This window comes from Salvelinus namaycush, chromosome 4 (assembly GCF_016432855.1).
Source record: "Salvelinus namaycush isolate Seneca chromosome 4, SaNama_1.0, whole genome shotgun sequence".
NCBI lineage: Eukaryota > Metazoa > Chordata > Actinopteri > Salmoniformes > Salmonidae > Salvelinus > Salvelinus namaycush.
In genome coordinates this window covers 67,589,588-67,661,676 of record NC_052310.1, presented here as the reverse complement: position 1 = coordinate 67,661,676, position 72,089 = coordinate 67,589,588, and the positions used below count along the sequence as shown (strand labels likewise).

Below are 72,089 nucleotides of genomic sequence, written 5' to 3'. Positions count from 1 at the left end.
AATGGCTAGAAAGTCGGTGACTTCGACCGCCGAACGAACAAGGAGAGGGACCAACTTCGGCGGAAATCGTGACAATAACACCATCCCAACTATGAAGCATAGGGGTGACAGCATCATGTTGTTGGGGTGCTTTGCTGCAGGAGGGACTGGTGCACTTCACAAAATAGATGGCATAATGACGGAGGAAAATTATGTGGATATATTGAAGCAACATCTCAAGACATCAGTCAAGAAGTTAAAGCTTGGTCGCAAATGGGTCTTCCAAATGAACAATGACCCCAAGCATACTTCCAAAGTTGTGGCAAAATGCCTTAAGGACAACAAAGTCAAGGTATTGGAGTGGCCATCACATTTGGCTCTGTACTCCAGCACTTTGGATTTGAAATGATACAATGACTACGAGATTCAAGTGCAGACTGTCAGCTTTAATTTGAGAGTATTTTCATCCATATCGGGTGAACCGTCTAGCCTCCACCGATCTACATTTCTTTTTCCCATTACGTTTAAATTATTTCCCTATTTAACCCTCCGGAGCCATCATGGTTTTGTGCGTGTTTATTCTTGTCAGTTGTCTCGTTTATGTGATTCTGGATTTTCGTTCTCCTTGTTGGAAGATTATTTTTGAGTAAAATTACTATTATTACTCATCTCTGTGTCCTGCACCTGATTCCGCCTAACCCACATCACCTAGACTCTGAATTGTGATAGAAATAAGTATCCAAGCATTGAATTCACATTTATTACATGTTATAAAACTGTATTTATCCCTTAAAGGACATTTTTTGTATTAATTAACTAACCCACAGATAAGGAATTGAACCAAACAGTGGTTATACTAACAATGGGAAGTTTCTGCTGATGGTGGAGAGAGAGAGAGAGAGAGAGAGAGAGAGAGAGAGAGAGAGAGAGAGAGAGAGAGAGAGTTTGAGAGAGAGAGGGAGAGTGTGAGAGAGAGAGGGAGAGTGTGAGAGAGAGAGGGAGAGTGTGAGAGAGAGGGAGAGTGTGAAAGAGAGGGAGAGTGTGAGAGAGAGGGAGAGTGTGGGAGAGTGTGAGAGAGAGGGAGAGTGTGAGAGAGAGGGAGAGTGAGAGAGAGAGGGAGAGTGAGAGAGAGAGGGAGAGTGTGAGAGAGAGGGAGAGTGTGAGAGAGAGGGAGAGTGAGAGAGAGAGGGAGAGTGTGAGAGAGAGGGAGAGTGTGAGAGATAGGGAGAGTGAGAGGGAGAGTGTGAGAGAGAGGGAGAGTGAGAGGGAGAGTGAGAGTGTGAGAGAGAGGGAGAGTGAGAGAGAGAGTGAGAGAGAGAGTGTGAGAGAGAGGGAGAGTGAGAGAGAGAGGGAGAGTGTGAGAGAGGGAGCGTGAGAGGGAGAGTGAGAGAGAGAGGGAGAGTGAGAGAGAGAGGGAGAGTGAGAGAGAGAGGGAGAGTGTGAGAGAGAGGGAGAGTGAGAGAGAGAGGGAGAGTGAGAGAGAGAGAGGGAGAGTGAGAGAGAGAGGGAGAGAGAGAGGGAGAGTGAGAGAGAGAGGGAGAGTGTGAGAGAGGGAGCGTGAGAGGGTGAGTGAGAGAGAGAGGGAGAGTGAGAGAGAGAGGGAGAGTGAGAGAGAGAGGGAGAGTGTGAGAGAGAGAGGGAGAGTGAGAGAGAGAGGGATAGTGAGAGAGAGAGGGAGAGTGAGAGAGAGAGGGAGAGGGAGAGTGAGAGAGAGAGAGTGAGAGAGAGAGGGAGAGTGAGAGAGAGAGGGAGAGTGTGAGAGAGAGGGAGAGTGAGAGAGAGAGGGAGAGTGAGAGAGAGAGGGAGAGTGTGAGAGAGAGGGAGAGTGTGTGAGAGAGGGAGAGTGAGAGAGAGAGGGAGAGTGTGAGAGAGAGGGAGAGTGAGAGAGAGAGGGAGAGTGTGAGAGAGAGGGAGAGTGAGAGGGAGAGTGAGAGAGAGAGGGAGAGTGAGAGGGAGAGTGAGAGAGAGAGGGAGAGTGAGAGAGAGAGGGAGAGTGTGAGAGAGAGAGAGGGAGAGTGTGAGAGAGAGGGAGAGTGAGATGACCATGAAAGCACATCAATGGCTAGTTGTTGCGACTTGTGAGTGAGAATGTATCTGTGTATTTATGTTGGCAGTTGGTGCTGCAGGCCACAGCCATTTTGATGTGGCTGAGATGTGTTTGTGACAGAGGACGGACACACACACACACACACACACAGGCTGAATCAAAGAGAAAAGTCCTAATTGAAATAGGAATGACAGCTTATTTATTCATGGTCTGGCTGTTTGTGATGTGTAGCATTTATTAATGTATTTAATGCCATCCATACACTCCATACACATGATGACACATCCAAACACACATCACATGGCTTTCTACGGCATGACTGGGAATCATTAACACAGCTGTGCACACGTTCTCTACACACATGATTTCTGGTCATTATCTGCCATAAGCATAAGCAGGTCGTGCATTTGAATGTTTTAAAAATATGCTGAACAGACAAATAAGGAGAGAGAGAAAACTCAGAGAGAAAGAACGAGAGGCAGTGAGAGTCAGAAAAGAAGGGAACGAGAGGGAGAGGTAAAGAGCAAGAGAAAGGGAGTGAGAGAGAGAGAGGTAAAGAGAAAGGGAGTGAGAGAGTGAGGTAAAGAGCGAGAGAAAGGGAGTGAGAGAGGTAAAAAGCGAGAAAAAGGGAGTGAGAGAGAGTTAAAAAGCGAGAGAAATGGAGAGAGAGGTAAAGAGCAAGAGAAAGGGAGTGAGAGAGAGAGGGGTAAAGAGCCAGAGCGAAAGAGAGAGTCAGAGATTAGAGAGAGAGAGAAAAGCACTCACAAACTTTTATTGATCTGTGTATCTCTTCTCAGTTTGTTGGGAACAGAGACGAGCACAGAGGTAATGAGTGTCTCAGAGTGAAAAAGACAAGAGAGAAAGACGATAGAGAGAAACGGTGGGTGTGTGTGGGGGGGGGGGGGGCGTGTACACCTCTGTGACGATAACTGACGAGAATTATTTTCGGAGATCATATGGCCGGCATTTGATTGTAAGGAATTCTAGGTTGGGTGAGCAGAAGGAGAGAGAGAGTGAGAGTGGGAGAGAGAGAGAGGGGCCTGTGTGTTTTGTGAGAGAGATGGCTATGGGTACTTATGTGTGTTTGTCTGTGTGTGAGAGAGAGAGTGAGAGAGGCGTGTGTTTTGTGAGGGAGATGGCTGTGTTTGTGTGTGTTTTCAGGAGTGGGTACAATCCTCACTCCTCAATAGTCTTGCCCTTATCACCACACAAATCCCCCCACCCCACCCCACCCCACCCCAACCCTCTGGTCTCTCTCTCTCTCTCTCTCTCTCTGGGTTAATTTCTCTCTGAGATCAGTGGTGATTACGGGCGCGGCGGAGCGAGGTGCGGCAGCACAGAAATGGATGACGGAAAGATCAATTTCTGTTTTTACCAGCTTAATTCAATACCGCCTATTTAAACTGGCAGGGCAGGCAGAAATTAGATTGTATTTGCTGGTTATGGATTTTTTTCCCCTTCAGAAAGCAGCCAGAGCAAAGAGGTGTATGGTTTACAAGGCCCCGACTCCGTTTAGCCGCCCTACACACGTACTGGGATAATCACAGAGAATTACTCTGCATTGATTATTCAATATTTTCCCAGATCATGTTGTTTTCATCTCAACTAAAAGTCCTAACAGGTTACTGATACTCAGTAAAGTGGAGTGGAGGAAGAGAGAGAGAGGGAGAGAGAGAGAGAGGGAGGGAGAGAGAGAGAGAGAGAGAGAGGGAGGCTTGGTGTGTAGACTAGCGTGTAGTGGGACTCCTTGTGTCTCCTCTTCTACCCGGACGGCAACATGCGTGTGTCATGTAACGAGAAGAGGAAACTAATGGAGTCTGTGTGTCTGTTGAGGTTACTGTTCACTCAGGCAAAGGAGAGAGTAGTGTGTTTGTGTATAAGTGTGCATGCGTGTACACATCCGCCTGTCCGTCCATGTGTGTTTGTGTATAAGTGTGCATGCGTGTACACATCCGCCTGTCCGTCCATGTGTGTTTGTGTATAAGTGTGCATGCGTGTACACATCCGCCTGTCCGTCCATGTGTGTTTGTGTATAAGTGTGCATGCGTGTACACATCCGCCTGTCCGTCCATGTGTGTTTGTGTATAAGTGTGCATGCGTGTACACATCCGCCTGTCCGTCCATGTGTGTTTGCATCTGTCCGTCCGTGTGCCTGGGTGAGAAAGACCAGTGTCAAAACAGTGGCGAACAGAAAGTAGGAATGACAGCAGAGGGTAATTTCACTGGACAGATCTTTGCAACAGTGTGGACTAAATTGAAAATCACAGCCTACTGTATAAGTCTTTATGAAAAACTATAACCTATCTGACTGTCTCTAATAGCTGGGTCAGATAACAAATACAAAAGATAAAGCGTTATTACAGTTCATAACAGTTTACAAGCCCTTTATGACAGTTCACTGATCCTGTTGAACATTAGTCAAATTAGGAACAGTTATAAATCATTAACATGACTTTTTAAACAGCCTGAACATACAACCTGAACATAAATGTACATTCATATATGCAAATATATTATCTAATTGTAATATTCATATGACTATATGCATGTATGAACATAAGGATTACTTTGCATGTCACTCAAAGTCACGTAACCTCTGACTGGCTGGGCTTTGGAGAGATATCACTTATAAAAGCTTCATAAATGGCTTATGAGTTGTCATAAACAACGTATAAACAAATCAAATAAATAAAGGTCAAATAAAAATATATTTTTTAATAAACAAATCAAATCAAATTGTGTTGGTCATATACACGTGTTTTGCAGATGTTATTGTTGGTGTAGCGAAATGCTTGTTTCAGAGCTAGAAACACAAGCATTTCGCTACACCCGCAATAACATCTGCTAAACACGTGTATGTGACCAATAAAATTTGATTTGATTTCTTCATAAGCTGTTTATGACAACTCATAAGTGGTGTCTATCCAAAGCCCAGCCAGGCAGAGGTTACGTGATTTTCAGAGTGACATTCAAAGTAATCATTATGTTCATACATGCATATGGTCAAAAATAAATTAACATTAGATAATATATTTGCATATATGAATGTCCAATAGGGGTACATTTATGTTCAGGTTGTATGTGCAGGCTGTTTAAAAAGTAATGTTAATGATTTATAACTGTTCCTAATATGACTAATGTTCAACAGGATCATTAAATGACAAAAGGCATCCATATGAACACACACACACACACACACCTGACCCTGAACGTCACATAGGTCAGCCTTCCCATCAACCATCTCTTCTTCCTAATTACAGGGCGCAAACGTTAGCCTTGGTCCTCCCATTAATTTCCATTCATTCTTATTCATGTTATGTAGATTAGTGTGTCGCAGGCCTTGGGACAAGGCTGGGGAGATAGACGCCTTACAGCAGATATCTTCTTAACCTTCTACAGTGAGGCCCTGATTCAGATGAATTAAAGAGAGTCTGAGAGGAAAGACCAGGGCCCGTATCCACCAATGTAGGAAAAAGTACCCAATTTTCATTCTTGAGTAAAAGTAAAAATACCTTAAAAGAAAATGACTCAAGTAAAAGTGAAAGTCACCCAGTAAAATACCACTTGAGTAAAAGTAAAAAATTATTTGGTTTTAAATGTACTTAAGTATACAAAGTAAAAGTATAAATCATTTAAAATTCCTTATATTAAGCAAACCAGATCACATATTTTCTTGTTTTTTAAATTTACGGATAGTCCGGGGCACAGTTCAACACTCAGACATAATTTACAAACAAAGAATTTGTGTTTAGTGAGTCTGCCAGATCAGAGGCAGTAGGGATGACCAGGGGTGTTCTCTTGATAAGTGAGTGAATTAGACAATTTGCTAAGCATTCAAAAGGTAACGAGTACTTTTGGGTGTCAGGGAAAATGTAAGGAGTAAAAAGTACATTATTTTGTTTAGGAATGTAGCGGAGTAAAAGTAAAAGTTGTCAAAAAATATGAATAGTAAAGTACAGATACCTCAAAAAACTACTTAAGTAGTACTTACCGACCCGTAGCACTCACGTCTGTAGCCATGAAATGCTTTGAACGGCTGGTCATGGCTCACATAAACACCATTATCCCATAAACCCTACACCCACCCTAATTTGCATACAGCACAAACAGATCCACAGATGATGAAATCTCTATTGCACTCCACACTGCCCTTTCCCACCTGGACGAAAGGAACACCTATGTGAGAATGCTATTCATTGACTACAGCTCAGCGTTCAACACCATAGTGCCCTCAAAGCTCATCACTAAGCTAAGGACCCTGGGACTAAACACCTCCCTCTGCAACTGGATCCTGGACTTCCTGATGGGCCGGCCCCAGGTGGTAAGGTTAGGTAACAACACATCCGCCACGCTGATCCTCAACACGGGGCCACTCAGGGGTGTGTGCTCAGTCATGTACTCCCTGTTCACTCATGACTGCACGGCCAGGCCCGACTCCAACACCATCATTAAGTTAGCTGACGACAAAACGGCAATGATGAGACAGCCTATAGGGAGGAGGTCAGAGACCTGGCCGGTTGGTGCCAGGACAACAACCTCTCCCTCATCGTGATCAAGACAAAGGAGATAATTCTGGACTACAGGAAAAGGAGGACCGAGCACGCCCCCATTCACATCGACGAGGCTGTAGTAGAGCAGGTGGAGAGCTTCAAGTTCCTTGGCGTCCACATCACCAACAAACTAACATGGTCCAAGCACACCAAGACAGTCGTGAAGAGGGCACGACAAAACCTATTCCCACTCAGGAGACTGAAAAGATTTGGCATGGGTCCTCAGATCCTCAAAAGGTTTCACAGCTGCACCATTGAAAGCATCCTGATTGGTTGCATCACTGCCTGGTATGGCAACTGCTCGGCCTCCGACCGCAAGGAACTACAGAGGCTTGTGCGTACGGCCCAGTACATCACCGGGGCCAAGCTTCCTGCCATCCAGGACCTCTATACCAGGCGGTGTCAGAGGAAGGCCCTAAAAATTGTCAAAGACTCCAGACACCCTAGTCATAGACTGTTCTCTCTGCTACCGCACGGCAAACGGTACCAAGAGGCTTCTAAACAGCTTCTACCCCAAAGCCATATATATATATATTTTTGTATTGTCTTAAAACTGCATTGTTGGTTAAGGGCTTGTAAGTAAGCATTTCACTGTAAGGTTTGTTGTATTCGGCTCATGTGTCAAATACAATTTGATTTGAAAATTTTACTTAAGTACTTTACACCACTGGTATCCACAAAGCATCTCAGAGTAAAACACTGGTCGTACGTGCTGATAATAGAGACATTTTACTCCTACTCTTATGGGTAAAAATAAAAGCGATGAGCAAAGCCTCTTTAGTCATTAGAGTCACTCCTAGGCGACAGATACACTACATGAACAAAAGTACGTGGACACCTGCTTGTCGAACATCTCATTCCAAAATGGGCATTAATATGGAGTTGGTCCCCCATTTGTTGCTATAAGAGCCTCCACTCTTCTGAGATGGCTTTCCACTAGATTTTGGAACATTGCTGCGGGGACTTGCTTCCATTTAGTCACAAGAGCATTAGTGAGGTCGGAACTGATGTTGGGCGTTCTAATTCATCCAAATTCATCCCACATGTGTTCGATGGAGTTCAGGTCAGGGTTCTGTGCAGGCCAATCAAGTTCTTCCACACAGATCCATTTCTGTACTGACCTCGCTTTGTGCACGGGGGCATTGTCATGCTGAAACAGGAAAGGTGTCACGTTCCTGACCTGTTTTCCCTTGTTTTTGTATTTGTTTAGTATGGTCAGGGCGTGAGTTGGGGTGGGCATTCTATGTTGTGTGTCTAGTTTGTCTGTTTCTGTGTCCAGCCTAATATGGTTCTCAATCAGAGACAGCTGTCAATCGTTGTCCCTGATTGAGAATCATATATAGGTGGCTTGTTTTGTGTTGGGGATTGTGGGTGGTTGTTTCCTGTCTCTGTGTTTGTGTTCTGCACCAGATAGGACTGTCTCGGCTTTCACGTTTGTTATTTTGGTATTTGTTAATGTTCATCGTTTATCGTCTTATTAAACATGTTGAACAATAACCGCGCTGCATTTTGGTCCTCTCCTTCATCCCAGGGAGAAAGCCGTTATAAAAGGGTCTTCCTCAAACTGTTGCCACAAAGTTGGAAGCACAGAATTGTCTAGAATGTAATTGTATGCTGTTGCGTTAAGATTTCCCTTCACTGGAAGTAAGGGACCTAGTCCGAACCATGAAAAACAGCCCCAGACCATTATTCCTCCATCAAACTTTACATTTGGCACTATGCATTCGGGCAGGTAGCGTTTTCTTGACATCCGCCGAACCCAGATTTGTCCTTCGGACTGCCAGATGGTGAAGCGTGATTCATCACTCCAGTGAACACCATTCCACTGCTCCAGAGTCCAATTGCGGTGACCTTAACACCACTCCAGCCGACCTTTGGCATTGTGCATGGTGAATTTAGGCTTGTGTGCGGCTGATTGGCCATGGAAACCCATTTCATGAAGCTCCCGACGAACAACTCTTGTGCTGACATTGCTTCCAGACGCAGTTCGGAACTCAGTAATGAGTGTTGCAACCGAGGACAGGCGATTTTTACGCGCTTCAGCACTCGGTGGTCCAGTTCTGTGAGCTTTTCACTGAGTCACTGAGCTCTTCAGTAAGGCCATTCTACTTCCAACATTTGTCTACAGAGATTGCATGGCTGTGTGCTCGATTTTATACACCTGTCAGCAACAAGTGTGGCTGAAATAGCACAATACAGTAATTTGAAGGGGTGTCCACATACTGTACTTTTGAATATATAGTGTATTTATGACACCTCATGAGCTGTCCTAATGAATTAAGAGTTTTTATTTTTATTTAAGTTACCATATGAAAAATGCAGTGGTCAGTGGTTCCTGCGTCACGGCAAACGATTGCTTTTGAGTTGTTAAAAGAATGTTTTGATATTTCATCAGTCCATAAATAATCTAGACCTACACTGTAAACCCCAAGGCATTAACTCAAATTATTCTAGTAAATTGTACTCAAAATCAATGAAAAGTCATTATTACATAAAATGTTTATGTGGTACTGACTCAAAATTTCTGAGAATTCACATCAGCTCTATTTTTTTAAGTTACAATAACAAATTGACTTTTTTTCCCAGCATGCACTACTGCAGGTTGATTTTTAGGAATTGTTTTTAATATTTATGTTTTGATTGATTAAATGTTACGCTACACAAATATAAATAAATACATTCAAAACTAATCCAATCATTGAATTTTTGCACCCGTTACTGAAATGGTTGTTCCAGTTTAAAGGGCTTAGGTAGTTTCCTCCCACTGTTGTTAACCCTGGCAGACAATAAGAATGCAGGTTGTGGGTGAATACAAATTTCACCTGTTGTATAGGCTCTGGCTAGATTTTACTGGTATTTTTGGAGGGAGAGTTTGTGTCATTTTTCAACAGTACTTGCATGCATGATGTGACCTGTAAACTATGAGTTTCAGGCTACTGTATAAGGGCCAAAAGTTATATGTACCGGTTGAATTATAATTATAATATTCACCTAGGAACTCAGTAGATTAAGGCCAAATGAACAAATTCAACAATCATGTATCTAACACTAACAAATGCAGTCATAGGTGGTAACTCTACAATTCAATCGAAAAGGCAAGGCACAGTGGGAAATTGTATTACTCATATGAAGGTAATACTGCTCACTTCAGCTATTTAAGTTTCTAAACTTAAATTTGTTTAGGTCATCGGTTTCCTCAAAGTGTTTGAGTAGCCAGAACTTATTCGGGTTTTACAGTGTACACGTAACAGTATCTCTTGCACGTTTGACAATTTCACAATAAATATTTTACATATTATGCTGAAATACTTATAACTATGAGGTTAATAAATAAACATGTACTTCTTTTGAGTATTTAATTACATCATGTTATTTCAAATTATACATTTAGAATGCAACATTACGTTGTTAAAAAAACATCTCTAAATTGGTCATGCCTATACAGAAGACTGCAATTAAAGGCATTATGTTAACTTTGATAGTGTTAAACGAAAATGATAGACCTTTCAAAACATGTAAAATATGTACCAACATTATCAGCAAGTTGCTTGATGTCTACTGTACCAAAGCAATTTAGAGTTGTTAAATGGGAGTGACGACGAGTGTGTTGATAAAGGTGATATTATGAAAATTCCGCTTTTAACAACCATCAACATTTTACAAAAAAAGGCTAGGCATGCCAAAACATTAGGCAATAATTAAGAGTAGGCAAAGTGATCGTGTCAGGCGAAAATTATTTCAAATGTTTTACCATTACAACATTTGATGTACAGTCAGATTCACTGTGGCTGCCTGAAGTGTGCTGTATAGAGTTCACAGCTGCCTCATCGTAATTAGTTATTCCCCATCATTTGCAACAATGTATTTTCTTTTGCGGTACCGCAAACTGTTGTGATTACCAGCTGAGATAAACTTTTATGAGTCGATTTTAATCCTGGCTCAGAGCTTGTCTGAGCAGTGTCTTATCATCCTAAAACCTACTCTGAGCTGGGATTTGTTTGTTGTTATAACAGGATTCCTGGGAGGTTTTCTGAGATGATTTGTGGATACGGGCCCTGGTCTCTCCGGCTGCATCTGAAATGGCACCCTATTCAATATATAGTGCACTACACTCTTAGAAGTAAAGGTGCTTGGGTTGCCTCACTGGCGGAACCTTTCCAGTTGAAAAAGATTCCCAGGGGAACCCCTCTGAAAAGGGTCATCGAGGAACCCCTGTGTAAAGGTTCAAACCAGAATCTTTTTGTGACGGGAGAGGTTACGTTATTTTTAATAATATATTGTAGAGGAAGCAGCCTATCATATTGGAGGCATGGCTTATTGGAGGTGTGGTTTTCAGATGGTTAAATTTGGAAACCAGTTAGCTTAAATATAATTTCTGTTCATGTTAAGTTTGTATATAGCATGTTAAAATGTCCTTGAATATTTATCCATATTTCATACATTAATATAATATTAGCATTGTAACAGTAATAAAGTGGTTACTGTTCCAGCTTTAGGTTGCATACGCTCTCAAGGAACTCACACGCCTCAGTTAGCCTCTTTGAAGCTTCAAAACTGTCAGTGTTGAAATGAAACATGCCATGACAATACACAGGAACACATGAACAGGAATGACATTTACGCTAACGGGTGGCCCAAAAAAGATATATCTTCAAGCCACACCCCTACTAAGCCTTGCCTTCACTATGTTGAACCATTAAAGGTTCCTCCAAGAACACCTCAATTAAACGAAGTTGCAAATATGAAACATTGACTAGCAATGGTTTTTTGAGTATCTCCAGGGTTCCTCGAGTCTTAGAGTGTACTTTTGACCAAAAGTAGTGCACTATATAGAGAACAGGGTGCCATTTAAGACACAGCCTTTGAGCCAGCCTCTAGCTTCTCCCCTCCCTATCTGTCTCTCTGTCTGGCACTGAAGGTGGCAGTGATTTGTAGCCATTGGATATTGAGTGCCTTGGCTTTGGATGGGATTGTGTGTTCTGCTTGCAGTTTAGAGACGGACAGAGCCTAAATCACTGTCAGAGCAGTGTGTGTTCTGACATGCTCTCTCTCACACCCACACCCACACACACACACACACACACACACACACACACACACACACACACACACACACACACACACACATGCACGCAACCACTGTTGACCTATCAACATTCCAGACACAGTGTCAGGGCACTCTCGCCAGTGCCCCATGTTCTGATCTCTCCTCTCCTCTCCTCTCCTCTCCTCTCCTCTCCTCTCCTCTCCTCTCCTCTCCTCTCCTCTCCTCTCCTCTCCTCTCCTCTCCTCTCCTCTCCTCTCCTCTCCTCTCCTCTCTCATTAACTAATAGCCTTGTTCTGCCTTCTTTTCTCTCTCTCTACAGATGTCAAGTCTCTCAGCCTTTGTCCAGGCACACCGCCACCATCACCTCAACTCCCTGTACACACACACACATACACACACAGACAGACACGCATGCACACACACACTCACATGCACATGCACACACAGAGTGAGAAGAGACAAGGATTGGGGAGAAGGAATTGGATGTTACAATTAGGGACAAATGAAACAGTGTCTCTTCTGGATTCTCCTGTGCTCCAAACCTGCTACGTACCTCATGTAACTCTCCTGTAACCCTCCATTCATCAGACAATACTATCCCCCTACACACTTTGTGCGTGTGTGAGGGCATGCATGTGTGTGAGTGCGTGCGTGCGTGCGTGCGTGCCTGCGTGCGTGTGTGTGTGTGTGTGGCCTGTCTCTGTGGTCATCTCAGCGTACTCTCCAACAGTCTGGCAGGTTGTAGGATTAATAACACTTTTCACTCTCCTTCATTTTCTCTTCCTCTGCTGGACCGTCATCCTAAGGATGAGTGGAGTGTGACAGGTCTGACAGCAGATAACACACACACATAAAACACAAGCAGACACACACACACACACAAATGGACAGAAAAAACATGCACACACACATACACACACAGACAACTCAAATTGACAAATAACACACACACACACACATACACACACACGGAAAAAAACACACACAGAATATACAAACAAACAAAAACTGACAAGTCAAACAGACACACACACACACACACACACAAATAAGCATGTGGGCTATTCCAGGGGTATGAAAGGAGATGAGTACAGCAGAAAATAACATTCCAGACACAAAGGAATGAATAAATAAATCACTGTCTCGATCCCCTGAACAGTAACATCACACACACACACACACACACACACACACACACACACACACACACACACACACACACACACACACACACACACACACACACACACACACACACACACACACACACACACACACACACACACACACACATGCAGACAAACAGACATGCAGGCACACAAATATCATATTTGGATTGTGTGAAACCTGCAGCAGAGCAGGGCTCCTCAAGGTCTTGTACTTTACACACATTCTGTCCTTGGATAAAACAATAAAATCAATAAGATCCATAGCCCAGCTACACCCAGAAATCAAACATGCCTAGGAAACCTTGGCCAGAGGAAAAGTAAGCAGAATGAAGAATATATTTCAATTTCTCAAACTACCATCATGAAATGGATATTGTTTGGGCAAAATAATTCACATGAAAGTTTTCTAGGATCTTGAAAAACATGGGCGTGCAGATGCACTTTCTATTTCTCGCTCGCTTTTTTCTCACTTGCTCTCTCTTTTTCTCTCATTCACTCATGCACTCTGTCTCTTGTTCTCTCTCACACACTCTCTCTCGTTCTCTCTCACTCACTGTCTCTCGTTCCCTCTTTCTCTTTCCCTCTTTCTCTTTCCCTTTTTCTCTCACATACAGTAAAACAACACCAAACAGCAACACAGAGAGAAAACACATCTAGAAATCCACCAAAACCACCGCCTCCATAATTATTCACCAGAAAAACAAGCAGCAGTGTGACTAACAACTCCTTTAATATGCTGCTCTCAGGAACACACACACAAACACACTCGCTCTCATTAAGCATCTCTAATAAACCCACCAAGATGACCAATTAGAACTCTCCGTAATAAATGTGTATTTATGACTCCAGATGTAAATTATTACGATGTGGAAATAAAAGTTGAATTGAAGGCGACAGTATGGGCTGTAAATCTGATTGTGTGTGATAATTAGTGGATCCTTAGTGACGATACATTCATCTCAATGATCTGATGTACAAAACGTGATGGATCGCTACACAACCTCGGGATATGGGCAAAATAAATCACACAACACGTTGGCCAACCAACGCCACTCCCTGTGTGAAAGAAACACAATAAATTGGACAAACAATAGTGTTCCATGAGAGAGCAGCTTTTGGCTAGCGGAACTGCATTATGAGAGAAATGTGGTGGGGAGTAGGCTTAGCAATTTACCCCACAAAAATATACACACCTACTGTAGGCAAGCAGAGACCTACAGGATCTGTTCTATAGGAAATGTTGAAGTGCTTATAGAGTTGTTGGCCTAAAGTTTAGAGGGGGTGAGGTAAGTGTTTTTAAATACACTGGAGTTACAGACAGTGAGGGCAACCAATCAGGAGAGAGAGAGAGAAACAAGACAGAGACAGTCCCAAGGTCATCCTCCAATCACATCGCAGAAAGCCTGAGGACTCCCATTGGACAAGCCAAAACGCTATTTTCCAAATTGGCAAGGGTCGGCTGCGCGACACACATCTCCTTCCCCCCTGACGCTGGAGGGTCTATTACAGGGACGGACCAGGCAGGTAACGAGCGCGGCTGTCTGACCTCTGTGATCTAACTAGGTGTGTGTCAACGTTAAATGTGTCCCCCGTGCCCCACTCAGGGCCAGGTCTTTCCCTGAAGGACAGTTATGTGGTATTGTGATGCATGGACTGACTGAGAACGGAGCGGGTAGAGGGCCTAGACAGACTGGTCAATACAACAGACAGAGAGAGAAAGACCTGGAGAGGATACACACACACCACACACGCACACACAGGGGCCAGGCCAAGGGCTTAGGGCTGAGGGTAGAGACAGACTGGTCAATAAATCAGGGAGACAGAGACAGAGAGAGAGACAGAGACAGAGACAGAGACAGAGACAGAGACAGAGACAGAGACAGAGACAGAGACAGAGACAGAGAGAGAGAGAGAGAGAGAGAGAGGGGGAAGACCTACAGGAGAAAGACACAAACACTCACATAGGAGGACTCTACTGAGGATGCATACAGACACCTCTAAATGTCTGCCTGTCTGACTCTGTCTGCCTGTCCATCGGTCTGTCTCTCTGTCCAACCTTTCCCGCCTGTCTGCCCACCTGTCCATCTGTCTGCCTGTCCGTCCGTCTGTCTGCTGTCTGTCCGCCTGTCTCTCTAGATGTCTATCCAAAAAGCAACTGTCACTGAATTCCGTGTTCCGCCGGTCCACAATACCCTCTGTCTTTGGTTGCCTTCGGCGACAACAGTCTCTCCAGGAGCATTGAGACAGAAAATTAAGTCTGTGCTCAAATATGAGCCTTTTGACACAATGCTAGATTGAGATTCTTCCCCCTGCACACACTGTCATCAGGTGAAAGTCCATCGCAATGTTATCTGATGCAGAACTTAAGACACTGAGATGCATTGGTCTTTTTTATTCAGAGTAGAGGAAAAATGTAATCTAATGTTGATTAATCAAATGTAACTCAATGAAAAGAGCCACGGATAACCTACTAAACACACACATGCTTGCATGCAAGCAAATTCTGACGCATGAATGCATGCGCACGCAAGCACACACACAATGCATGCACACAATGATTTCCACTAATATGCACGCCACGCACAGATACATACTTATGTGTGTCTCTCAAAAAGCAGCCATTCTTAGGGAGTTGGTTTCTAGAGAGATGCCAGTTAAAATAAGAAGAATGGGGAAAAGACTCTCCCTCTGGGGCTGTCACCAAGAAAAATGATGCTGCCACCAGAGCATTCCGCCTGGACTTACCCACAACTCACAGTGGCCTGCCGCACAATAAACGTTTATCAATAATGCTGGAGCGGCCGGGACAGGGGCGATTTCTAGCCTCCACACAGACCTCTGACAGCACTCTGGGGAGAGGCGGAGAGAGGGAGAGAGAGTGGAGAGAGAGAAGGGGGGGAGAGGAAGGGAGAGAGCAAAGAGGGAGGAGAGGTCTTAGAGAAAGGCCAAAACATTTGTAACTCGCTCCAGTCTAGGAAACTCCTCTGTAGAACTCTAGTGTACAGTCTTACGAATATAACAACGTAAAGATGCTGCAGATAAATGTTTTGCATTTAAGAACATCTCAATGCGTTGGCAAGACAAAAACACGTTGGCAAAGGCAGAAACTACCTGTCAAACAGCCCCCAGCGTACCGAAACCTAGGATTGTAGACACAATACAATACATTGGAGACTCTTTGGCATCATAACCGAGAAGAATGGAATAAGTGATGCTTTTAATCATAATTTTATCTCTGCATGATTTTTGGGGGAGATAAACGTTAGTAGATGCATTTCTTAAAATGTATGTTTTAACAAATCCACTGGAGCTGATATGCTTGAAATATTTTTGCTGCAGTTCACTGCCCACCTGAGTGCAGAATCATTAACCAATATACTCCCCCTTCACAGAAGTTGTGACCCTTGTGGCCTAAATAACTATTGCCCTATTTCAAAAACTGTCTTAGCTAGTTGAAATATTAGAATAGTTGATACATACAAATGTACATCAGCCGGGTTTTAGACCAGGTTACAGCACTATCTCTGCTGCATCCCTAGTTATAAATGATGTTGTTAACTGTATTGATAAATAAAACAGCCAGGTCACCCATGATACAAGTCAGTATTCGACGTCCATCCATGTCTGAGGACGTTGGGAGATGATGTGGAAACCGGCCACAAAGGGCAACAGTGAGTGCTGTTACCTTCAAGTAGGTTTCAGTTTTGCTAAGGTGCTGTAAATGGGGATGGCAGATGGGTGTAAGCATCTGCCTCTGAGCATCTGCCTCTGATTCCAAAGGTTGCAAGTTCAAATTCAGTGAAATATTAAGCCTATCCCTTACCTTAACCATTCAGAGTTCATGCCTAACCTTAACAATTTGGAGTTCATGTCTAAACTTAACCTTAAACACTTCAAAATGTGATGTTTAGAACAACTTTGAAATGTTAACATTTGAGAAACATGGATGAACATCTAATTCTGACATATGACTGTGAGAGCTGGTAGGGATAAAAGCAACATTGTGCTGCCCTCAATGAACCCAAAAAGCTATGGAAATCATTAAAGGAATTACGATGTAGTACCAAAAACCAATCCAGTAGTATTGTACTGGACATTATGGGCGAGATGGTTTCCAACCTAAAAAGGGTGCCTAATGAATTTAACAAATTTTTTATTCAGTTGCCAGTAATATGGTTGACAACTTACCCAAGACCACTGGTTTGTTTGGGACTGACCAAGTCAAGAACTACTACACCAAGTTAGGGGCCCAACCAAACTCTTTCTCCTTCAAAGTGTTTCAGTAGCCAAGGTAGCTAAAATGCTAGCTAAGCTTAACTGCTCCCAGGTCATGACATGGATGCTATACCAGCAAGGTTTTTGAGAGATGCAGCGGTTCAAATTGACCCATGGATTACTCATGTCATTACCCTCTCTCTCAATCAAGGTACATTTACATGAAAATGGCAAAAGTAATGACTTTGCACAAGAAGGGGCGTAAGACCAACCCTGGGAACTACAGGCCAGTCTCTATTCTCAGTTTCACATCCAATGACATCCACATGACACTAGCCCAGACATTCTGGTTATCTCAGAGAACTGGCTGAATAATTAGATAATGGATAAGGACGTTGCCATTACGGACTACAACATCTTCAGATGTGATAGACAAAGAAAGAGGGAGGGGTGAGTATTTATGTAAGATTTTCTCTCATGGCATCATGTTCTCTTAGCATCTCTGTCCCCAAAATCTGTGAGCTTTTGGTTATAAAAGTGGCCATAAGCCAAGATATGCATATATTTATTGCTGCGGTCTACCGCTGCCCAGATGCTTCGGCAGAGGCTGTTGGTATTATTTACCCTTTCTGGTATTTGCACGGGTTGTGTTAGGACAGGGCTGCCCAACCCTCTTCCAGGAGATCTACCGTCCTGTGGGTTTTCAGTCCAACCCTAATTTAATACACCTGATTCTACTAATTAACTGCTCAACAAGACCTTAACTAGCTGAATCAGATATGCTAAATTAGAGTTGGACTGAAAACCTACAGGACAGTAGATCTCCAGGAAGAGGGTTGGGCAGCCCTGTGTTAGGAGAACTAAATCTCAATTGGTTTATGCATGCCTCAGATCAGTTTAAGAATATCTGTCTTGAGCTCAACTTGACTTAGTTGATAACGAAACCCACTCGTTAATAATGTAAAAATCCTAGCAAACTCCTCATTGATTGACCTTATCTTGACTAAACATCCCCATAAGTATTTGGCTAGTGGTGTTTTTGCAAATTATATCAGCAACCACTGCACCACTTGCATTAGAGATACCAAATTGAAAAACTCAGACTGTCATATAATTGTGAAGAACAATGATCGCCCCTGGTGTTTCTTCATGATCTATATTATTCAGAGCTTTATTCTACTAGCTGCATACTAGATCCTGTTTTGGCACAATTTTTCTCATCCATTTTTACCTCTCTGGCTGATTAACATGCCCCTTTCAAGCGACACAGTCAAAACTGAACTTATCCATGATACTCACCTGTACCGCCACACATTCACTTGACAAAAAATCGAGCCTGGGCCAAGGCTAGATAAACTGTCTCGTTAGCTGATTGGCAGCTATTTAGGATATTGAGAAATAGGTGCACTGCCTCGGTTAAACGGGTCAAATCAAACTACTTCCTTAATGCTATGTCAGACTCTGTTAGTGATCCCTCTAAACTGTGGAAAATGGTTAATTCACTGAAGCGGGGTAATTCCTCTGCTTCCGTCTCTAAGCAAGTAGTTTTAGACTCCTGCATCATTAATAAAAAAGATTTGTGATGCTTTAAATCAGCCTTTTATCTCCTTTTTGAAAGAAACGGTGGTCACACTGGTCTTGGCCAGTTAGTTGTCTCTTCTTCCAACATACAGCCTCTAGTTGCCTCAATGGATGATCAGTCAACCTCATGTGAATTGGGAAAATTGTAGTCAGTGTTTTTCTATTTTGGCAACTCACAGAAACAGAAGTTCTTGCTGCCTTATTAGCTATTGACACCAAGAAGTCATTAGGGGCTGACAATTTGGACCATTCTTTGCTTAAGTATGCAGTGCCCCTCATTGCCAGCTCAGTGACACACTTTTTTAAAAACTTTAGTATCAGGAAAACCAAAAGTGAGGAAATCAGCTTTTGTGTTACCACTCCATAAGGACGTGGATAGTAGTGATCTTGATAACTGTCGACCCTTTTCCAGGCTCCCTTGTCTTGCGAAAATACTAGAATCATTGGTCAACATGCCCCTATGATATTTTGTATTTGTAAATGGTTTTATTTTTAATCAATCCGGTTTCAGACCTAAACATAGCACCACTACGGATACTATGCTTGTTGTAAATTATATTGCAAATGCCTTAGATGATTTCATTGGCCACATACACGTGTTTAGCAGATGTTATTGCGGGTGTAGTGAAATGCTTGTGCTTCTAGTTTCGACAGAGCAGCAATATCTAACAAGTAATATCTAACAATTTCACAACATATACCCAATCCACACAAATCTAAGTAAGGAATGGAATTAGAAATATATAAATATAAAGACGAGCAATGTCAGAGCGGCATAGACTAAGATACAGATAGTATAGAATACTGTATATACATATGAGATGAGTAATGCAAGATATGTAAACAATATTAAAATTACATTATTAAAGTGATGAGTGTTCCATTTATTAATGTGGCCAATGTCTGTGTATATAGGCAGCAGCCTCTCTGTGATAGTGATGGCTATTTAACAGTCTGATGGCCTTGAGATAGAGTGAAAAACAGCTTCTGCTGTTTCCTGAAGTCCACGATCATCTCCTTTGTTTTGTTGACATTGAGTGAGAGGTTATTTTCCTGGCACCACACTCCCAGAGCCCTCATCTCCTCCCTGTAGGCTGTCTTGTCATTGTTGGTAATCAAGCCTACTACTGTTGTGTCGTCTGCAAACGTGATGATTGAGTTGGAGGCATGCATGGCCACACAATCATGAGTGAACAGGGAGTTCAGGAGGGGGCTGAATATGCACCCTTGTGGGGCCCCAGTGTTGAGGATCAGCGAAGTGGAGGTATTGTTTCCTACCTTCACCACCTGGGGGCAGCCCGTCAGGAAGTCCAGGACCCAATTGCACAGGGCGGGGTTCAGACCCAGGGCATCGAGCTTAATGATGAGCTTGGAGGGTACTACGGTGTTGAATGCTGAGCTATAGTCAATGAACAGCATTGACTTTAGCCTCAGGATCTCATCACGGTATTTCTGTGCATTCAAATTGTCACCGATAAAATGCAATTGTGTTCGTTGTTCGTAGTGTATGCCTGCCCGTAACATAACTCCACCGCCACCATAGGGCACTCTGTTCACAATGTTGACATCAGCAAACTGCTCACCCACACGATGCCATACACGTGGTCTGCGGTTGTGAGACCTGTTCGACTTACTGCCAAATTCTCAAAAATGTTGTAAGAGGCGGCTTATAGTAGAGAAATTAACATTACATTTTCTGGCAACATCTCTGGTTGACATTCCTTCAGTCAGCATGCCAATTGCACGCTCCCTGGAAACTTTAGACATCTATGGAATTGTGTTGTGTGACAAAAATGCACATTTTAGAGTGCCGTTTTATTGTCACCTGGACAAGGTGCACCTCTGTAATGATCATGCTGTTTAATCAGCTGCTTGATATGCCACACCTGTCAGGTGGATGGATTATCTTGGAGAAGGAGAAATGCTCACTAAACGGGATTAAACAAATTTGTGCACAAAAGGTTTTGAGAAATAAGCTTTTTGTGAGTATGGAACATTTCTGCTCATGAAACATGGGACCAAAACTTTACATGTGTTTATTTTTTTATTCAGTGTAGTATTGAATGCAAGTCAAATTAAGTATATGTTCTTCTCTAGAGCACATGATTTAAGCGTATGTACTTTGGATGGTGCCCATATTGATCATGTCCCTGCTTACAAATATCTGGGCATCTAGATAGACAAAAAGCTTCATTTTAAAAAGCATATTGATGAATTAATTGAGAATAAAAAATGAGCTTCTTCTATAGAAATTGGTCATGCCTCTGTCTTAATAGTAGAAAGCAGATTATTCGGTCAACGTTCCTAACAGTCATAGGCAATGGCGGAATCATCTATTGTATATGAATAAGTATATGAATGCAGCTGCTACTTAATTGAAGATGCAGTTCATCATAGTGCACTGCCAGTGCTTGACTTGTGCAGGAGCTCACCGGAGCTGAGTACCGACACCTCAAATGTTATACTGCTGAGCTCCTATACCTCTTATACAATATTAGCTCAAAAGTCATGTGGAGCTCCTGCACCTACAGTAAGTATACACAGTACAGGTACGCAAAATGAGTACCGGCTCCTATTTCAGTCCAAGTCAAGCACTGCACACTGCGCTTTATTACGATTACAGTTTTAGTACTCATCACTGCGTTCTCTACAAGAAAGTTGTTTGGCCCTCTTTGAAGTTATGTAGGTTGGTACATCATTACTAACCTTTAGACATATGAGTTACCACACCCGGTCTCAGGGATGGCTAACTCTGGAAATTCCTATGGTCTCTACTGAATTAGGTAAATCAGCCTTTAGTTTTCTTGTAACTTATTTGTGGAACAGTCTTTAAAATGTTCTTAAATTGGATGTTTTGTTGCCTTTGGGGCAATTCAGAAAGCTGATTGAGGACCTTTTCTACTGATAAATGTTTTGTTTTTTTATGACCGTGTTTTGTTTCTGCATTTATATTTTGATATGTGTATTTCTGTCATTTCTGTAATTTAGGGCTCATCTGTAAAAGAGACCTTGGTCTGAGTATGACTCCCTGATACAATAAAGGTAAAAAAAATACATACAAATCATCAACCAAAGTTTTGTTTATTAGACTACTGAAAGTGAGTGTGTGTGTCTGTATGTGTATGTGGAACTGCTCACTAAAGCCTTGGCTGCGGTTTCGATAACAACTAATAAAAATGGAAGGTGTCACACAATGAAACCCCCCATTCTGACGAGTCGAACGCACTGAACTTATGCATAACTAACGAGTGGGATGAAACAACACACACACTTCCTGTCACACTCACTTTGCTGTGTACTAATTCCCTGTTAACCCAAATAATCGAAAAGGCAACCTACCACACAGACACACACCACTACTACACACAGACCTGTGACACCACTACAACACAACTCCATCTATACAAGTCTAAACCATCTTAAACCCCACTACTTCTGTTGTTCTATTCTAATGAAGACAAATTGTAGCTTTCTCTGTTCTCTGTGCTTGGTGAGACCCCCAGACACACAACGACAAACAAACAAACAGACAAACTACATGGCCTTCCCTGCGCGACCCCTCTCTGCACCCAAAACTTTATCATAACTCCCTTTTAATGGAAAAGACAATGACAAGCTCAAGGACTGCAGAGAACACGTCCACCGCCGAAAAACAATTTACGATTCCAAAGTACAAAAGAGAGAAAGGGAGAGAAGGGGGGAGGAAATGAAAGACAACAATGAAAAACAAAAAGTTGTTTAAGTGTTGGTTTTTTTATTTAGATTTTTTGGTGTTTAAGCCTGATATGCAATACAATACAATAAAAGTTGTTTAAGTGTTGGCCTGATATCATTGTAAATCGTTAGCAATAGTTGTATTTCTGTCAAGCTCAGACGAAGGCAACCTTGGGTGGAAGGGAGGGAGGACTGGGATGGATAACGCTAGCAGGAGTGGGTGTGCGTTCTAAATGGCACCCTATAGGCCCTGGTCAAAAGTATTGCACTATAAAGGGAATAGGGTGCCAGTTGGGATGTACTGTAGCCAGGGATGGGGATTGAGACTGGCAGCACAGAATAGGAATTCAGCTTCACTTTCTTTTTAGCTGCATATTTACATGAGCTTAGCTTTACATTAATGCTCAGCACGTCTAACCACAGTATGCAAACATACATACAGTACAGCTGAGTATGCCATTAATGTATGACTGCTCTCCCACTCACACAGACGCATGCGCACACACACGGACACGCACACATGCACCTCATCTCAAGGGTGTCCAGGAGAGCGGAGTGAGAACACACACTTTCTGAGCAATCGGCCTGCAGGGCCCGCAAAGTGACCTCCTGCCAAAGTCACTCCTGTTTGCTTTTTTTCTTTGCCCCTCTTTTTTCATCCCCCCTCTCCTGCCCTTCCCTCTGGCCTCTCCCTCACAATTTCTCTGGTGGTCGATTGGAGTTTGTGTTCCATTGCTTCACCTGTCAAAGAGAAAGGATAGGAGCCAAGTTAAACACACGCACGCACGCACACACATAAAACACACTTTCTCACTTCCCTAAACACACACACACACACACACACATAAAACACACTTTCTCACTTCCCCTTCACTTTCTTTTTCTCACATTTCACATGAATTACTAACATCCATCAGATTTAAACCAATACCCCCCCATCCTCATCAGTCCCTAATCCTGATCAATTCAGCCCCACAGACCTCTTATTAATTTCTATTTCAGCAATGCCTTAATTTTTACCCCCAATGTTTATGACTTATGGCGCTTAATACGTCTACAAATCACATCCATCTACTGTAACTGCTTGTCAGTCAAATTATAGAATGTGTTGTGTGAGATGTAATTATTTATGTTCCCACAGCCTGATGCACAGTGCTTTCAGAAAGTATTCACACCCCTTGACTTTTGTTGTGTTACAGACTGAATTTAAAATTGACTAAATTGAGATTTTTTTGTCACTGGCCTACACACAATACCCCATAATGTCAAAGTAGAATTATGTTTTTCAAGAAATTTATGAAAATCTGATCGTTTCTTGAGTCAATAAGTATTCAACCCCTTTGTTATGGCAAGCCTAAATAAGTTTAGGAGTAAAAATGTACTTAACAAGTCACATAAGTTTCATGGACTTACTCTGTGTGCAATAATGATGTTTAACACGATTTCTAATGACTGCCTCATCTCTGTGCTCCACACATACAATTATTTGTAAGGTCCCTCAGTCGAGCAGTGTATTTCAAACACAGATTCAACCAAATGAAAAGCAGACAAGAAGGAAGCCTGTACAGAATAAAACATATTCCAAAACTGTCACACCCTAATCTGTTTCACCTGTCTTTGTGCTTGTCTCCACCCCCTCCAGGTGTCGCCCATCTTCCTCATTATCCCCAGTCTATTTATAGCTGTGTTTTTTGTTTGTCTGTTGCCAGTTCGTTTTGTTTTGTCAAGTCTACCAGCAGGTTTTCCCGTGCGCCTGGCTGTCTCTAGTTCCTGTTTTCTAGCTTTCCCGGTTTTTGACCATTCTGCCTGCCCTGACCCTGAGCTTGCCTGTCGTTCTGTACCTTGTCACACCACCCTGGATTACTGACCTCAGCCTGCCTGCCGTTCTGTATCTTTCGGACTCTCCTCTGGACTACTGACCTCTGCCTGCCCTTGACCTGTCATTTGCCTGTCCCCTGTTTTTGTCATAAACTTTGGTTACTTCGAAACTGTCTTTATCTGCATCTTCTCCTGAGCCTTGACAAAAACATGCAACCCGTTTGCAACAAGGCACTAAAGTATCACTGCAAAACAGTTTGCTTTTTTTCATGAATACAAAGTATTATGTTTGGGGCAAATCCAATACAACACACTACTGTGTACCACTCTCCACATTTTCAAGCATAGGGGTGGCTGCATCATGTTATGGTATGCTTGTAATTGTTAAGGACTGGGGAGTTTTTCAGGATAAAAAATGAACGGAATGGAGCTAAGCACAGGAAAAATCACAGAGGAAAACCTGGTTCAGTCTGCTTGGAAATCTATGGCAAGACCTGAAAATGGTTGTCTAGCAATGATCAACAGCCAGTTCGACAGAGCTTGAAGAATTTTTAAAAGAATAATGGGCAAACGTTGCACAATCGAGGTGTGGAAAGTTCTTACCCAGAAAGACGTACAGCTGTAAACATTGCCAAAGGTGATTATAACATGTATTGACTCAGGCGGCTGAAAACTTAACTCATCAAAAATAACATTTTATTTGTCACATGCGCCGAATACAGCAGGTGTAGTAGACCTTACCGTGAAATGCGTACTTACGAGCCCTTAACCAAAAATGCAGTTCTAATGTCCCGTTGGTAGGATAGTCTCAAATGGAGCTCATCCAGTTTATTCTCCAGTGATGCACGTTGGCTCATAGAGGCGGGTTACCCACTCACTGACGAATTCTCACAAGGCACCCTGATCTCCGCCCAATGTATTTCCTTCTTTTCTTCATGCGAATGATGAGGATTTGGGCCTTCACGTCCAACTCATTAAAGAAAATTCTTCTTCCATTTTGAGGTGAGTAATCGCTGTTCTGATATCAAGAAGCTCTTTTCAGTCATAAGAGACAGTAGCATCAACATTATGTAAAAGTAAGTTACAAACCATGCGAAAAAACACACAAAATAGCACAATTGGTTAGGAGCCTGTAAAACGGCAGCTATCCCCTCCGGCGCCATTCTTCAATCCAATAAATTTGTGTTTTATTTTTATTAATTCGATACAAATGTTAGAATTTTACTTCCACTTTGACATTTCAAAGTATTTTGTGTAGATCGTTGGAAAAAATGACAATTAAATCCATTTGAATTTATAACAAAATTTGTAACAAAACAAAATGTGGAAAAAAATCTAGATGTGTGAATACTTTCTGAAGGCACTGAATAGATCAACGATTACACGTGTCAGTGGCAGTCGTCAGGACGACACAGAGGTGAGGTTGCTATGATGAATTATGGGACAGATGACACTCCGCCAAGGTCAGAACATCATACATGGAAGCATGACAAACAGACGCACACACACACACACACACACATACCTGGTGCGACTCTCCCTGGGTTTGTGCCAATCGATGGGGTTTCATCTGTCCTACAGTCTTTTTACCATTAACTAAGGCTAGAAGACTGAAAGGTAGGTCTTTTAGCAACAAAATATGTGACATGTTAAAGTAAAGTGTTGAGGTTTAGCATTGGTTTAATTATTTCTGCTAAATCTCCACTCCACTCCACCTATGAAAACACACACACGTACACACACACGCACAGACCTTCAGAACCTCGTGGAAAGCGGAGCCAAAAGTTGAGAGCCAACAATGAAGCAGTACTTTTTAAAACCCTACATGACAGGTCTGTGCCTGAGGCTACAAGCAGGCCCTCTCCACTACTCCGCTGTACACTCCTCTTCTCCTCCCTCCATCCATACATCCACCCCACCATCAAAGCCCTGCTGACCCTGAGAAGGGGCGGCCATTTGAAAATTTTCCCCTGGAAGCCAAGGGAGGGAGGAGGGAGGAAGGGGGGGGGGGGAGAAGGGAGAAGGGGAAAGGTGGTAGCAGGAGATAGGGTGGAGCAGGAGCAGGGAGAGTGAGAAAGAGGGAGGAGGAAAGTGGAAAAGTGGGAGCAGGCAGATGGAGAAAAGGAGAGTGCAGTAGAGAGAATGACAGAAATGGAGAGAGGGGTGAATGGAGGAGTAGGGAGAGGGGGAGCATATGGGGATGAGAGAGGAGAAAAGTGTGTGAAATCTCAGTGTCTGTTTTAAAATTTCCAGCAGTGAGAAACAGACAGAAAATCAATCACTTCATTTTTCCTTCGATATGAAAAACTTAAGGGGGAGAGAGGGGTGAACCTCCTCCCCCCTTCCTGCTTCTCTTTCTCTCTCTCTCTCTCTCTTTCTTTCTTTCATTTACTCTCAACACCTTGAGAGCTCTGCTCTGAGTCATACAGAGAGAGGAGAGAGGGAAAGAGACAGAGAGAGAAGGATGGAGAGAAATAGAGCGGGATAGAAGAGAGAAAAAAGGAAGTGCGGGTGAATGGAGAGAGGAGATTTTCTGTCAAGCATGTTGAGTCTGTCTTTCTTACGTTAAACCTGGTCGGGCTTCAACGTATTTTACTTGGTCGGGCTTCGACCCCTGGTATCATATAAACACACATGGAAGAATGCGTAGAATTGCAGGAAATTAGCTTTACAACTGCAACATTTTCTTTCCTCCATCAAGAGGGGTCTGAACAGTTTGGGGTCGCAAGGGTTGCGAGGTGTGGGTTTGTTACTATGCCGATAAATGACATTATCCATCCGGACCTTTGCCACCTAGGAAATTTGTGTGACCGGACCTTCTCAAATAGTACTTGAGTACCTCTGGTGTAGATCAAATATAATCTACTGTCAGATAGATTGACATATTACAGTGGAGTGTGTGTGCTCTATTCATTCTATTTCTATCTGCAACATGCAGTTCCAGATGCAGCCCTGCCATTAGTTGAAGGCAGCAAATCCTGGAGTTTCTGAAAAGTAGTCACTTCCTGAGATCTGTTTAAAACATTTTTTTCAAGTAGTTGCTTTCTCAGATCTGTATTCAAATAGTTTTGGAGAAATGTCAACTCCAAAGTAACTATTTGTTCAGACCAACAATGTTTAACTTTCCACAAAGCATATTTAAAACTAGAGTTATCCCAGGTCTGATGTGTACCTATGACGGTACCTTATGTGAACCTTTGACCTTTTTGTACCTCCAGGGAACAACACAGTACCCTAACAGTACCCTTGTTTTTGAGAGTGTGTGGATATACACTACTTAGCCAAAAGTATGTGGACACCTGCTCGTCGAACATCTCATTCCAAAATCATGGCCATTAATATGGAGTTGGTCCCCCCTTTGCTGCTATAACAGCCTCCACTCTTCTGGGAAGGCTTTCTACTAGATGTTGGAACATTGCTGCTGGGACTTGCTTCCATTCAGCCACAAGAGCATTAGTGCACTGATGTTGGGCGATTAAGCCTGGCTTGCAGTCGGCGTTCCAATTCATCCCGAAGGTGTTCGATGGGGTTAAAGTCAGGGCTCTGTGCAGGCCAGTTAAGTTATTCCAAACCAATCTCAACAAATAATTACTGTATGGTCCTTGCTTTGTGCACGGGTGCATTGTCATGCTGAAACAGGAAAGGGCCTTCTCCAAACTGTTGCCACAAAGTTGGAAGCACAGAATCGTCTAGAATGTCATTGTATGCTGTGGCGTTAAGATTTCCTTTCACTGGAACGAAGGGGCCTAGCCCGAACCATGAAAAACAGCCCCCAACCATTATTCCAGGTAGCATTCTCCAAGCATCCGACAAACCCAGATGGTGAAGCGTGATTCATCACTCCAGAGAACACATTTCTACTGCTTCAGAGTCCAATGACAGCAAGCTTTACAACACTCCATCCGATGCTTGGCCTTGCGCATGGTGTTCTTAGGCTTGTGTGTGGCTGCTCGGCCATGGAAACCCATTTCATGAAGTTCCCGACTAACAGTTATTGTGCTGACGTTGCTTCCAGAGGCAGTTTGGAACTTGGTAGTGAGTGTTGCAACTGAGGACAGACGATTTGTACGCAGTACGCGCTTCAGCACTCGGCGGTCACATTCTGTGAGCTTGTGTGGCCTACCATTTTGCGGCTGAGCCGATGTTGCTCTAGACGTTTCCACTTCACAATAACAGCACTTGCAGTCTATCAATGCAGAAATTTGACGAACTGTCTTGTTGGAAAGGTGGCATCCTATGACAGTGCCATGTTAAAAGTCACTGAGCTCTTCCATACGGGCCATCTAATGCCAATGTTTGTCTATGGTGAATACATGGCAGTGTGCTCGATTTTATGTACCTGGTGGCATGGCAGAAACATCTATTAACTCCCAACCAAGAAGTTGCAAGTTCAAATCCCAGGTAACTTAAAAAGTGTTCCTGAGCACTGCTATATTTCAACAGCGCCTCTACTTTTTAAAGCAGCTGAAGAAATGTGGCATGCCACCCCGGGTCCTCTCCAAATACTACCGCTATACCATCGAGAGCGTCCTGACCAGTTGCATCCAGCACATCTACTTGAAACGGTGTTGGAGGAAGTTATACAGCAGCTGTTCCATCCTTACCGTCGGGCAGATGTTATCGGAGCATGAGATCTGATACCAACAGGCTCAGAGATAGTTTCTATCTACAAACCATCACACTACTGGACCACCTGCACGGACTCTCTGGACCTTAGCACACATGTACATTCATGCCACACACACACAGCAATTGCTTCTACCAGATTCTTATTTACTATTGCACAATTTAAACACTTGCCGACCAATCAGCCTTTCTCTGATACATGTGTAAATATTGTATAATAAATGACTTCCTCTCTTATATTTATGCTAAAATGTTTATTCTATTCTACTGAACCATTGACTTTATGTTCGTATTTGTGTATTTTAGTATTTCTTATTGTTGTTGCTTTGTCAAGAAGGAACCTGCAAGTAACCTTTCATTGGACGGTGTAAACCATATGTATCCTGTACAGACGACTAATAATACAACTTGAACGTGTGTCCCTGAGCCTTTGCTATATTTAAGTTGGTGTTGTCAGATAATAAGACAATTATTTACTTAATTCTGGGCAACTTTTAGAAAAGTCCAGAAATGTATTCTTGCCAATACATATTTGGCCAGTCTCTGTCAAACCCATAGACCTGGTGGTGTAGAAAGACATTCAGGTAGCTGGCAACCAAGAGGTTGTGAGTTTAAAACCAGGTGAGGTGGAGTCCTAAGTGATCAGACTATAGTACCAAACTGTCCATTTACAGCAATAACACAGAAATATAGCTTTAAAAATATAAAAATATTTAGCTTATAAAAATAAAACTTGTTATATACGGTTGAAGTCAGAAGTTTACATACACCTTAACAAAATACATTTAAACTCAGATTTTCACAATTCCTGACATTTAATCCGAGTAAAAATTCCCTGTCTTAGAATCATTCCTTTATTTTAAGAATGTGAAATGTCCAAATAATAGTAGAGAGAATGATTTACTTCAGCTTTTATTTCTTTCATCACATTCCCAGTGGGTCAGAAGTTTACATACACTCAATTAGTATTTGGTAGCATTGCCTTTAAATTATTTAACTTGGGTCAAACGTTTCAGGTAGCCTTCCACAAGCTTCCCACAATAAATTGGGTGAATTTTGGCCCATTCCTCCTGACAGAGTAAGTCCAACTGAGTCAGGTTTGTAGGCCTCCTTGCTCGCACACGCTTTTCAGTTCTGCCCACAAATGTTCTATAGGATTGAGGTCAGGGCTTTGTGATGGCCACTCTAATACCTTGACTTGGTTGTCCTTAAGCCATTTTGCCACAACTTTGGAAGTATGCTTGGTGTCATTATCCATTTGGAAAACCCATTTGTGACCAAGCTTTAACGTCCTGACTGATGTCTTGAGATGTTGCTTCAATATATCCACATCATTTTCCTCCCTCATGATGCCATCTATTTTGTGAAGTGCACCAGTGCCTCCTGCAGCAAAGCACCATCACAACATGATGCTGCCACCCCTGTGCTTCACGGTTGGGATGGTGTTCTTCGGCTTGCAAGCCTCCCCCTTTTTCCTCCAAACATAACAATGGTCATTATGGCCAAATAGTTATATTTTTGTTTCATCAGACCAGAGGACATTTCTCCAAAAAGTACGATCTTTGTCCCCATGTGCAGTTGCAAACCATAGTCTGGCTTTTTTATGGCAGTTTTGGAGCAGTGGCTTCTTCCTTGCTGAGCGGCCTTTCAGGTTATGTCGATATAGGACTCATTTTACTGTGGATATAGATAATTTTGTACCGGTTTTCTCCAGCATCTTCACATTGTCCTTTGCTGCTGTTCTGGGATTGATTTGTACTTTTCGCACCAAAGTATGTTCATGTCTAGGAGACAGAACGTGTCTCCTTCCTGAGCGGTAAGATGGCTGCGTGGTCACATGGTGTTTATACTTGCATACTATTGTTTGTACAGAGGAACGTGGTACCTTCAGGCGTTTGGAAATTGCTCCCAAGGATGAACCAGACTTGTGGAAGTTTACCATTTTTTTTCTGAGGTTTCGGCTGATTTCTTTCGATTTTCCCATGATGTCAAGCAAAGAGGCACTGAGTTTGAAGGTAGGCCTTGAAATACATCCACAGGTACACCTCCAATTGACTGAAATTATGTCAATTAGCCTATCAGAAGCTTCTAAAGCCATGACATCATTTTCTGAAATTTTCCAAGCTGTTTAAAGGCACAATCAACTTAGTGTATGTAAACTTCTGACCCACTGGAATTGTGAAACAGTGAATTATAAGTGAAATAATCTGTCTGGAAACAATTGTTGGAAAAGTGACTTGTGTCATGCACAAAGTAGATGTCCTAACCGACTTGTCAAAACTATAGTTTGTTGACAAGAAATGTGTGGAGTGGTTGAAAAATTAGTTTTAATGACTCTAACCTAAGTGTATGTAAACTTCCGACTTCAACTGTATTTACCATATTTTCACTACAACCAGTAGCCGGACTTGGACTTAACTTTACTTTACATTTTAAGGTAGCAGGGAAACAAAATGTTTTAAGGTGACGCAACAATTTTTTTTACAGTGTTTTAGCAATGTGCTTAATGTACTCTTGAAAATAAATCTGTGGCCAATCTCTGCCATGACCACAGACCTGGTAGCGTAGCAGGAAATTCTACTTGTCGGCAACTAAGAGGTTGTGAGAGCAGATCACAGATGAGGTTGAATTCCAAGTGTTCTCACATTGAATAATTTTGACTAAAAGTATCAAGTTTACTCAACAAGTCTTTCAATCCAAATTTGGAAGTTTTACTTACTATACTAGGTTGAAGTAACTTAAGATGAAGTTAACTCAACATGAAATGTAGATTGGACTTGGGTAGCAGGGTAACAAACTATTTAAAGTTGTGTCAACAAATCTTTTTTTACAGTGTTGTTCTTCCGGTGCATACTTGCATAGGGTATAAATGAGGCTTATAAATGGGAATGCTATTGTGGATATTGGAACAAGGCGAGACCCGAGTCCTGGCCTAGCCAAGAAGGCAGCAGCTCCAACTGGGTTGATGTGGTGGACTGTTTCTGTTTGGGCCATTGGCTCATTGTCAAGCTCTCAGAGAGAGCTTAGAGAGAGTGTACAGTTTACTGTTCATTTTTTATAGTTTATTTCACATTTGTTTATTATCTATTTCACTTGCTTTGTTTCCCATGCCAATAAAGCCCCTTGAATTGAGAGAGAGAGAGAGAGAGAGAGAGAGAGAGAGAGAGAGAGAGAGAGAGAGAGAGAGAGAGAGAGAGAGAGAGAGAGAGAGAGAGAGAGAGAGAGAGAGAGAGAGAGAGAGAGAGAGAGAGAGAGAGAGAGAGAGAGAGAGAGAGAGAGAGAGAGAGAGAGACATCTGTCTCTGATCTATCAATCAAATTTAAATCAAATTTATTTATAAAGCCCTTCTTACATCAGCTTATGTCACAAAGTGCTGTACAGAAACCCAGCCTAAAACCCCAAACAGCAAGCAATGCAGGTGTAGAAGCACGGTGGCTAGGAAAAACTCACATGAAAGGCCAGAACCTAGAAAGAAACCTAGAGAGGAACCAGGCTATGAGGGGTGGCCAGTCCTCTTCTGGCTGTGCCGGGTGGAGATTATACCAGAACATGGCCAAGATGTTCAAATGTTCATAGATGACCAGCAGGGTCAAATAATAATAATCACAGTGGGTACTAATCTGTAGAGGGTGCAACAGGCCAGCACCTCAGGAGTAAATGTCAGTTGGCTTTTCATATCCGATCATTCAGAGTATCTCTACCGCTTCTGCTGTCTCTAGAGAGTTGAAAACAGCAGGTCTGGGACAGGTAGCACGTCCGGTGAACAGGTCAGGGTTCTATAGCCGCAGGCAGAACAGTTGAAACTGGAGCAGCAGCACGACCAGGTGGACTGGGGACAGCAAGGAGTCATCAGGCCAGGTAGTCCTGAGACATGGTTCTAGGGCTCAGGTCCTCCGAGAGAAAGAAAGAATGAAAGAAAGAGAGAAAGACAGAGAGAAAAACAGAGAAAAAGAGAGAGAATTAGAGAGAGCATACTTAAATTCGCACAGGACACTGGATAGACAGGAGAAATACTCCAGATATAACAGACTGACCCTAGCCCCCTGACACAAACTATTGCAGCATAAATACTGGAGGCTACTATCAGGTTTAGTGGTGCCACCCTTCCCCAATGGACTAGAGCAGCCTGCACAGGCTCCAATACAACCCTTACACACACACACAGACACCACACAAACCCCAACCTCCCACAGATCTATGAAGGAGAGGGGAGGAGAGGACGGAGGGAGGGAGCGAGCCCTGAGACATGGCCCTTTACACTGTCTGTTTTCCTCTCTCCTACCTTCAGGTTAACTATCTCCCCCTTGCACTCTCTCTTCTGTTCCATATGTCTCTTTCTCTCTTTCACAATAATTCACTCAGCTTTTCCCTCCCTCTATCCTGTTCATTCAGTGTTTAATTCTCCCCATTTCCCTTCTCTCTCTGTCTCTCTCTCCAGGCTCCATCCCCTCCTTCCTCCTCCTCCTGTCCCCATAACAGTGTAATCGTACAGTAAAAACATTGATGTTACACACTCACATTACCTGATGTGCGCTCACTATAACATTCACATACCTATTCTAGTAAACAAAACAAAACAAAACTTAACACACACACACACTTAATGAAAAACAGCATTCATGGGAACGTCTTGGACGGAATCTGATCAATCGGAGTAGATTGCGGGGGCTGCAGTTGAGCTCACATTCCCACTCAAAACTATTATACTGAGAGAGTCTGAGCTGGTTAAATACTAATATCACATTTTACTAATATAAAAGCCTCTCTCTCTGTCTCTCTCTTTCTCCGTGCTAGCAGATTTAATGAAGTGAAAACCAGCTGCTACAGTATTTAATAGACAACTCACACAGAGTAGACTGTGGTCGATTTCCATGTTTCATACCGATATCACACAGTTCTGTATGGATTTAAGCAATACGGTTAAACCGCCTCCTAGCCTGTCAGAAGGAAAGGTTGGGCTATGGCTGAGTGAGAGAGAGACAGAGAAAGCGAAAGAGAGAGCCAGAGATGGACCGAGCGAGAGTGAGAGAAATGTTGTGATCTTTCCCAGGTGCTGCTGGGAAATGGTGTTCAGGGGGTTTTCCTCCCTACTCTGCCGATGAACCACGTCATCCATCAGTCAACTATGTCAGATTTTATAATTGTATTCAATCACAGGCAGGGGTAAGAGGTGTTTGACCCCCTCATACTCACACACGCATGCATGCACGCACACACACAGGACCACACACACCCCTCCCTGGGTGAGATTGTGTAGCCATGCATTGGCCCCTCATCAATCTGTGTGCCCTGTTCTGCTCTTGATTCATGCAGACCAACCTTTACTGGCTCTCTCTCTCCTTGACACCAATGACTGATAGTCAACACACACTCACACACCGCACACACACACTTGAATAAAAATACACTGTACTTCAACAAACACACACACACACACACCTAAACACATGCATAAACACACATGTACACATACTGCCCCTCTCCACCCTTACCTCGGCCTGCCTAGGGCCCGTTCATGTAAAGACTAAAGATGACTGTGTTTGTGTGTGTGTGTGTGTCCTAGCTCTGCTCTGACATCTTCATCTCCCCAGACTCATGAGAGAGGAGAGGAGAGGAGCGAGCCCTGAAACATGGCCCTTTACTCTGTCTGTTTTCCTCTCTCCTACCTTCAGGTTAACTATCTCCCCCTTGTACCCTCTCTTCTGTTCCATCTGTCTCTTTCTCTCTTTCACAATAATTCACTCAGCTTTCCCTCTATCCTGTTCATTCAGTGTTTAATCCTCCCTCCTCCTCCTGTCCCCATAACCGTGTAATCGTACAGTAAAAACATTGATGTAACATCCCATTTATGTAATTGCCTGGTCTACTAAATCCCAATCAGGGTGGTTGTGTTACTATAACCATATAATGTCCCAGGACCATAAGCCAGTCCTCCCAGTAAAATATTTATAGGCTTGCAGGGTGACATCTTCTCTGACCACCCGTCAAATGGCAGACATCTTGGTGGTCACATGGGAAAACCTCTATACTGCTAACAACCTAAACAAACACATAATATTAGATGTCTAAATAGGAGGTTATCCTTATTATTGTAGTAAAAGTAAACTATACATAGCTGTGTGTGTGTATGTGTGTGTGTTAGATGTAGATGAGGTTTCTCTGCTGTAGGGGGAATGGGCTGCGGTTGGCTGGGCTGCCAGCAGACCGCTCCACGGAAAAGAACGACTTTTTAAATTACCCATACATCACTGTCAGAGCCGCACAGCACACAGCAGAGCAGCGCTACAGAACCTCACCCGTACACAAACACACACACACACACACACACACCAAGCTTACATACCCACACCAGGGTTGGGATCAATTCAGAATTGAATTGACAATGACTCTTCCATTCTAATTCAATTCTTGAAATTTAGTAGTAAACAGGTTTCAGAATTGCAATTCGAATTTGAAAGAAATTAAATAGAATTGAATTCAGTTAAATTCAAATGCCTCTTCTATTCTATAGTAGGTGTAGTTTATACAAATATACATATTGTACATAAAACATCAAACATGTTGTTATTTACACGCATACAAAATATTGTTGAAACAATTGATTTTCAGGACAAACTCTTAAAATGATTGACCAAAGAAAACAAAACCTGTATGTGAATAGTTATTATACTGTATTTCATTAATCACTTAAATATGTTTGTAAATGGGGAAAATACTACAGGCATTAGAATGCATTAGTTTAACCCTTCAAAAAGACACCAAACAAATTAAATGTTTGGTGGAAATATAATTGGCTATATAATTATGGAAATATGGAAATGTGGAAATATAATTGGCTATATAATTAAGCAGTAAGTTTTCCAGAGAAATGTGACATATTCTTTGGTATCTGGAAGTGTGACCTGTCAGATTCAATGAAACTCATGTTCTATGAATGAGTGGAATTTCTTGGTACTGAATTAAATTCCTGTCACAAACTCAAATTCAGATCTACATCCTGTAGGGTGTGGCCAATTCAATTTGAATTTCAGCTCATGAGTTCAATTGGAGTCAATTCCAAAATTCTGAATCAAGCCCAATACTGACACACACACACACACACACACACACACACACACACACACACACACACACACACACACACACACACTTCACCACACTTAGACAAAATAATGGGTACATAAATAACCACACCCTTCCACAAGAACACATACTTCACACATACAGACCACAACATATGCACATAAATCTCATACCAGCCACCACACACACACACACACAAATCAATTTCTCATAGATTTACATAAGCAACATAGCTGCACCTCAGCCATAACGCTCAGCCAACATTCCCACATTCCCACAGCATTTTCTATAACACAACATGGTGCGCTGTTATGTGTTGCTGCCTGACTGCCTATAGCTTTCTCTCTGGCTGCATCCCAAATGTCACCCTATTCCCTAAACCCAGTCAAAAGTAGTGCACTATATAGCAGTGGAGGCTGCTGAGGGGAGGACGGCTCATAATAATGGCTGGAACAGAGCGAATTGAATTCATCAAACACATGAAAACTATGTTTGATGTATTTCATACCATTCTACCTATTCTGCTCCTGCCATTACCACGAGCCCATTCTCCCCAATTAAGATGCCACCAACCTCCTGTGCTATATAGGGAATAGGGGGCCATTTGGGATGTAGCTTCTCTAATGAGGTGGCTCTTAATTGAAAGCAGGAGAATAAGTGAGAGGAACATACAATTAGCCATAAAATACAGAGCCATATGTGGGGTTAGGCGTTGCGGGTGTGTGTAAGCATATATATATATTCCCTCATATGCTTACACACACACAACCACACACACACAGCACTTATCAGGGATTAACATCCTGCCATGACAGAGTCTGGGGTGAGAGGGCACACACATAGACACGTTTCTTCCAATTAGTGGTGTAAATGAGAGATACAATTATCACTGGATAGGATAGACAGTTAGGTGTTTCTGTGTTGATATTACCGAATATAAAACAGCAGAGGGCGCCACAGGCCTCTAAAGTTGGAGACTCAGTTTTGCACTTCCCAGGCCAGTGTAGTGAGATTGCTCTAGCTAATATGTTGATTACTCTGACTCGGTTCGTGTGCTTGTGTGTGTGTGTGTCTATATTTGAAAAGACCTAAAACCTCTCACTCTCAATCCCCCGCCTCTCTCTCTTCCCTCCCTCCCTCACTCTCTCCTCATCCCCCTCTCAACCGCCTCTCTCCTCATCTCTCTAGGCCTCTCTCTATTTAAGGCAATCTGTTTTGTGTACACTGGGTATACAAAACATTAGGAACAACTTCCTAATATTGAGTTGCACCCCTTTTACCCCCAGAACAGCCTCAGTTTGTCAGGGCATGGACTCTACAAGGTGTCAAAAGTGTTCCACATGGATGCTGGTCCATGTTGACTCCAAGGCTTCCCACAGTTGTGTCAAGTTGGCTGGATATCCTTTGCGTGGTGGACCATTCCTGATACACACCGGAAACTGTTGAGTGTGTTAACCCCAGTAGCGTAGCAGTTCTTGACACACTTAAACTGGCACTTAAATATTTTGCCTTGCCCATTCACCCTCTGAAAGGCAAACACATATCTCCATGTCTCACTTTTCTCAATGTCTCAATTTTCTCAAGGGTTAGAAACCCTTCTTTAACCTGCCTCCTCCCCTTCATCTACACTGATTGAAGTGGATTTAACAAGTGACATCAATAAGGGATCATAGCTTTCACCTGGTCAGTCAATGTCATGGAAAGAACAGGTGTTTCTAATGCTTTTACATAGTGATTATATAAAGAATATAAACACAACATGTAAAGTGTTGGTCCCATGTTTCATGAGCTGAAATAAAAGATCCCAGAAATGTTTCATATGCACAAAAGGCTTATTTCTCTGAAATGTTGTGCATAAATTTGTTTACATCCCTGTTTGGGAGCATTTTTCCTTTGCCAAGATAATCCATCCACCTGACAGATGTGGCATATCAAGAAGTTGATTAAACAGCATGATAATTACACAGGTGCACCTTGTGCTGGGGACAATAAAAGGCCACTTTAAAATGTGCCGTTTTTTCACACAATGCCACAGATGTCTCAAGTTGAGGGAGTGTGCATTGAATGCTGACTGCAGGAATGTCCACCAGAGCTGTTGTCAGATAATTTAATGTTAATTTCTCTACCATAAACCGCCTCCAACGTCCAACCGGCCTCACAACCGCAGACCACAAGTAACCACGCCAGCCCAGGAACTCCACATCCGGCTTCTTCACCAGCGGGCTGGTCTGAGACCAGCCACCTGGACAGCTGATGAAACTGTAGGTTTGCACAACAGAGGAATTGTCAGAAACCGTCTCAGGGAAGCTCATTTGTGTGCTCGTCGTCCTCACCAGGGTTATGACCTGACTGCAGTTCAGGGTTGTACCGACTTCAGTAGGCAAATGCTCACCTTCGATGGCCCTTGGCACGTTGGAGAAGTGTGCTCTTCAGAGTTGATATATTGAACAAAGCAGGATTTAAGAGTTCGTGCTTTACACCTAAAAGTATTATATAGAATTCTTGCCACAAACAAAATGTTAAATAACAGGTAGCCTGTTTCTGGTCTCAGGTTCAGGAATGGCTGAAAATGCATAGCATTGATCTAAAATTGACCCTAGAAATAGTACTGTTAGGAGATCTGGAGAGACCAGGTCAGTCAATTACTAATACTCTTAGTAAAAGTATTTATCTTCAACTCGCAATCTGTGGATTATATTCGATTAGATAGAAATTGTACGTTAAACATCACAGCATAGTTGAAAGATATGTGTTGCGTAGAAACCCGAAGGGGGTGGCCAGCAGAGATAGATGGGATGGGCTGAGGGAAGCTGAGGGTTGGGATGTGGAATTGGAGACAAGTGGGAGGGGAGTTTCTGTGCAGGAGATAGAATGATGGTCAAGGATAAAAGTTTTTTTTTTAAAGTAAAAATAAAACATTATAAAAAGTATGTTGGAATGACACTGAGGGCAGTGTTTTTACAACTAATGCCGGTTTGTCTGAGGCTGATGCCGTGCAGGTGTTTGTACACATGCATAAACACACACTCTCATTCAAATAAACACATACAAGAACACACACATACATGTAATAGTGCCAGACATGCACACAAACATATACAGTTGGCATTGCTGTTATGATTTTAGTTTTCCTTGATGTTATTATTATTATTTTTGCATTGTTGTTTGCTGTTTTCTTCTGTCTTTTTCTTTTTTCTCTTTAGTTCAGTCTCTTGGTTGTTGGTGCATTGGGGGGTTCTTGGGGGTGGGGAATGGAATTAATTGTATTTTTTTCTTCTTCTTGGGGTGGTGGGGACTGTGGGAGGGGTCTCAAATGGTTGAGGGACAGCTATTGGGGAACTGTGGGGTATCTTGGAGGGTTCGGGTTCACGTTTTTTGGCCTGGTGGGAGATCTGTCAACGTGCCCTTGAGCAGGGCATTGACCCTGGATGCTTCTGTGTGTCGCTCTGAATGGGAGTCTGTGTGATGACTGGTATGATGTAGTTGTTGAGCGGCTTCACTGCAAGTATAATGTATGTTTCAGATATTCAATAAAAAATAAAATTTATTTTAAGTGTTCTCTTCACGGATGAATCCCGGTTTCAACTGTACCGGATAGATGGCAGACAGCGTAGGGTTGCTGATGTCAACATTGTGAACAGAGTGCCCCATGGTGGCGGTGGGGTTATGGTATGCGCAGGCATAAGCTACGGACAAAATAGCGTTTTTTGGCAATTTGAATGCACAGAGATACCGTGACGAGTTCCTGAGGCCCATTGTCGTGCCATTCATCTGCCGCCATCACCTCATATTTCAGCATGATAATGCACGGCCCCATGTTGCAAAGATCTGTTCCCAATTCCTGGAAGCTGAAAATGTCCCAGTTCTTCCATGGCCTGCATACTCACCAGACATGTCACCCATTGAGCATGTTTGGGATGCTCTGGATCGATGTGTACGACAGTGTGTTCCAGTTCCAGCAAATATCCAGCAACTTTGCATAGCCTTTGAAGAGGAGTGGGACAACATTCCACAGGCCACAATCAACAGCCCGATCAACTCTATGGGAAGAAGATGTGTTACGCTACTTGCGCAAATAGTGGTTACACCAGATAATAACTGCTTTTCTGATCCCTACCTTTTTATCTGTGACCAACAGATGCATATCTGTATTCCCAGTCATGTGAAATCCATAAATTAGGGCATAATGAATTTATTTAAATTGACTGATTTCCTTATATGAACTGTGACTCAGTAAAATGTTTGAAATTGTTGCATGTTGCGTTTATAGATTTTTTCAGTGTATATATAGTTATTTTTTGGGAGATATGGTTTACAACCTCACCTGCCCACCTTTTTACCTTGTTTTTATCTGCTCTGTTTGTCTTTCACTTTTTTTGTTTGTATGTGAATAAATATAACTGAAACAGAAGAAAAGCTGTACAACTCTAAGATAACTGAGTGATTTGGAGGAGTAGTGAACTCTGCTGTATCTTATCTGCTCCTAGATTAGAGCCTCTACCTGAACTTGTACTGTAGACCAAGGCCTTGAGGGGCAGACAACAAATCAATTGGACCGCTTTCAAACACTATGATGGACAGTTAACTAGTTAACAGTTAACATAAATACTATGGCTGCATCTCAATACTTTTAACAGAGGAATCATAAATACTATGGCTGCATTTCGATCTTCTTAGTTGGCTTCTAGAATCGCCCCACAATAGTATATGCATTGGTTTAAGCTCAATGTTAAATTAAAATATCTCTACTATCATATCTAAGCCAATATGAAACCAATGTCAATGAAAATGTGCAAATCAAATTGATTAGAGGTACCTGCCTCTCGTTATGAGCTGTCCGGCCATTACCGAGAACCACATACTGTATTCTTAACAGGGTGGTTAGCATTAGGGAAAAAATACAATTTCAATTTCTATCACTTATCACTCTCACATGCTTATTTCTGTCAGTTAAGAACCAACGATGTGCTACCTTTTTGTAGCATTTCTGACAACGAAAACATTTTTTCAGCTAAATCTCAGAGTTCGAAAACCAGACCAAATCACTTGGATTGCAGATCAACAGAGCTTGTAGCTAACACCAGTCGGGGAGAGGCAAGCCACAAACAAAGCTAGCTATATTTTACTACGGAAGGTTTGTCACTTGGCTGAAGTAATCTGTGTAAACTGTTGGCCTTGACACTTACATGTAGTCAGAACACAAACAAATAAGCATAAATAAGATAGAGATCGTCCTTGGCTGCTATTGCCAGTTAGCTAGTTATGCTATGCCTTGTTGGCCAGTTAGCTAGCCAACTAACGTTGCCAGTAATGTTAGCTAGCTAGCTACCAGACAACAAGGCTGTAACATTAGCTGTTTGGACAGATCCCATTGCACCGGCACTCAATGTTGACAATATCTCCCAAATTCTTCAACAAAGCACAGCTAGCTAAGTAAAGTTCATAATCAACACCAAACTTTGGGAAACTGCCACACTGATAATGTGTAACACATGCAGCGGGCATTTCTCATTTAACGTTAGCTAACGTAACGTCATACAATAGTCAACCTGGCTTGCTTAGTAATGTAGCTGGCTAACGTTACAGCTCTAACCTTATACATTTTTCTTTTTATCATCATAATCCACATTTATTCTGACTGATTAACACAGTATCAAGTTACTTTTCAATTTATTCCCGAAAATCTAGTCACCATCCAAGTTAAAAGTTGCCAAGGGTGTGCGGGTGCACCCAGGCTAAACAACACCAACATCATTGCTTGCGCAGTCAAAAGAAAACGGCATGCTCGCTAACTTGGTTAGCAATGTGACTGTTTTCAACACATCAACTGTTTTAGACTATTTATTTTAAGAGAAATAAACATTCAATCAGTACTGAGTGAATTAACAACAACACACGCCTCCTGTCATCACCAGATTGTCCATTTAAAGAATGTGAACATAATGCGTTCATGACAGGGTTCGTAGCATAAGCACGCACGGTGTGTGTGTGACAGGTTAAAGGAAATACTAATAGCCTGTTATGCATTAAAAAGTATTAGTAAGTTCATAGTATGTGAGGATCTTAAAACATCTAAGGTTAAGAAGATCATGCATTCAGTATTAGTTGATAGAGATTGATATAAACGTGTAAACGTTGTGTTGATTACTTTATTTTGTCGTGGGTAAAAGTGTTAATCTGTGATCTACTAAATGCTCTTAATCTATGAGCCTGAGATCGATTGCTCTGGTCTCCACTCAAGGTCCCGGAGAAATCGCGGTCTTTTCTCATTGCACTAAAAGTTTCAATGAGTAAACAATACCGTACCACTCTCGTGATCATTTCTCCCCTTTTTCAGGTACGTTATTGATGATAAAAAATAGTAATTTAAATGTAATAACTCGCTAACATGTCAAGAGTGTTTAAGGTGTGTCTTAGTAACATATTGAGGAAGTTAGTTAAATTTGCAGAGAGTAATATGAGCCCTGCTCGGTTGCAGCGAAGAATAGCTTCGTACTGAGAGTAGCTGCCATTTTATGTCGATTGTGAATGAACATGTGCGTTGTTAATAAGATATTTTGCGGTGTTATTTGTATAATGGTTTTTCAAACACTTTATTGCCTGTTGATAAATTTAGTTATGGTTTACTGAGTTAAAGCTTTGTGCTTGACAGTTATATTGAAATTAGTATCTGTTTCAGTGAATTACAGTGTATACTGTTGTGACTTGAATAAGCCTTGTACCCTACAAACCTATCTATTTCCTGTAGATCTGTTGTTCTGTAATGTGTTACTTTTGTAAAATGATTGCACTAAAAGTTTCAATGAGTAAACAATACCGTACCACTCTCGTGATCATTTCTCCCCTTTTTCAGGGGCATAACATGTGCTTATTTTCAATTATTAGGTGGGTCTTAAAAGAGCATAGTTGAGAAGCAATGGACAGGGACATTGGTGTGTGTACTACTGCATGCGTCTTGCCAATAGTGTGTGATTTTGGCCCGCAATTAGGGGCGTTCCCGCATGTAGTCATTCCACTGCAGGAATACTTTTCCCACCCCCACCCTGTAACACACTTGATATTCTGGATTTTAAATGATTGTCTATGTGATTAAAATGTGGGTCAAAGGAAAAGACAAGTATTATCTGAGTTTTCATGGGGTAAGAATAGTGTCTACTAGTGTCCTAACTAGCTAGCTAGCTACCAGTGTCAACCTCACCTCCCACCTGCTGTGTACCAGCATCCTCCTAGCTAGCTAGCTAATTAGCTAACTAGCTAGCACACAGTGTCCTTCCCTCCAGTGCCCAACAGGCGGGGGACAATGGACACTGTCTACCATTGTCGATAGCTAGCTACCGGTATTGTCGCCCCCACCTCTTCTTCTGTGGGGTTTATCAGCGGTTGGTATCCAACGTTATGGTGCATTAGCATTACCGGAGCACTGGTGTGTGAAGAATCCAATACTTTAACTTGTATGCGGTACAAATCACATTATTGTGGAAGCACCTCCTCTAAGAGTAGGAATTAGGCTGTTTGAGGTTTGAATCCTAAACAACCTGAATACACATTGTTTGAAGTAATAGACCCTTCACAGCTACTGTAGTAGGTGTGTGCTGGAAAACCTTTGTAGAGCATGGGTGGAGTAGGCATTGTGGTAATCGTGAATTTTCTTTCTTTTTCAGCTTCAGACCAATGGATACGTCTCACTTAAAACTTAGTTTTCTGTTCTTAATAATAATGCATCTGCATTGCAATACTCTTTAATGACTACCATAATACATTTTATGGCTGAATTTCGATAGTTTTACAAGGTTTCCTTTTCACGTTTCTTTTCTTTTCCACATCATAGAGGCGGATATCAATACTCAGATAATACTTGTATTTCCCTTTTCCTTTGACCCACATTTTAATCGGGATTGGGAGGTGGTCGCCTCTGAGACATTCTGACCATTCTCTTTTGTGTATAGTTTTGACACCCCCTCCCAGACCCGGCACACACACACACACACACACACACGGTGTGTGCTTATTTTACATTTTTGGGTGGATCTTAAAAGAGCATAGTTAAGAAGCAATGGACAGGGACTTTGGTGTGTGTACTACTGCATGCGTATTGCCAATAGTGTGTGATAGTGGCCCGCAATTAGGGGCGTTCCTGCATGTAGGCATTCATCTGCAGGAATACCTCACCACCCTCTGTAACACACTTGATATTCTGGATTTCAAATGATTGTCTATGTGATTAAAATGTGGGTCAAAGGAAAGGGAAATACAAGTATTATCTGAGTTTTCATGGGGGAAGGATACTGTCTACCAGTGTCCTAACTAGCTAGCTAGGTAGCTACCAGTGTCAACCCCACCTCCCGCCTGTTGTGTACCAGCGTCCTTCTAGCTAGCTAGCACACAGTATCCTTCCCTCCAATGCCCAACAGGCAGGGGCAAAGGACAATGTCTACATTTGTCTCTAGCTAGCTAGCTACCGGTATTGTCGCCCCCACCTCTTCTTCTGTGGAGTTTATCGGCGGTTGGCATCCAACGTTAAGGTGCATTAGCATTACCATTACTGGAGCACTGGTGTGTGAAGAATCCAATACTTTAACTTGTATGCGGTACAAATCACATTATTGTGGAAGCACCTCCTCTAAGAGTAGGAATTAGGCTGTTTGAGGTTTGAATCCTAAACAACCTGAATACACATTGTTTGAAGTAATAGACCCTTCACAGCTACTGTTGTATGTGTGTGCCAAAAAACATTTTCACGTCTCTTCTCTTTCATTTGTCTCCTCTCTTTCACAGATATGGAAACACAGAATATGTATATTTGTTTTCCAGCATAGCTCTAAAGTAACCAGGTTACAGTTAGTTGATGATGAATAAAACACATTAAACAACCTACCTTAATTTTAGGAAAATAACTTGTATCAACTTTCTCCCATTTTACAATTTAATAAAGATAGCTTACCAAAAGGATTTAGCCAATCCCTTCCAACCTGTATCACACGTGCGTACACACACACACACACACAAACTCCATAAAAAGGCCATTGAATACACAGTTGACACAGCAAACCCATAAATGTCAAACTCAACTTTTAAATCCTGAAATTAACTTTATCTCATACTGGTTTCCACTTATACGCCGGTTATAACCGATTTAAGTCATAAAATTATCATTGAAATCATACTTAACTTATTCTCTTTCTCTCTCCAGGGGTACATACATTACATTCCATTACATAAAATGTCATACATACATTACATTTCTATATAGTAATATATGATAATGTCATACATTTGCCAAGTCAAGCATGACCAGAAAGAGAGGAAGAGAGAGGGGGAGATATAGAATAGAGGGATGAAAGGAGTTGAGGATATCTGGGAGGAGGTGGGGATTACCTGGGGTGTATTCACTAGGAACCAAACATAAACAAATGGAAGCAAACATAACAAAACAGGGAGAAACCTAGCTGAATTGGTCCAATAAAAACTCTAGTTTTCGTTGCAAAATGTTTTCCATTTGGAGTTAACGGCTTCCGTTGCAAAATGTTTTGCTGCGGTCTGCAACGACTAAATGCGACTACTAAATGCACCCCAGAAACTCCTGCATTGAGTTCCAGTTCCAGCTGACAGACTGCAGAGTTCAACAGCATCCCATGTATCATCAATGAAGTACTGTCCCCACCTGGTGGGTAATAGAGGTTATTAGAAAAAAGGGTATCCTACTTTTGGTCATAAAAATAATTCATACATAAGAGAAGGCTATAATGACTAAACTAAAACACAACTATTCAAAAAAAATAAGCACACACACACAACCTGAGATCAATTTAGATGAACCATATAACTGTAATAGTGGAGATGAGAAAATAAGACAGGAGGTAGTAGAACAGGGCCTGTATAATAAACCTCAAAAGGTGGATTTATGCTCTGATAGCGATAGGGTGAGAGAGATAAAATAATATCTTATCTCTTGCAGCATGCAGTGAGTGTGTTTGCTCTTTATCTCGGTAGGTATGAAGTGTATCAGAGTGTGATTGCACATAGTCAGTTGAAGTGTAGGAAGCTACAGGACAGAGTCTGTCAGTCAGTAGTGCTGGTGCTCAGAGTAGTGAGCTAGAGGTTAGTCAGACGGCTTAGAGTTGGGAGTTTTGCTTGGACTCTGGTGCGACTACAAAGTGTTTTGGACATATTGTGGGTTATTGTGGGACATATCACCATTGACTGTGATCCTGAGGTGACCGTGAAGCACAAGGCATGCTGCTAAGGCTAGGTCTCCTCAGCCTACTGGCCCTCTCTCCCTCTCTGGCTGCCCCACACCAAGGCTCCCTCCCTGGAGTGGATTCTCCCCACAGGAGCTCCAGAAACAACAAGCTGCTGCTCATCTCATTCGATGGGTTCCGCTGGGACTATGACAGGGATGTGGACACCCCTCACTTGGACACGATGGGCCGGGACGGCGTCAGGGCTGCCTACGTCACACCCCCCTACCTCACCATCACCAGCCCCACACACTTCACCCTGCTCACAGGTAAACTATTACCAGGGTTGGGGAGTAACGAATTACATATAAGGGATTACAAAAAAAACAGTAACTGTAATCCGTTACATTACCAGCAAAAATATTGTAATCAGATTACAGATATATATTTGTTAACTAGATGATTACATCAAGGATTACTTTTAAATTCAGAAAGGATGTCACGAAAAAAATTCTTTGACACTTCTCTGTTTTGTCAATAACATTCAAATCAGCATTGAAAAAAGGCGCAAATTTAAGTTTGTTCCACCTGAGCATGTCTGACCACAAGTCAGAGACCACTATGATGAGACACCAAATGTGTTTGATGGATTGCGGGAAAAGAGCAGGAATAGGCTTTTGTAGGCTGCTGTACAGTCCAAACTATGTCTTCCAATGGTGCAACTGCTGTCGTCATCCAAATATTATCCAATTTCAATAAACGCTTGCAGGTAAGGATGAAAGCAATGGTGTAGTTTACAGCGATACGGATATCACTTATTGTTTATACATAGCGCATTGACGTGAGTCACACTGCTGCTCTCTCATTTAGCTATTTGTGCCATACGGATTGTGGTTGTTGTGGATGGCTGTTCAGAAATCTAAATGTGTATTTGAACCCAATAATCGTTGAAATCAAGAAGTTTAAGCTGCCTATCAATCATTGTTTTTGAAACCAGTGGACAGCGAGTGAAAAATGCGCTCTTGCAACAGCTGCATAGTGCGGTTCCCAGCCTATGGAATAAAAATCTGGCTTTTATTGCTCAATCTAATTCATGCTGATAAAAAAAATCCATAGGCCTAATGGGACACATGCTCAAACTTGCACACTTTTGATAGAGTTAAAGGGGCTATCTGTAGTTGCCACTCATAATCTTTTGGACTTCAAAATTATAAAGATGTAAAGAGATAATTTTATCATATCATTATATGTAGTAGTGTCCCTTTAGGGTACCTGTAGCCCCCCATGCTTACCTACGTTGAAATGCTTCGAATGTTCTTCATGTGAAACGCATTAAACAATGCCGACGTTAATTTCTACTCCCGTCTCATGTCCTGTCCTTATTTTAGTTGTAAAAGTAATAGTGTGCTATACAACAAAACTGGCGACGAGGAAGAAACGTTCTCACATTTGTGCTCATTATCTTCGGCAGAAAGTCTGAGTTAAATTCGTAATTTCTTCCGCTGTAGAAAGACGCAAACAAAACGTGGAGCTAGCCAGTCAAGTGAAGCTAGCTAACTTTTGATGTGAGGGATATGAAGAGTTTCGCTGAGGGAGAAAGTGAAGTCATCGTGAGTTAAAATACTAAAAAAGGGTCTGGGAGTAAGGGACCGTCTGAAAAGTGAAAGAAAAATAAGAAAAATAAACCGAAAATGTCTGCATTGGTTGGAAATATAGGAACATTTTATGAATCTGTGGAACAATGGAGTTCTTGCACAGAACGTTTTGAGTACTTTGTGTTGGCAAATGGAATTAAAGCAGAAGTCGTTGTGCCAACATTTTTGACTGTTATGGGAGGAAAAACATCAATCTACTGCGCAGCCTAGTAACGCCTGATAAACCTGGTGATAAATCATATGATGAAATTGTGGCTACCTTAAAAGGACATTATTCTCCAAACCACTGATAATTGCAGAGAGATTCAGGTTTCATAAGAGAAATCAAGAGGAGGGGGAATCAATCTCTCAGTTTGTGGCTGTATTGAAACAGTTATCTGAACACTGTGAATTTGGGAGATCAATGAGTGACACTAAACGTGATAGGTTAGTGTGTGGCATGAGCAGCGAGGCAATTCAGAAACGCCTTTTGACTGAGAGTAACTTAGCTGTTGTGCGTCTCTGCAATGTTAAGTGCATCGACCCAAGTGCACACGGTGTCTACGGAGTTAAAAAACAAGGCATGCTATCGCTGTGGGAAACCAGGTCACCAAGCAGAAGAGTGTTGGTGCAAAGACTTAGACTGCAGAAGTTGTGGAAAAAAGGGTCAAATCGAACGTGCATGTAAAAACAAAAAGAGACAATCAAACAAAAGTACTGAACAAAGGAAAAGCGACTTCAGGGAGTACAAAAAGAAAGTGCATAAAATGGAGCACATAGAGGATGAACAAAGTGATACCCTGTCTGAAGGGGTATGTTTTGTCCATTTCAGACAATAAACACGGATATTGGATGGAAACGCAGTACGGATGCAAGTGGACACTGGAGCAGCCATATCTTTGCTGTCTGAGGCTGTATACAAGGAGAAACTACATCACCTCACACCACAGCCCACAAAGATGACGCTGAAAACATACACCGGTGAGATTGTTCCAGTGAGAGGAAGCGTGATTGTTACAGTGGAGCTCAACAAACAGAAGGTAAAGCTACCACTCTATATTGTGAAAGGCAACCATCCAGCATTGCTAGGACGCACATGGCTGGAAAATATCAAACTAAACTGGCAGGAAATTCACATGATTGCAAAAGAGGACACAAACCTACAAGGAATATTGAGGAAACACACGGATGTGTTCAAAGGAGAACTTGGCAGTGTGAAGGACATAACAGTTAAACTGACCCTGAAACCAGACAGCAAGCCAAAATGCTTCAAAGCTAGACCTGTCCCATACGCCATAAAACCAAAAGTTGAAATTGAGCTAAACTGACTAGTCGAGAGTGGAGTATTGGATCCAGTGAATGTTAGTGAATGGGCTACACCCGCTGTTCCAGTCATAAAAAAAGATGGATCACTTAGACTCTATGGTGATTTCAAAGTCACCAATAACCCAGTCTTGGCTGCTGAAAAATATCCACTACCCGACATTGACAACCTCTTTTCTGGTTTAGCTGGAGGACAAAAATTCAGTAAGATAGGCCTGACATAAGTCTATCTACAGATGCATGTGGACCAAGAGTCACAAGAACTGTTGATCATGGTGACTCACAAAGGACTGTACAGGTACCGGAGGCTTCCTTTAGGAATCACCTCAGCTCCGGCCTTGTTTCAGAGAGCTATGGACCAGATACTGAGCGGGCTTACTGGGGTCCAATGTTACCTCGATGATCTACTCATCACCGGCAAAGACAGGTAGGAGCACATGAGAAACCTGAACGCTACACTACAGAGATTGGAAGAGTACGGTCTGAGGGTCCGGAAGGACAAATGCGAGTTTTTCCGGCCCTTTGTTGAGTACCTGGGCCACATCATCGACAGTTTGGGGCTCCACAAGGTGCCATCGAAGGTGAAGGCCGATGCGGAAACTCCATCCCCACAGAACGTGAGTCAGCTGAGATCATTCTTAGGACTACTGACATACTACACAAAGTTTGTGCCAAACCTAGCTAACATGTTAAAGCCACTGCATTAACTTTTGAACAAAACCAAACAGTGGAAGTGGACAGACAGATGTGAGGAGGCCTTCAAGTGATAACAGCTCAGTCAGAGGCCCTAACCCACTTCAACCCCAACTTTCCATTACAGTTGGCATGTGATGCATCACCTTATGGCGTTGGTGCGGTTGTCTCACAAATCATGCCATCGGGTGAAGACAGGCCAATTGCTTTCGCATCATGGACCTTAAGTAAAGCCGAGAGCAATTATGCACAGATAGAGCGTGAAGCACTCGCCATTGTGTTTGTAGTTAAGACATTTCATCAGTTTCTGTTTGGCCGACGATTCACACTGCTGACGGACCATAGACCCCTTACCTCCATCTTTAGTCCCCACAGCGGCATTCCGTCGCTTGCAGCCAGCCACATGCAGCGATCGGCATTATTGTTATCTGCTCCCCAGTACGATATCAAGTACAGAAGGTCTGAACAGCACTACAATGCAGACAGCCTCTCAAGGCTTTCCTTACCTGTCACACACACTGAGCACTCCCAGGCTGAAATCTTCTACTTCAAGGAAGTGACGAATGCCCCAGTTACATCTGTCCAAGTTAAAAAGTTCACCCACACTGATCCAGTGATGTCTGAGGTCGTGGACATTGTCACTCATGGAAAAGAAGCTGTCGGACAGCCTACAACCTTACCTAGTGAGGAGAAACGAGCTCACAGTTGAGTTTGGATGCTTGCTATGGGGTTTTCGAGTCATCATACCGCCACCACTGAGAAGACAGGTGCTTGAAGAACTCCATTCAGGGCACTGAATCAAGTCAGCGCCGATTCACCCTGCAATGAACGGCCTCGCTGAAAGGTTTGTCCAAACGATGAAGCAAGCTTTAAAATCATCACAAGGGAACGGCTCCCTCAATAGGCATCTAAACACATTCCTGTTAACCTACAGAAACACTCCCCACGCTACAACCAAAGTGGCACCCGCGTCAGCCATGATGAAAAGACAGCTTCGCACGTGACTCGACCTCCTGAGACCTCCAAAGACTAAACAGGTTGTACAGACACAACAGAGAGCACAGGTGGAGAGAGAGAGTAAAGCAAAAGACAGAAGCTTCATAGCTGGAGAGAGAGTTCTTGCTCGGAACTACTGCAAAGGTCCAAAGTGGATACCAGCCACAGTGGTTGCACAAACAGTGTCCTACATAGTTCACACACTGGAAAACATCATCTGGAGGAGACATGTGGATCAACTGTTGCCAGGAACCAACCTCAGAGATGACTCCTGTCAAGTGACAAACCAAGATCAGCTACTGGAGACCTACCATGACTATGAACCATCACCTGAACATCCACTGCAGCAACCTACAAATGTGGAAAGTGCTCCAGACTCACCTGAACCAGCCAGAGTGCATACTCAGGGTACTGTTGCACCCCAGTCTGGGCATACACCATCACCACTCAGACTCAGAGACAATGTGACTGTAGACTCACCTGTACGTCGTCATTACCCTGCAAGAGAAAGACAACCCCCTGACAGGTTGACTATTTAGTTCAGACTAACCTCTGACATTGGGGCAGAATACACCCCAGGGTTAAGTCTGGGAACCCTCTTTCCCTAGTTTAGAAAAGGTTATTCTGAACAGTTCATTTATATTAATGCAACCGATGTGTTAGATTTTTAAAAATAACTTTAGTACAACATACAGCATGCAGTATTGTGAGACAGCGCTCACATATTCTCCGCCTTGTTGGAGCCAACATTTACCACAAAAATACGAAATAACATCATAAATATTCTCTTACCTTTGTTGATCTTCCATCAGAATGTTGTGCAAGGAGTCCTAGGTCCAGAATAAATCGTTGTTTGGTTTTAGAATGTCCATTTCTTCTGTCGAATTAGCAACTTTGGCTAGCATTGTGTCGCGAACATGCCCATCAACTCTTGGCGCCTGGAACGAAAAATTCCAAAATTCCCAATAAACGTCGAATAAACTGGTCAAACTCGGTTGAAAATCCTACTTTATGATGTTCTTCTCATATGTATCCAATAAAATCAGAGCCGGAGCAATTCGTCGTGTATACCGAACGCTTTTCAGAAGACAATGTGAGGTTCCCCGGCGCGCAGTTGAAAACTGACAAAAGAGCGGACCTGTCACTCCAAAAGCTCTTATTCGGCCTCACATCAAGCTAGACACCCCATTCAACCTTCTACTGCCTGTTGACATCTAGTGGAAGGCGTATGAAGTGCATACAGATCCATAAATATAAGCCAGTTGAATAGGCAGGCCCTGACACAGAGCCCCTTTTTCAGAATTTTCACTTCCTGTCTGGAAGTTTGCTGCCAAATGAGTTCTGTTTTACTCACGGATATAATTCAAACAGTTTTAGAAACTTCAGAGTGTTTTCTATCCAATAGTAATAATAATATGCATATTGTATGATCTAGAACAGAGTACGAGGCCGTTTAATTTGGGCACGATGTTTTCCAAAGTGAAAACAGCGCCCCCCTATTAAGAAGAAGTTTTAAGAGAACTGTTAAAATGAAAACAATAGGCAAAACAGTGAATATTTACTTTTTCCTAATGAGTCATCAAAAGTAAAGGGGGAGCAATATGTTGTGTATTGATATTCTAGTTTAGTCCCTTTAGGGCACCTGTAACCCCCCATGCTTACCTACGTTGAAATGCTTGGAATTTTCTTCCAGTGAAACGCATTAAACAATGCCGACGTTAATTTCTACTCCCGTCTCATGTTCTGCCCTTTTATTTTTTTAAATTTCACCTTTATTTAACCAGGTAGGCCAGTTGAGAACAAGTTCTCATTTAGAACTGCGACCTGGCCAAGATAAAGCAAAGCAGTGCGACAAACAACAACACAGAGTTACACATGGAATAAAAAAGCGTACAGTCGATAACACAATAGAAAAAAATAAAGTCTATATACAGTGTGTGCAAATGGCGTGAGGAGGTAAGGCAATAAACAGGCCATAGTAGCGAAGTAATTACAATTTAGAAGATTAACACTGGAGTGATAGATGAGCAGATGATGATGTGCAAGTAGTGATACTGGTGTGCAAAAGAGAAGAAAAGTAAATAAAAACAATATGGGGATGAGGTAGGTAGATTGGGTGGGCTATTTACAGATGGACTATGTACAGCTGCAGCGATCGGTTAGCTGCTCAGATAGCTGATGTTTAAAGTTAGTGAGGGAAATGGAAGTCTCCAGCTTCAGCGATTTTTGCAATTCGTTCCAGTCACTGGCAGCAGAGAACTGGAAGGAAAGGCGGCCAAAGGACATGCTGGCTTTGTGGATGAACAGTGAGATATACCTGCTGGAGCGCGTGCTACGGGTGGGTGTTGTTATCATGACCAGGGAGCTGAGATAAGGCGGAGCTTTACCTAGCATAGACTTATAGATGACCTGGAGCCAGTGGGTCTGGCGACGAATATGTAGCGATGGCCAGCCGACTAGAGCATACAGGTCGCAGTGGTGGGTGGTATAAGTGGCTTTGATGACAAAACGGATGGAACTGTGATAGACTGCATCCAGTTTGCTGAGTAGAGTATTGGAAGCTATTTTGTAGATGACATCGCTGAAGTCGAGGATCGGTAAGATAGTCAGTTTTACTAGGGTGAGTGAAGGAGGCTTTGTTGCAAAATAGAAAGCCAATTCTAGATTTCATTTTTGGATTGGAGATGTTTGAATTGAGTCTGGAAGGAGAGTTTACAGTCTAGCCAGACAACTAGGTATTTGTAGTTGTCCACATATTCTGGGTCAGAACCGTCCAGAGTAGTGATGCTGGTCGGGCGGGGGGGTGCGGGCAGCAAACGGTTGAAAAGCATGCATTTGGTTTTACTAGAGTTTAAGAGCAGTTGGAGGCCATGGAAGGAGTGTTGTATGGCATTGAAGCTCGTTTGGAGGTTTGTTAACACAGTGTCCAAAGAAGGGCCAGATGTATACAGAATGGTGTCGTCTGCGTAGAGGTGGATCAGGGAATCACCTGCAGCAAGAGCGACATCGTTGATATATACAGAGAAAAGAGTCGGCCCCAGAATTGAACCCTGTGGTACCCCCATAGAGACTGCCAGAGGTCCGGACAACAGGCCCTCCGATTTGACACACTGAACTCTGTCTGCGAAGTAGTTGGTGAACCAGGCGAGGCAGTCACTTGAGAAACCAAGGCTATTGAGTCTGCCGATAAGAACATGGTGATTGACAGAGTCGAAAGCCTTGGCCGGGTCGATGAAGACGGCTGCACAGTACTGTCTTTTATCGATGGCGGTTATGATATCGTTTAGTACCTTGAGCGTGGCTGAGGTGCACCCATGACCAGATCGGAAACCGGATTGCACAGCGGAGAAGGTACAGTGGGATTCGAAATGGTCAGTGATTATTGACTTGGCTTTCGAAGACTTTAGAAAGGTAGGGCAGGATGGATATAGGTCTATAACAGTTTGGGTCTAGAGTGTCACCCCCTTTGAAGAGGGGGATGTCCGCGGCAGCTTTCCAACCTTTAGGGATCTTGGATGATACGAAAGAGAGGTTGAACAGGCTAGTAATAGGGGTTGCAACAATTGCGGCGGATAATTCTAGAAAGAGAGGGTCCAGATTGTTTAGCCCAGCTGATTTGTACGGGTCCAGGTTTTGCAGCTCTTTCAGAACATCTGCTATCTCGATTTGAGTGAAGGAGAAGCTGGGGAGGCTCGGGCAAGTAGCTGCGGGGGGTGCGGAGCTGTTGGCCGGGGTTGGGGTAGCCAGGAGGAAAGCATGGCCAGCCGTAGAGAAATGCTTATTGAAATGTTCGATTATCATGGATTTATCGATGGTGACCGTGTTACCTAGCCTCAGTGCAGTGGGCAGCTGGGAGGAGGTGCTCTTGTTCTCCATGGACTTTACAGTGTCCCAAAACTTTTTGGAGTTAGAGCTACAGGATGCAAATTTCTGTTTGAGAAAGCTAGCCTTGCTTTCCTGACGGACTGCGTGTATTGGTTCCTGACTTCCCTGAACAGTTGCTTATCGCGGGGACTATTCGATGCTATTGCAGTCCGCCACAGGATGTTTTTGTGCTGGTCAAGGGCAGTCAGGTCTGGAGTGAACCAAGGGCTATATCTGTTCTTAGTTCAACATTTTTTGAAAGTGGCATGCTTATTTAAGATGGTGAGGAAATTACTTTTAAAGAACGACCAGGCATCCTCTACTGACGGGATGAGGTCAATATCCTTCCAGGATACCCGGGCCAGGTCGATTAGAAAGGCCTGCTCGCAGAAGTGTTTTAGGGAGCGTTTGACAGTGATGAGTGGTGGTCGTTTGACCGCGGACCCATAGCGGATGCAGGCAATGAGGCAGTGATCGCTGAGATCCTGATTGAAAACAGCAGAGATGTATTTGGAGTGCAGGATAATTGGTCAGGATAATATCTTTGAGGGTGCCCATGTTTACGGATTTTGGGTTGTACCTGGTGGTTTCCTTGATATTTTGTTTGAGATTGAGGGCATCGTGGTGCCCCGACTTCCTAGTTAATTAAATGTACATAATTAGTTTAATCACGTAATAATAATTACAGAGAATTGATTTGATAAAATAACAGTCTTCACCTTTAATGATGCCAAATACACGACACTACCCATGCTAGATTACGGAGAAGTCATTTATAGAAAGGCAGGTAAGGGTGCTCTCGAGAGGTTGATGCTTATTATAAAACCCTTTTAGTACTCATTCCCCCCTATCTGACATACCTACTGCAGACCTCATCCTCCACATACAACACTCATTCTTTAACAGTCACATTCTGTTAAAGATCCCCATAGCACACCATCCCTGGGTCGCTCCTCTTTTCAGTTCGCTGCAACTAGCGACTGGAACGAGCTACAAAAAACACCCAAACTGGACCGTTTTATCTCCATCTCTTCATTCAAAGACTCAATCATGGACACTCTTACTGACAGTTTTAGCTGCTTCGACTGATGTATTGTTGTCTCTACCTTCTTGCCCTTTGTGCTGTTGTATGTGCCCAATAATGATTGTTTAAAAATAAAGGAGAGCCGCACACTCTAGGAGCTCAGATGCAAAAATATTTAATTTACCAACAATTAAGTCTTTTTGCATCTGAGCTCCTAGAGTGTGCGGCTCTCTATTTTTAAGTTTTCTACTCCGCTAGCCAGCACCTCGCCTAAATAGCTGTGCGTTTCTTTTTCTTCTAGATTACCCAATAATGATTGTGCCATGTTTTGTGCTGCTACCATGTTGTACTGCTGCCATGTTGTGTTGCTACTGTCACGTTCCTGACCTGTTTTCTGTTGTTTTGTATGTGTTTAGTTGGTCAGGAGGTGAGCTGGGTGGGAATTCTATGTTGTGTGTCTAGTTTGTCTGTTTCTATGTCAGCCTAGTGTGGGTTCTCAATCAGAGACAGATGGTAGTCGTTGTCTCTGATTGAGACTCATATATAGGAGGCTTGTTTTGTGTTGGGATTTTGTGGGTGTTTGTTTCCTGTCTCTGTGTTTGTGTTCTGCACCAGATAGGACTGTCTCGACTTTCACATTTGTTGTTTTTGTATTGTTGTAAGTGTTTCACCGTTTATGTTCAATTAAACATGTTGAACACTAACCGCGCTGCATTTTGGTCCTCTCCTTCATCTCAGGAAGAAAGTCGTTACAGAAACACCCACCAAACCCGGACCAAGCAGCGTGGCAACGGGCAGCAGCAACAGCAGCAGCAGTACAAGGAGGAATGGACATGGGAGGAGATTCTGGACGGAGAAGGACCCTGGGCAGAGCCAGAGGAGTGTCGTCGTCCCAAAGCGGAGCTGGAGGCATCAAAAGCAGAGAGGCGGCATTATGAGGCGCTTGCAAGGCAGAGTGGCTGGAAACCCGAGAGGCTCACCCAAAAAAATTCTTGGGGGGGGGGGGGCTAAAGGGGAGTGTGGCGAAGCCAGGTTGGATACCTGAGCCAACTCCCCGGGCTTACCGTGGAGTGAGAGGGCGTCGTACTGGTCAGACACCGTGTTATGCGGTAAAGCGCACGGTGTCCCCAGTACGCGTGCTTAGCCCAGTGCGGGCTATTCCACCTTGCCGCACTGGGAGGGCTAGGTTGGGCATCGAGCTGGATGTCATGAAGCCGGCCCAACGTATCTGGCCTCCAGTACGTCTCCTCGGGCCGGCGTACATGGCACCAGCCTTACAGGTGGTGTCCCCGGTTCGCCTGCATAGCCCAGTGCGGGTTGTTCCACCTCGCCGCACTGGCAGGGCTACGGGGACCATTCAACCTGGTAAGGTTGGAGAGGCTCGGTGCTCAAGAGCGCGTGTCCTCCTTCACGGTCCGGTATATCCGGCGCCACCTTCCCGCCCCAGACCAGTACCACCAGTGCCTACACCACGCACCAGGCTTCCAGTGCATCGCCAGAGCCCTGTTCCTCCTCCCCGCACTCGCCCTGAGGTGCGTGCCCTCAGCCCGGTACCTCCAGTTCCGGCACCACGCATCAGGCCTATAGTGCGTCTCAGCCGGCCAGAGTCTGCCGTCTGCCCAGCGGTGCCTGAACTGCCCGTCTGCCCAGCGGCGCCTGAACTGCCCGTCTGCCCAACGCCGTCTGAACTGTCCGTCTGCCCAGCGCCGTCTGAGCCGTCCGTCTGCCCAGCGCCGTCTGAGCCGTCCGTCTGCCCAGCGCCGTCTGAGCCGTCCGTCTGCCCAGCGCCGTCTGAGCCGTCCGTCTGCCCAGCGCCGTCTGAGCCATCCGTCTGCCCAGCGCCATCTGAGCCATCCGTCTGCCCAGCGCCGTCTGAGCCATCTGTCTGCCCAGCGCCATCTGAGCCATCTGTCTGCCCAGCGCCATCTGAGCCATCCGTCTGCCCAGCGCCGTCTGAGCCATCTGTCTGCCCAGCGCCATCTGAGTCATCCGTCTGCCACGAGCCATTAGAGCCGCCCGTCTGCCACGAGCCATTAGAGCCGTCCGTCAGTCAGGAGCCGCTAGAGCCGTCCGTCAGTCAGGAGCTGCCAGAGCCGCCAGCCAGTCAGGAGCTGCCAGAGCCGCCAGCCAGTCAGGAGCTGCCAGAGACGCCAGCCAGTCAGGAGCTGCCAGAGACGCCAGCCAGTCAGGAGCAACCAGAGCCGCCAGCCAGTCAGGAGCTGCATGAGCTGCCTTACAGTCATGAGCTGCCCTACGGTCATGAGCTGCCCTACGGTCATGAGCTGCCCTACAGTCATGAGCTGCCCTACGGTCATGAGCTGCCCTACGGTCATGAGCTGCCTTACAGTCATGAGCTGCCCTACAGTCATGAGCTGCCCTACAGTCATGAGCTGCCCTACAGTCATGAGCTGCCCTACAGTCATGAGCTGCCCTACAGTCATGAGCTGCCCTCCAGTCATGAGCTGCCCTCCAGTCATGAGCTGCCCTCCAGTCATGAGCTGCCCTCCAGTCATGAGCTGCCCTCCAGTCATGAGCTGCCCTCCAGTCATGAGCTGCCCTCCAGTCATGAGCTGCCACCCAGTCCGGAGCTGCCACCCAGTCCGGAGCTGCCACCCAGTCCGGAGCTGCCATTAGTACAGAGTTGTCCCTCTGTCCGGAGCTACCTCTCTGTCCTGAGCTACCTCTCTGTCCTGGGCTACCTCTCTGTCCTGAGCTACCTCTTTGTCCTGAACTACCTCTTTGTCCTGAACTACCTCTCTGTCCTGAGTTGTCTCCTCTATTGTAGAGGGGAGTTGGTGAAGGTTCCTGGACCATGGTCGGGGGCGAGGGTCGCCACTCAAGGGACGCTAAGGAGGTGGACAAAGACAATGGTGGAGTGGTGCCCTCGTCCACCGCCGGAGCCGCCACCGCGGACAGATGCCCACCCAGACCCTCCCCTTGAGTTGTTAGGGGTGCGCCCGGAGTTCGCACCTTGAGGGGGGGGTTCTGTCACGTTCCTGACCTGTTTTCTGTTGTTTTGTATGTGTTTAGTTGGTCAGGACGTGAGCTGGGTGGGAATTCTATGTTGTGTGTCTAGTTTGTCTGTTTCTATGTCAGCCTAGTGTGGGTTCTCAATCAGAGACAGATGGTAGTCGTTGTCTCTGATTGAGACTCATATATAGGAGGCTTGTTTTGTGTTGGGATTTTGTGGGTGTTTGTTTCCTGTCTCTGTGTTTGTGTTCTGCACCAGATAGGACTGTCTCGACTTTCACATTTGTTGTTTTTGTATTGTTGTAAGTGTTTCACCGTTTATGTTCAATTAAACATGTTGAACACTAACCGCGCTGCATTTTGGTCCTCTCCTTCATCTCAGGAAGAAAGTCGTTACAGCTACCATGTTGTTGTCATATTGTGTTGCTACCATGGAGTGTTTTCATGTGTTGCTGTCATGCTATGTTGTCATCTCAGGTCTCTCTTTATGTCGTGTTGTGGTGTCTCTCTTGTCATGATGTGTGTTTTGTCCTATATTTTTATTTTATTTTTAATCCTAGCCCCCGTCCCCGCAGGAGGCGTTTGCCTTCTGATAGGCCGTCATTGTTAATAAGAATTTGTTCTTAAGTGACTTGCCTAGTTAAATAAAGGTAAAATAAAAAAATATGAATAATCCAAAAGTTACATTACTGATTACAATTTTGGACAGGTAACTAGTATCTAACGGATAACATTTAGAAAGTAACCTACCCAATCCTGGCTATTGCTGCACACATGTACAATGTACACATACCGGTAGGATACATACTATTACACAAACACTGCTAATTTACATAACCAACTTCACCCTAATCACAGAACAACACATATTGACATGCTGTCCCGTATTGCTTGTAAAGAGTGTATCCTGTTTCCAGTGCCGCACGCAAAAGCTAACTTTATGAATAGCCTACAATTAGATATAATCGCCACCTACCACACATTTTCAAACCACATTGCATGAAGTTGTCTCTGCTTTTAACAAACACAAAAACTCTTTGACCACTCATTCTATTTTCCTCACAACATACAGTGGGGCAAAAAAGTATTTAGTCAGCCACCAATTGTGCAAGTTCTCCCACTTAAAAAGATGAGAGAGGCCTGTAATTTTCATCATAGGTACACTTCAACTATGACAGACAAAATAAGAAAAAAAAATGCAGAAAATCACACTGTAGGATTTTTAATGAATTTATTTGCAAATTATGGTGGAAAATAAGTATTTGGTCACCTACAAACAAGCAAGATTTCTGTCTCTCACAGACCTGTAACTTCTTCTTTAAGAGGCTCCTCTGTCCTCCACTCGTTACCTGTATTAATGGCACCTGTTTGAACTTGTTATCAGTATAAAAGACACCTGTCCACAACCTCAAACAGTCACACTCCAAACTCCACTATGGCCAAGACCAAAGAGCTGTCAAAGGACACCAGAAACAAAATTGTAGACCTGCACCAGGCTGGGAAGACTGAATCTGCAATAGGTAAGCAGCTTGGTTTGAAGAAATCAACTGTGGGAGCAATTATTAGGAAATGGAAGACATACAAGACCACTGATAATCCCCCTCGATCTGGGGCTCCACGCAAGATCTCACCCCGTGGGGTCAAAATGATCACAAGAACGGTGAGCAAAAATCCCAGAACCACACGGGGGGACCTAGTGAATGACCTGCAGAGAGCTGGGACCAAAGTAACAAAGCCTACCATCAGCAAGGGCATTGAAGATGAAACGTGGCTGGGTCTTTCAGCATGACAATGATCCCAAACACACCGCCCGGGCAACGAAGGAGTGGCTTCGTAAGAAGCATTTCAAGGTCCTGGAGTGGCCTAGCCAGTCTCCAGATCTCAACCCCATAGAAAATCTTTGGAGGGAGTTGAAAGTCCGTGTTGCCCAGCAACAGCCCCAAAACATCACTGCTCTAGAGGAGATCTGCATGGAGGAATGGGCCAAAATACCAGCAACAGTGTGTGAAAACCTTGTGAAGACTTACAGAAAACGTTTGACCTCTGTCATTGCCAACAAAGGGTATATAACAAAGTATTGAGATAAACTTTTGTTATTGACCAAATACTTATTTTCCACCATAATTTGCAAATAAATTCATAAAAAATCCTACAATGTGATTTTCTGGGAAAAAAAATCTCATTTTGTCTGTCATAGTTGAAGTGTACCTATGATGAAAATTACAGACCTCTCTCATCTTTTTAAGTGGGAGAACCTGCACAATTGGTGGCTGACTAAATACTTTTTTGCCTCACTGTAAGTGCTGCAACTTCAAGTTACCCAAATGGAAAGGCCACCTGGTATCATACAATTCTCTGCTATGAAATTTACTTTCAACACGTGTAGGAAGCCAGGAATCAAATCATTAGTAAAAGCTGAAAGATTTATGCAATCTGAAAAGAAGCCAGATTGTACTAGCGTTTGATGGAAACCGTTCTGACCCAGTTCTCGGCCTTACTATTCACACTTCGGGTTAAATGAAAAACAAATCAAAACTCAATACCACAGATACAATGCACAGAGACATTATAGTCCACCGATGCTTTTACCTTCTAAATAAAAAACAAAGGCACACCAGGCCTTAAATACAAATCACGTGCAGTTTTTTTCCATTCATTTGTAAAAAGTCTTTCATCTGTAATTTGAGAAAATAAGGAGAACAATGATGGCATAACAGTTTAGCTACCATCAAAAGTCTACTATCAAAATTGGAAACAATGTTTCAATTTTAAGATTTGCCGATAGGACGAAATACAACGCTTCTACATGGAGCATGCGCGTGCACCATTGAGACCCGCAACCAACTTCTTCGCAACCCTGGGGTGTATTCCTTACGTAAACTGTTTACCATTTAAGAACCAAATGGAAACAAACAGAGCAAAACGAGAGTTTATATTGGACAAATTCAGGTAGGTCACCTCCACGATTCATTCTGTTTGCTTCCGTTTAAAAACTTCTTAGGGCCAGGGGTTCTGCTAGCAGAACCCCTCGACAACATTCCGACAACATTCCGCTGAAAAGGCAGCGCGGGAAATTGAAAAATATATTTTTTAAATATGTAACTTTCACACATTAACAAGTGCAATACACCAAATGAAAGATAAACTTCTTGTTAATCTACCCATCGTGTCCGATTTCAAAAAGGCTTTACAGCGAAAGCACAACATATGATTATGTTAGGTCAGAGCCAAGTCACAAAAACACACAGCCATTTTTCCAGCCAAAGATAGGAGTCACAAAAAGCAGAAATATAGATAAAATGAATCACTAACCTTTGATGATCTTCATCAGATGACACTCATAGGACATCATGTTACACAATACATGTACTGTATGTTTTGTTTGATAAAGTGCATATTTATATCCAACAATCTCAGTTTACATTGGTGCGTTACGTTCAGTAATGTTTTGCTTCCAAAACATCCGGTGATTTTGCAGAGAGCCACCAGAGAGCCATCATTTCACAGAAATACTCATAATAAACATTGATAAAAGATACAAGTGTTATTCACAGAATTAAAGATAGACTTCTCCTTAATGCAACCGCTGTGTCAGATTTCAAAAAGACTTTACGGAGAAAGCACACCATGCAATAATCTGAGTACAGAGCTCAGACGACAAAATTAGCCAAAGAAATATCCGCCATGTTGGAGTCAACATTAGTCAGAAATAGCATTATAAATATTCACCTACCTTTGATGATCTTCATCAGAATGCACTCCCAGGAATCCCAGTTCCACAATAAATGTTTGATTTGTTCGATAAAGTTCATAATTTATGTCCAAATTCCTCCTTGTTGTTAGCGCGTTCAGCCCAGTAATCCATCTTCATGAGGCGCGAGCACTACGTCCAGACAAAGTCCAAAAGTTCCGTTACAGACCGTAGAAACATTTCAAACGATGTATAGAATCGATCTTTAGGATGATTTTAACATCAATCTTCAATAATGTTACAACCGGAGAAATCCTTTGTCTGTAGAAAAGCCATGGAACGAGAGCTACCACTCACGTGAACGAGCGTCAGAGTTTGTGGCACTCTGCCAGACCACTCACTCAAAGAGCACTTATGAGCCCCTCCTTTACAGTAGAAGCCTCAAACAAGTTTCTAAAGACGGTTGACATCTAGTGGAAGCCTTAGGAAGTGCATAATGACCCCATAGACACTGTGTATTCGATAGGCCAAGCTTTCAAAAACTACAAACCTCAGATTTCCCACTTCCTGGTTGGATTTTTCTCAGGTTTTTGCCTGCCATATGAGTTCTGTTATACTCACAGACATCATTCAAACAGTTTTAGAAACTTCAGAGTGTTTTCTATCCAATACTACTAATAATATGCATATATTAGCATCTGGGACTGAGTAGGAGGCAGTTTACTCTGGGCACGCTTTTCATCCAAAAGTGAAAATGCTGCCCCCTATCCCAAACAGGTTTTAAGAAACGTTTTGTAACAGAATCGTTTGATTGAAATCACCCCAAAAAGTATATTAAAACATGGGCGTTTACAATTGCTTGTAACCACTGTCTGCAACATTTTATCAACATAGAAGTCCAAAAGTAACTCCCTGATAAAAATGTTTTTGTCTAAAATAGTCTAGCAACAAGTCTTAACAGATGTTTGACTCATGGATTGTTCTACTACAGGTGACAGCCCTGAAAAAAAACACGGAAGCATTGTCTATAGCCCAATTAAGCCAGTAGCCTGATAGGCCTAGAGCAAAGTCTACCCAAATCACCTTAACATAAACACACAATTATTTTCTAGGGCAAAACCAATTGCTGAATGGCTTCTTATTCGGGTCAAATAGGCCTTGTGGCGATGTGCCTGTGAACTGTTTTCTTCCGTCTCTACCCACAAACAAATTGTTTGCTATCTATACTGAGCATACAAAACATTAAGAACACCTGCTCTTTCCATGACATAGACTGACCAGGTGAATCCAGGTGAAAGTTATGATCCCTTATTGATGTCACCTGTTAAATCCACTTCAATCAGTGTAGCTAAAGGGGAGGAGACTGGTTAAAGAAGGATTTTTAAACATTGAGACAATTGAGACATGGATTGTGTAGGTGTGCCATTGAGGATGAATGGGCAAGACAACAGTGCCTTTGAACGAGGTATGGTAGTAGGTGCCAGACGCACCGGTTTGTGTCAGAAACTGTAACTTTCCCGTGTGTATCAAGAATGGCCCACCACCCAAAGGACATCCAGCCAACTTGACACAACTCTCGGACGCATTGGAGTCAACATAGGCCAGCATCAATGTTCCCTCTAAGCTGCGAATGGACACGCAGCTCCCCTCTGACTGCTGTGCAGAAGAAATATGAGCCTGTGCAGAGAAGCACGAGATTGAAATTCACTCAACCTTCTACAGTTTTCCCCTTTAGTCAACACTGTCAACGTTTCGCTCTACTGTTGGAATTGTGATCAAATCAATGCAATATTAGCCAATTTCAATGTAATATACCGAAACAAAACAAACTATGCAAGATTTTGTATGCAAAAACTGACTGTGCAAGAGATTTTCTTGTAGGCAGAGCGCAATGGAGTAGGATTCTATTGCATTGAAAGGCATGATTCATGCTTGTACTCTAAATTGGAATAGGATTCTATTGCATTGACAAGCACGACTCAGGCTACTATTCTACACAGACCAGTACTCTACACAGACCAGTGCGCAATAACCAATCGGAGCTGCAGTCGGCCTATTTGCAGATAGTCATTGCCATATATGGATCTGTGCCATTCACTTTGAACTGGACTGTGTTTAGGCTACAGTATGAGCTGTCACAAGTAGATGCGCTTGTTTTGAGATCAAAGTGAGAGCTCCATGTAACCATGTGTGCACATTTGTTCATATTCTTTGCTAGTTAGTGAGTTATTAGCTCAGTTATAGATCATTTCTAGTCAACAATTGGGGAGTGGTTGCTTCAAACAAGAGCACAAAATGTGGACCGTCTTTGAAAAGCGAGTCAGGTAAAGAGCTTTTTTATGTCTAAATTAAAGGGGAATTTGTTTTATTTTAAGACAGCCTTGAATAAGCTAAGTAGCCAATAGGCAGAACATAATTTGTCTGATTTTCTGTAATAATGGTATGGGAATAACAATGAATTTTATTTTGTACAGTGGTTTCTTGCATCAGACACAACATTTTCAGTCACCTCCTTGACCGAAGGACAAGTGGATAAACAGGTTAATTTCAATCCTTGCAGGGTTTTTTTCCAAAAGTCTCTTAGTGTTGAACACCACACATTGGCTACTACTGTAGGCTGAATGATAGAACAGATATTTCCATGTTAAAATGTTATGTGATGCATTTTTCTCCATCATTGTTTTTGATGGTAGGCCACTCTGGTAGGCCTACATTATGATCAAATAGCCACAGTAGCCTACTTGTAACTTAAAGGGGGTAGCCTCAGTGTTCACAGTAAAAAGGGCCGGAAGTTGCAGAAAATTGTATTCATTTTCAAGTTTGCGCTCAGCATACTCTGAAATGTTCTTTGTGCCCAAATTTTTGGGGGGAATATTGGCCAGCGTCCCTGTGGAACGCTTTCGACATCTTGTAGAGTCCATGCACCAACGAATGTAGGCTGTTCTGAGGGCAAAAGGGGTGGAGCTCAATATTAGGAAGATGTTCCTAATGTTTGGTATACCCAGTGTAAAATATCGCTAAAGCAGTTAACATTCTGTTTTTAAGACATTATGGTATAACAAACGCCAGAGTCTGATTACTATTAGGCTATAATTTACTTTGTGACAGACACCATTCTGCAACCCATCCGGCTCCAGAAGAGATGAATGAGTGTCCATGGTCCTATTGGCCTATTATAAGCCAACAAGACAATGGAGGTCTATCAACACCGCATTCACAGCCCCACTTATAAGGTCGCTAACCATGGAACTGCTTGTTGCTTGTTGCTTGTCTCTGTTCCTCAGGTCGGTACATAGAGAACCATGGAGTGATCCACAATATTTGGTTCAACACTACGACCCAGGAGAAGAAACAGTACTACATGACCCAGTTTGTGGATTCCTACTGGGACAACGGGAGTCTGCCCATCTGGATAACAGCGCAGAGACAAGTGGGTGCAACACACACAAACACACAAATAATCTCATTCTCTCTTCTCTCTCATACCTTTCTTAATTCCTTCCACATCCCTTGGTGGGTCTGAAGCTACTGTATAATTGTAATGTATTACAGCTCCGTTATAAATAAAGTTAGAATCATTTTCACCCTTTTTTCTGCCATGCAGGGTCTGAAGGCAGGCTCCCTCCACTTCCCCGGCACGGCCGCCACCTACAAAGGTGAGAGAGTAAAGGTCAGCCAGGTGGAACCTCGTTTCTATGAGCACAACAATGAGACAGACTGGAGGATCAATATCGACAAGGTGATTGGTCAGTGGTTCTCCAAGGAGGACCTAGACTTTGTGTCTTTGTACTTCGGTGAACCAGATGCAACGGGACACAAGTATGGACCAGATTCCCCGGAGCGCCGGGAGATGGTCCAACAAGTGGACCGGACCGTGGGATACATCCGTGATACCACCCGGAATCATGGCCTCTCTGATCGGCTCAACATCATTATCACTGCTGATCACGGAATGACCACTGTGCTCCGGAATGGCCTGGTCGACGAGATCATCCTGTCCAAGATTCCGGGATTTGACTTCCGGGATATCAAGTTCCAACTTGTGGATTATGGACCAACAGGAATGCTTCTCCCCAGAGAGGGAATGCTGGAGAAGGTGTACCAGGCCCTGAAAGGGGGCCACCCTCACCTGCATGTGTATAAGAAGGAGGACATGCCTGGTAGGCTTCACTATAGTAACCACCCTCGCCTCCTGCCCCTGATTCTCTTCGCTGATCAAGGATATGTCATCAATGGCGTGAGTGTGCCGAAACAGTGTCCTAACAGTACTATATTGTTGTTCTTTATACACGCTACTCAGAAGACGGGCGTAATTTTTCCTGATCAGGTCATGTGGTCAGAACAAACTCTCTTCATACTGTCTTGATGGCATGCATTGAAGTTCTGTTACCAAAAACCATTGCAATCTCTGCACTAAAACCCTATAAGCACTCTTTCGTTATCATCTGTACAGTTTTTCCCAGTCCAGTTCAACAAGGGAGAGCACGGCTATGATAACCAGATGATGGACATGAAGCCGTTCTTCAGAGCTGCGGGGCCTGACTTCCAGAAGAACCTGGCTGTGGGACCCTTTGAGACGGTCAACGTGTACCCGCTGATGTGCCACCTCCTGGGCATCAAACCGGAGGTCAACGATGGGTCCCTGGAGGTCACCCGCCAGATGCTGGTTCCCAAAAAGGACCAGGGATCCTATGAGAGTAAGCCTTTTAGTTTATAATTTATTGACAGAACATTTATGTGCAGAACAACATAGGATATTCAAAATGTGAATGCTGCTTGGACAGAATTATAAACTTTTCCTATTCCCCATTAAGTGGGTTTACCAATGGAATTACATTAGTCTTTTGTACTTTTGGCTTCATAATAAAGAAACATATTTTGATCACATGAAAGTGAGCTTTTATTTGTCATCAACTGTTAACAGGTTAGTAATCAATATTCAACAGCAAAAAGCTTAAATGTTGAGGAAATGAATTTAGCTTGACCAAGAACAGAATCATAAGGTGTCTTTTTCTTACACTCCATTGCTCAAGTTTACCCAGGGAATTATATGACCCTTATCTCACGTTGTTGAACCTTTGCCTTTATAGAGAAACATGTTTTGAATACATCAGTAAGATCTACCAAAATGCCTATCCCATGATAACAATATTTCCCTTACTAGTTCTAAACCTTGAACCCGTGCAGATGTATCTGATAAACTATATAACATATTCTGATAGTAAATGTTGCAGATCCATATCTTGTTTTATGCCTTGATATGAGAACGTAATCTAACAGGATGATCGCCATGTGGTTGTGTCCTACACAGCAAATTCCCCAGTGTTAAATGAACACTAAAGTGTGGACCCATATAGACACTACTGACACTTTACACACTGCTTTGTGTAAAGCTTTTTTGCATATTTCCCAGAATGCTTTGGTTTTCATGAGAATTATTGAGTTACCACATGACTGAATTTGTTAGTGACAGAGACATCCTTGTTGCATACATCCAATTTATTCCTATGTACTTTACCAAGTGAGATTCTGAGTGAATATGTTATCATTTAAGGTCCCGAACAGACATTCTGATTCCCATCTAAAATAGGCTTTTGAGTGGCTAAAATATCATAATATTTTTGGGGGATAGAAATGCTCAAAGTTAAGTAAAAAAAATGTTTCTCTCATGGCTTTCCTTCTAACTACCAGGAAGTTTGAAAAGACAGACTGAGTGGGCGGGGAACTTATATTCATGAGCTCACCTTGACTGACAGCTCTTTGACTGATAGCTCAACAAACTTGGATGCAGTGAGCAGTGTTGCACTAAAATCATCTCAAGCTAATTTGGTGATACACAGAGCAACTCAAACAACATTGAAATTGCATCACTAACCAGGTTTCCATCCTACCTTTTTCTCACCGATTGGTAGTTAGTCTTGTCCCATCGCTGCAACTCCCGTATGGACTTAGGAGAGGCGAAGGTCGAGAGCCATGTGTCCTCTAAAACACAATCCCGCCAAGCCGCACTGCTTGCTTAACCCAGAAGCCAGCCGCACCAATGTGTCAGAGGAAACACCGTAGAACTGGTGCCCATAGTCAGCGTACATGCACCCGGCCCACAACAAGGAGTCGCAGAGGGCGATGGAACAAGAACATCCCGGCCTGCCAAATCCTCAATTGTGCGCTGCCTCATGGGTCTCCTGGTCACGCCCAGGTGCGACACAGCCTGGGATCAAACCTGGGTCTGTAGTGACACCTCTAGCACTGCAATGCAGTGCTATTGACCACTGCGCCACTCCGCAGGCCCTCCATGCAACCTTTTTATGCAAGTAAAGTACATGTTAAATAAAAAATGTCATGACAGGCATCAAATCAAATCAAAGTGTATTTGTCACGTGCGCCTAATACAACAGGTGTAGACCTTACAGTGAAATGCTTACTAAGCGATAGTGCAAAAAAGGTATTAGGTGAACAATAGGTAAGTAAAGAAATAAAAACAACAGTTAAAAGACAGTGAAAAACAGTAGTGAGGCTATACAGTAGCGAGGCTATAAAAGTAGCGAGGCTACATACAGACACCGGTTAGTCAGGCTGATTGAGGTGGTATGTACATGTAGATATGGTTAAAGTGACTATGCATATATGATGAACAGAGAGTAGCAGTAGTGTAAACAGGGGTTGGTGGGTGATGAGTGGCGGGACACAATGCCGATATCCCGGTTAGCCAATGTGCGGGAGCACTGGTTGGTCGGGCCAATTGAGGTAGTATGTACATGAATGTATAGTTAAAGTGACTATGCATATATGATAAACTTGATGGAAACAGCAAATTTTTCAGGAAAAATGTCCAAATGACAACAAAATAAAACACGCTAGACAAGGTGGGAACATTTTGTGTCTGGAAAATTAAATATGCTAGAAACTATGTAAGAAACCCTTTTATGAGCAAATATTGATATAATAACCCTCATATCAAAGTGAACTTGGAGTCACCCGATGACATGTTGTGTGGTCCTCCCATTACAACTCGTCGGAGCATGCAGGTTATTAGGCTACAGATTAAATCAATTATGATGAACTTCACAGGGTGGTGAAAGTGCAAGGTGATCTTGATGCTCCTTTCTAATAAATATCAATGGTCATATTCAGGTGACATGATCATTGATGCTTGGCAGCTGTTTGACAAATGAAAAAAATGATCTTGCTCTTTTGTCCACAATAATCTTATCACGTAGGCTATATGTGCGCTCTAGCCAACAACATGCAGATGCATCTGTATCTAGAGCGCATGTGCCAATGCAGAAGTGTACACACTTGCTATATAATGCAATTTTTTTGTTGAGAAAACCATCAGTGGAGTTGAAAATGTGATGCAAACACATTTAACTTCCTTTTTTGAATGTATCTCCACCACCTGTGCTCTGTTGGCTAGAGTGCACATAGCAATACCATGGGAACACTTGCTATAAAATACAACATGCGATTTATTCGGTACATGAGAATTTAAACAACGAATAAGAAATAAGAGTTTTTGTATGAGGACACAGTCTTGAAAAATCTGTGTCTTCGCGCGTCATGAGGAAGTTGCGCAGCTGCTAAAATTGGTTTCCTATTGAACGTACTTCTTTCCGAAATATATATTATAGTTTGATGACATTTTAGGGTATCTGAGGAGTAAATACAAACTTATTTTGACTTGTTGAAACAAAGTTTAGGGGTAGATTTTTGGATTCCTTTCTCTGCAAGTTGAACAACTGGATTACTCAAATCAATGGTGCCAACTATACAGACTTTTTGGGATATAAAAAAGGATTTTATCTAACAAAACGACACTACATGTTATCTCTGGGATGTGTTAACATGACAATGACAACATTTCAATGACCCTCCCCCCTCCCTTTTGTTCCATGCTGGCTGAAGACCTAGCTAGCCACTAACTAGCTAACACCAGGCACAAATGAATAGTGCCATAGATGAATAGTATAAACTTTTAGTTATATTTGTTGACACCCCACAGTCAAGTTTTGGCACCAGTGGAGTAGCTATTTAGCTATATAAACCACGCCCCTCCGCAAACGCACCTTCTCCGATGTTGGTTACAAGGCAATACTTATTTACACTAGGTAAGAAAATATCATGTTGCTTTTGGTGTAATACAATTAGAATTAGGGTGATGTCACCCTATCCCCTTAATAATCCAACTGATTGACATGGGGGAGGGGTCCAGTAACTATGATCAAACTTCATCAATAAGAATTTGTTCTTATTAACTGACTTGCCTAGTTAAATACAGGTAAAACAAACAAAAAAAATAACTTTATCAATGTAGAAGCAACAGTAATTTTTCTGGTCATCATACTTTGATCAAGTTTCAACCGAATATCCAATTTTATGAAAAACATGATTTTGACCGTTCATGACCTTTAAAAAGACCCTGCTGCTTGGTGAACCCAGAAGAAAACCAATTAAAAACCCAGTTAATGGTTAAATTATTAAATTACCCCATGTTTTGGTAATCTGAACAACGCAACATGTTGGGTTATTCACACAACCTGTCACATTATGCTGGCTTGCAAAGTGATGTGTAATTCCTATTGAAATCAAGCCATATTGGGGATATCCAACCTTCAGAATTTTTTATTACCCACAACCGCATTCAGAATGACCGCCAGGGTTGAGAAAACTGAAATTTGAGAGTACCTAAAGCATATATACTGGAACAACTGTTTCAGTAAAGGGTGAATTAAATAAAAGTAACATATTGGATTAGTTAAGAAAATGTATGTAATTTATATTTGAGAAGCATAAGATTGATTGATTGATTAATTCATGTAAATGAAAAAACGTAGACATTGAAACAGATAATTCATAAAAACAACCTGCGATAGAGCATTTTGTGAAGTCTGATAATGATGGGCTTGGTTTTGGTTTAGCTCTGGTTATTAACACCAACACTGGGGTTATTTTACACCAAAGAGTGTTAGTTCAACATTTACAGAAGTAATTGTTATGTTTTAGAGCATAGGCCCTCAAAATGAGGCCTTATGAAATATGTATTGTGTTTAATAATACAATTTGATAACATTCTCTTGGGATCTCACTTGGTGAAGTCCACAGGATTGAAAATGGTTGAATGCAAGAACCATGTCTCTGTCACTAACAAATATAATCATGGGTGGTAACTCTAAAAATTCTCTCAAAAGGCAAGGCACTCTGGGAAATAAAGCTTTACACCAAGGAGTGTGTTAACTTTTCAGTGTCTATATGGGTCCACAATTTCAGTGTTCATTTAACACTGAGAATTTGCTGTGTATCAACAAACAGATTATAGCACAACTTGTCATAAAGACTCTGAAATTACAAAAGGTTAAAGTTTGTGTTTGTGTGCGTGTGGGCAGGAGCGCGTGCGCACTTGTGTCCAGTGGTACACACTCAGAATACACCCACTGCATTCAGTCCTGCTTCTCCTGGCAGTACACTGCACTATGATAGTCTAACTTATTTGCAAATGTTTTCCAGACAGGGACATCCAGTGGGATCTATTCATCGGCCTGTCATCGGTCGCTGGTATATTAGCGCTGGTGTTTGTTGTCACCACAGCTCATGCCATGTTGAAAAGGACTAAAATGGACCGGAGGTAGGCTACATTTGAATGTCCTTCTCAGAGGACAATACTTTTTATTGTATTCTATTCTATTGTAATCTGTCTCAGCAACATCTTCACATGACTACCACACGTCTGTAGTACTGACTACTACCTTGCCCTCACTTTCTGTTACAGATCTGAAGTCACCCACGAGGATCTCAATGAAAAAGAGTCCGATAAACAAACCTCCTTTTGAAAACCATTACCTTTGTGGGAAGTCATTTGTTTAACAAGTTATTGAACTTCTGTGTGATTTGAG

General features: G+C 42.8%; 1 protein-coding gene across 1 annotated transcript; it reads left to right on the top strand.

The window, feature by feature from the left end:
• Positions 1–46,062: 46,062 nt before the first annotated feature.
• Positions 46,063–71,825, top strand: LOC120045976 (ectonucleotide pyrophosphatase/phosphodiesterase family member 7-like). Its single transcript, XM_038990895.1, has 5 exons — positions 46,063–46,336; positions 65,487–65,632; positions 65,807–66,439; positions 66,656–66,899; positions 71,704–71,825. The coding sequence occupies exons 1-5, from the start codon at positions 46,063–46,065 to the stop codon at positions 71,823–71,825; spliced, it is 1,419 nt and encodes a 472-aa protein (XP_038846823.1).
• The last annotated feature ends 264 nt before the right edge of the window (positions 71,826–72,089 follow it).

What these genes read in the sequence shown, in the direction of transcription:
- LOC120045976 (XM_038990895.1), top strand. Translation starts at nt 46,063, where the DNA reads ATGCTGCTAAGGCTAGGTCTCCTCAGCCTACTGGCCCTCTCTCCCTCT. An exon ending in GGATAACAGCGCAGAGACAA is followed by an intron (nt 65,633 to 65,806) that starts GTGGGTGCAACA and finishes TCTGCCATGCAG; the next exon opens with GGTCTGAAGGCAGGCTCCCT. An exon ending in GGACCAGGGATCCTATGAGA is followed by an intron (nt 66,900 to 71,703) that starts GTAAGCCTTTTA and finishes AATGTTTTCCAG; the next exon opens with ACAGGGACATCCAGTGGGAT.